At 40.8% G+C, this 72,089-nt stretch overlaps 2 protein-coding genes across 2 annotated transcripts; one reads left to right on the top strand and one right to left on the bottom strand.

Moving 5' to 3' along the window:
- Positions 1–15,998: 15,998 nt before the first annotated feature.
- Positions 15,999–43,061, top strand: adgrd2 (adhesion G protein-coupled receptor D2). Its single transcript, XM_076271353.1, has 25 exons — positions 15,999–16,445; positions 31,419–31,480; positions 31,690–31,958; positions 32,242–32,877; positions 34,123–34,248; positions 34,379–34,482; positions 35,458–35,724; positions 36,167–36,278; positions 36,388–36,522; positions 36,719–36,827; positions 37,157–37,262; positions 37,403–37,458; positions 37,550–37,676; positions 37,780–37,883; positions 38,246–38,348; positions 38,581–38,734; positions 39,196–39,329; positions 39,474–39,589; positions 39,749–39,869; positions 41,240–41,281; positions 41,760–41,813; positions 42,165–42,315; positions 42,706–42,764; positions 42,911–42,941; positions 43,054–43,061. Exons 1-25 carry the CDS (start codon positions 15,999–16,001, stop codon positions 43,059–43,061), a joined length of 3,633 nt encoding a protein of 1,210 aa, XP_076127468.1.
- Positions 43,062–45,351: 2,290 nt separating this feature from the next.
- Positions 45,352–49,920, bottom strand: nr5a1a (nuclear receptor subfamily 5, group A, member 1a). The gene is made up of 6 exons (XM_076269694.1): positions 49,825–49,920; positions 49,571–49,712; positions 48,198–48,850; positions 46,255–46,374; positions 45,951–46,098; positions 45,352–45,605 (listed from the first exon to the last, which is right to left on the bottom strand). The coding sequence occupies exons 1-6, from the start codon at positions 49,918–49,920 to the stop codon at positions 45,352–45,354; spliced, it is 1,413 nt and encodes a 470-aa protein (XP_076125809.1).
- Positions 49,921–72,089: the final 22,169 nt, after the last annotated feature.

The raw sequence follows: 72,089 nt of genomic DNA on the forward strand, positions 1-72,089 counted from the left end.
ATATGCCATTATACAGCATTGTACAATATATTCAATGAAATGCCAACATGCTGCATTAAATGGATCCATAATCCAGTCATACTGAGCACTGCTGGTTGGGAAATATTTTTGAAACTAGATGTACCGCATAGCGGTACAAAATATGACCGCCGCTCAGTCCTGTACATCCATTCCGCGAAAATAAATCATATTAATGAATTTGTCTCCATCTTCTACTCCATCCCCCACTCTTGAAACTTTTGTGTATACTTGTTTGGAATGTGTGTGTGCACACATTCCGCACACAAAGTAGCCTACTGGCGCTGCAAAGGTGAATAGATTTGTTTCTGGGCCAAAAAATTTGCAGCATTGTTATAAAACCTTTCAAATCTCTAAACAATCACAAGTAGGGCAGTTCATCACAGTCCATCCATTGCAACTAGACTGATGAAAGGTACACCTGTAGGCTACATTGTATTTGGGAAAAGCAGAAGGTATATAGCAGCATAATGTATTTATTTATTTATTATTAAACAAAACAATCCCTGTCAGTTCCATGCAGTTTTCAACAGCTATCAAGAAGAGAGGTCATGTCACGGATTTTTGTGAATGTTTCTTCTTCTACATATGCATAAGTTTAGTCATCTAGTTCATATGATATTCAGCTTTATTGTCAATGCACAAATTAAATACCAGTAGTCTAAAACAAAATGCCGTTTTACCCAGTGGTGCAAATAACTGACATGTCCAAAAGGGCCTTCATGAAATGCGTTGCGAGACTGTTCATACACATTTTAACGGGCAAAGTTGAAGAGCTACTGTCCGTTATTGTTTGTGCAAATAATATGCTGATTCATGTTCCCTTGCATTTTGCAACTATGAGGTCCATGGTTAGTCTGGCTTTCGCCAGACCAAGCTCAATCTTTTGACGCAATCTTTTGATTTTCACCCAGCCTAGTCCATGGTAGGCGCCCGATAGAAATATTGTTTAATTTTGCGATTGAGATATCCACGCACTGTGCTAGGCCTATTACACAACACAAATTGTCACTAGGCTATGCTGGCGACCCAAATAAAATCTCCTTTGGAACCAATGGCTTACACCTTACAGTATCAAGCTGCCACCTCTTGGCGAAAAGTTAATAGTTTTGCATATCAGTAGTAATACATTTCAAGTAGCTGAATCACCGAAAGGGCGAATGAAGTGGACACTTCTAAATGGAACCCAACCCACTGTACAGTAGCTCAAGGTCTGTGGCTAAAGCAGCCATAATGAAAGCGTTATCATTGTTTGGATACTTCATACACACGTGTTTTTTAATCGCATAGACTACAACTACCAAGCTGGAATCAAAGCACATCGACTCCCCTCTCACACCCTAAACACGCACTTCGAACAAACAAAAAGCGCCTCAGTCTCACGGTATAGCCATAAGCAAAACTGTATCTGACCGGTGTAACGTTGGTACTAAATCATTCATCGCAAAGAATGATTTTTGTAGCACGTGCAACAAATATGTGTAGGTACAGCCCTGCCCTGACTACATCTCAACGTGCGCTCTAAAACATCTGGTTTAAATGGAGATGTAGATCATCACGGGTGCGTTAATAAATCTACATTGCGGCGAGTTGACACAAATTATTCTCTTTGACGAATTTATGTAGTTTCAGTTACTTTACTTTGAGCCATGCTCTTCCTTACTTGAATCACCTTTGAAAATAGAGGATTGAAGTAGCCTATATGGGTGTTTGGGAATGAACGTTGACTCAGATGCTTTTTGAGACCAATAAAATGTCAGAAATGTCCCAGCCCGGTGTTTAGGATGCATCATAGACAGGTTATCTTTCAGGTAGCCTACATATTTTCCATTAAAAAAACCATCACGTAGCGAACGTATTGTGGCTAACTCACTTAGCTCCTGTTAGTAGCCTAGGCTATGGTCATAAGCAAATGAGATGACAGTCGAAAGATACAATTACTGCTGTTATCAATTTGCTTGGTAGCCTATAAACGCATTTATGGTTTATCCATCACTCAACCATGCTAATGGTAACATTATTTTACCTACATTCTGCTATTGATAGGATTAACGTAGCCTACCTGCAGTAAAAAACAAGCATGTCCGATAAACATTCTCAGATTTATTTCGGCTTCAAGAGGAAATGGGAATTACATGTCATGCAGAAATCATCCTACCCTTAGACGTTCTCTGCGGTAAACTACTGTAGCCTACTGTCTTGTCCTTATAGGAAGCATAGTGTCTTTCCAACCCACTTTAGATTAACTTCCAACAAAATTACGTCTCACTGCAACGATGCGCCATCTAGTGGACAAACGACTACGTGACGCCAATACTGGAAATGCAGCCAAATTATTATTATGACCGCCGCTAGCGAAGCTAGCGAAGCGGTCATATAGGGATTGTCAAATTTTTTTTTTTTTTTTTTTTTTTTTTTTTCCGTCATCTACTTCCTGAAATTTTGGTCAACGATACCCGGGGCACCGAAACACCGGGGCACATGAAATTTGGTGGGTATGTAGCCCCACTAGACTTTTACGGAAAAAATTCGTTTGGTCCCCGGGGGCCACTCCCCCTCCGCGCTGGGCCCCCCGAAACCCAAAAAATTCAGTTTTTCCTTAATAACTACCTGAACCGTGGCACAGAGGATGAAGAAATTTTTATGGTATGTTGGTCTCAAGGGCCCACATCAACCTAGCCCATAATCACTCATTTGTGATTTGCACCCCCCCGGTAAAAAATGAAAATGCAATATCATTCTGCTTTAATCGCCCCTCCCTTCAGTAAAGATGTTCAGAACTGCACCAAATTTTATGTGTATGATTAACCTGACATTCTCTGGGGGTATGCCAAGTTTCGTAGAATTTCATCCATGGGGGGGGGGGTCTAAAAAATTAAGTTATGTGTACATTTAGTGACTGTACACTCATTGGCCTGTAGATAGTGGTGCACACATATACACACGCACACACACACACAGGCACGTATTCCATCAGTATCGGCAATTAGAACGGCCGATACATAATTACACATTCAGTAGGATTAAAGGAAAACCACATATTCATCATAATAATAATTTGGCTGCATTTCCAGTATTGGCGTCACGTAGTCGTTTGTCCACTAGATGGCGCATCGTTGCAGTGAGACTAATTTTGTTGGAAGTTAATCTAAAGTGGGTTGAAAAGACACTACGCTTCCTACAAGGACAAGACTGTACAGTAGTTTGCCGCAGAGAACGTCTAAGGGTAGGATGATTTCTGCATGACATGTAATTCCCATTTCCTCTTGAAGCCGAAATAAATCTGAGAATGTTTATCGGACATGCTTGTTTTTTACTGCAGGTAGGCTACGCTAATCCTATCAATAGCAGAACGTAGGTAAAATAATGTTACAGTTAGCATGGTTGAGTGATGGAGGCCAATTTCATTATTGATGTATTTGTAGAAAACCATAAATGCGTTTATAGGCTACCAAGCAAATTGATAAAAGCACTAATTGTATCTTTCGACTGTCATCTCATTTGCTTATGACCATAACCTACTAGCAGGAGCTAAGTGAGTTAGCCACAACACGTTCGCTACGTGATGTTTTTTTAATGGAAAATATATAGGCTACCTGAAAGATAACCTGTCTATGATGCATCCTAAACACCGGGCTGCGACATTTAGCTGCTCAAAGTCTCAAAAAGCATCTGAGTCAACGCTCATTCCCAAACACCCATATAGGCTACAATCCTCTATTTTCAAAGGTGATTCAAGTAAGGAAGAGCATGGCTCAAAGTAAAGTAACTGAAACTACATAAATTCGTCAAAGTGAATAATTTGTGTCAACTCGCCGCAATGTAGATTTATTAACGCACCCGTGATGATCTACATCTCCATTTAAACCAGATGTTTTAGAGCGCACGTTGAGATGTATTCAGGACAGGGCTGTACTTACACATATTTGTTGCACGTGCTACAAAAATCATTCTTTGCTATGGATGATTTAGTACCAACGTTACACCGGTCAGATACAGTTTGCCTATGGCTATTCCGTGAGACTGAGGCGTTTTTTGTTTGTTCGAAGTGCGTGTTTAGGGTGTGAGAGGGGAGTCGATGTGCTTTGATTCCAGCTTGGTAGTTGTAGTCTATGCGATTAAAAAACACGTGTGTGTGAAGTATCCAAACAATGATAACGCTTTCATTATGGCTGCTTAACCACAGACCTTGAGCTACTGTACAGTGGGTTGGGTTCCATTTACAAGTGTCCACTTCATTCGCCCTTTCCGTGATCTACGTGAAATGTATTACTGATATGCAAAACTATTAACTTTTCGCCAAGAGGTGGCAGCTTGATACTGTAAGGTGTAAGCCATTGGTTCCAAAGGAGATTTTATTTGGGTCGCCAGCATAGCCTAGTGACAAGTGTTGTGTAATAGGCCTAGCATAGGGCCTACCTTATATAGCTTAAAGTTTGTTAACAGTCACGGTTTTGTCATAACTCCCTCTATGCATTTTTGCATTTAGAATAGCTCTGAAACCGGGGGGCGAACACGTTGCAGGGGGGCGCCAGTGCGTGGATATCTCAATCGCAAAATTAAACAATATTTCTATCGGGCGCCTATCATGGACTAGGCTGGGTGAAAATCAAAAGATTGCGTCAAAAGATTGAGCTTAACCATGGACCTCATAGTTGCAAAATGCAAGGAAACATGAATCAGCATATTATTTGCACAAACAATAACGGACAGTAGCTCTTCAACTTTGCCCGTTAAAATGTGTGAACAGTCTCGCAACGCATTTCATGAAGGCCCTTTTGGACATGTCAGTTATTTGAACCACTGGGTAAAACGGCATTTTGTTTTAGACTACTGGTATTTAATTTGTGCATTGACAATAAAGCTGAATATCATTTGAACTACTGTAGATGACTAAACTTATGCATATGTAGAAGAAGAAACATTCACAAAAATCCATGACTTGACCTCTCTTCTTGATAGCTGTTGAAAACTGCATGGAACTGACAGAGATTGTTTTGTTTAATAATAAATAAATAAATACATTATGCTGCTACCTTCTGCTTTTCCCAAATACAATGTAGCCTACAGGTGTACCTTTCATCAGTCCAGTTGCAATGGATGGACTGTGATGAACTGCCCTACTTGTGATTGTTTAGAGATGTTAAAGGTTTTATAACAATACTACAACTTTTTTGGCCCAGAAACAAATCTATTCACCTTTGCAGCTCCAGCAGGCTACTTTGTGTGCGGAATGTGTGCAAACACACATTCCAAACAAGCATACACAAAAGTTTCAAGAGTGGGGGATGGAGTAGAAGATGGAGACAAATTCATTAATATGATTTATTTTCGCGGAATGGATGTACAGGACTGAGCGGCGGTCATATTTTGTACCGCTATGCGGTACATCTAGTTATGATGAATATTTGGGTTTCCTTTAATCCTACAGAATTTGTAATTATGTATCGGCCGTTCTAATTGCCGATACTGATGGTATACGTGCCTGTGTGTGTGTGTGCGTGTGTATATGTGTGCACCATCATCTACAGGCCAATGAGTGTACAGTCACTAAATGTACACATAACTTAATTTTTTAGACCCCCCCATGGATGAAATTCTACGAAACTTGGCATACCCCCAGAGAATATCAGGTTAATCATACACATAAAATTTGGTGCAGTTCTGAACGTCTCAACTGAAGAGAAGGGCGATTAAAGCAGAATGATATTGCATTTTCATTTTTTACCGGGGGGGTGCAAATCACAAATGAGTGATTATGGGCTAGGTTGATGTGGGCCCTTGAGACCAACATACCATAAAAATGTCTTCATCCTCGGTGCCACGGTTCAGGTAGTTATTTAGGAAAAACTGCATTTTTTGGGTTTCGGGGGGCCCAGCGCGGAGGGGGAGTGGCCCCCGGGGACCAAACGAAAATTTTCCGTAAAAGTCTAGTGGGGCTACATACCCACCAAATTTCATGTGCCCCGGTGTTTCGGTGCCCCAGGTATCGTTGACCAAAATTTCAGGAAGTAGATGACGGAAAAAAAAAAAAAAAACTTTGACAATCCCTATATGACCGCTTCGCTAGCTTCGCTAGCGGCGGTCATAATAAACTTTGCAGGGATGTGATGTAGGCCTACTGTTTAATACATGGGATCACAAGAGTGCATCCCAATCAGACGTTTCAGCGATTTCGCTCAGAAATCTCAAAGGCATAATACTGTCGCGATCGAGGCGCCTGTCCCATACTCAAGTTTTTTTTGGTGAATGCAGTAATCTTATTTGCTAGGTGAGGTAGGTGCTTGTCTTTGCCTTGTAACTTGACATTTAACTCAAATGTATCGCTAAGATAGGCCAGCTTCGTCAAGAAATGTTCATTAGTGAACGTGCTTGCAGATTCAAACATGCGCTCTTGCTCCAAGAATAGGCGACTCGGAGCTCAAACACGCGCGACAGCACTTTACCAACCCGCGCCTTGCCGTGCGGCTGCAGTCTACTTGGAAGCAGCGGGGAACATAGGACCCTTTTTTCAAAAACTGTGTTCCGAATGTTCATAAAATCTCTTTTTGTGTAATGTACTTAAGAACACTTAAAGTTTGAAAAAAGTTGTTCCATTTTAGCACACTAATTACACTCACAGTATAGTCAAGTTGGTATTAAGTTGAACTTAATACATAATTCAATACACTTAATTACACTTGGATTTGACGAAAAAAGTACACACTGTACTTAGTACACTTTCAAAAAGTATACTTTTAATAGTTTTTTTTTTACCTGGGTAGCAGTTTCCTAGCCTTCTCCCCAGCCAAGTATAACCGATGCCGGAAACCATCAACATAGTCTATGATATTCTGAGGAGGCTCAGGGAGCATCACAGAATCACGGAGCAGGGCTAACGGCCCACGTACAGTATGCCCAAACACCAATTTGTTTGGGCTAAAGCCTGTGCTCTCGTGAACAACCTCTTGATATTCATGTCAACTTTTGGCGGTGGAAGGGGCGGAATATGTGTAGACGACTGCCATATTTGAATTACAAACTAACCCCATACATTTCTATTGGAGATTCTTTGAGTGTTGTCTCCTCATTAGAAAGACTCTGGCTTTAGCCCAGGAGGCCACTGAACTGGAAAATGTTCTTGTTCAGCCAGTACACTAGTCTTGCCAGAGTTCTGGTGATCCTGGCTGGCACCATTATTTGGCCCTAGTCTTCTGTCTTCATGGCAAGTAAGGAACAGATATCTAGGTTAGGGGTGTGAGGTGGACACTCAGATCTTTTCTTTTGGCAATTTTCTTGTCAGTCTGAACAGTGACTCCAAAGCTCTTCATCCAGAGCAGTGTTTCTCAAAGTGTGGTCCGGGGACCACTGGTGGTCCACAAGCTATCCCAAGTGGTCTGCGAGCAGACGTGATAAAATATAATATAGATGAGTTGTTTGCAATATTGAACCAACTAGTATGTAAATCAAAACAGTTCTGCAGCACTGACTTTGTTACCTATGCCAGTTTAAATCATATGAATCATCTGATAAGCAAGGTGCAAAGACAATAAGCAAGGTGTTTCATTGAGTAGGCCTATTGTGTAATATACTAGTAGGTCTACTCTAATTTTTTTTAGCTATACCTATAGGTGGTCCATGAGGTTTTTTTTATTGGTTAAGTGGTCACTGATCCAGAGTAACTCAGTGCCTTGCTCAAGGGCACAACGGTGGCCCTCAACTATTCTGGCAACTGCTTGCTAGCCCAGCTCCATAGCCCCTATGTTACCACCGCTACCAGGACGCAGCAATAGCACCTCTATTATTCATTCTGATATGGTGCACATTCGTGGAATCAGGGGGTTGCTCCTGGCTTCCATGGGCCATGCTGTCATCCTGTGGACACCAGATCATTCCTCTTGGCTGTTACTTATTGGCCTCCCTCTCTGTGAGGCGGTGATGGGCGCAGAGATTTCTTGGCAGTGGAAAAACACCAGACGAGACTGGAGACACCAGTGGCACAGTTACATTGCTGCTGATTTCACTCTGGTTTGCTACACATGCTACCACCGTAACGAGACCTTTACCCATCTGCAGGGCCTGGGCTCTTGTCTGCTTCTGAAATGCTGAAGTCATCAAGCCTGAAGTATTTGCTCTAGTAGTTACATCCTCAGTTTGCCCAAATGCCCATTCTCTGTGCTGGGCGTGGTTTGGTACAGTCTCTCTGACGTTTCAGAAATGGAACTCTTGAACATCCTATTCCTCTTTTAGTTGTATTTGTAAAATTGACCAGAAAAAAAAATAATTATGAAGTTATTTTCAACAATAAAAAATAGTGTAGGTACAGTGTATTTTGATTTGTTCCTTTGTCTTTTCAATATAATGGACATGTTCTGTGAGTAATTTCATATGTATCCTTTTCTTTTGCGTTTAACATACCGTATTTGCTCCAGCTGCTAAATTCTCTTTCTTTCATTAATTGTATAAAAGACGTTGGTTTGTTAAGTAATTGATGCAGAAAGAGCTTCTCCTAGCTGACCACCCACATAATAAGCCAGGCCACCACCAGATGGAGACAGTGTTACAACACCTTCCAAGTCAAGGGTAAGGAGTTGACCACTACCAAGGGAACAGACTCTGTGAAATGGAATGTGCTGGATGACAACAGTTCATGACAGAACTTTCGTCTTACATGTTTGATTTGGATTCATCTTTGCAGGGCTAGGGTACCTGTAATGTTATCAAGCCAAGCTAAACTGACTGTAGTTTTAGTATAGAGACAAGTGAAGCAACTTGCCTCCTTGTATGTCAGACTTGATATTAAAGTATCCTTTTATGATAACGTGTTCCAAAGAATCATTAATCTAGGATTGTGACTTGTGTCACAATCAAATATACATAAACAATTCTCTTAATCAAACATACTTATAAGTACTTGACAAGTATACCTTTAGAAGTACCATTGACTACAATCCTTGTGAATTTTACCGACTTCATCATGTAATTGTTATATTCAGAGGGTCATGAAGAATAAATTAGTCATGTGATTTGTCTTTGAAGGCAAGACCCACCTGATGCTTTTTCCCCTCGATGCAATCGGTCCAGACTGGCTCCTCTCTCCTCTTTGTGTTTGGCCTGACGCCCTCACATTTATGGTTCTGCTCTGAAAGACCATCTCCTTGGTTACGTGATGACCAGCCAAGGGTCTGAATGATGGCAGATGGAGCAGACCATAAAGCGTGCCTGCTGGGTCCAGATTAGAGTGGACAAACATGCCCCTGATTGACCGTCCAGAGAGGAATGTTTGTGAAAGAGGGGGAACATTCCACCATTTTTCCTCATCAGCAATGATCAGGGTCATTGATGATCCTACCACATGGAAAACTGCAGCAATGTATATACATTACCCTGCATCTAAGTCAAACCCTGCATCTAAGTCAAATACACAGGCATGATTCACTAAGTATCATTTTCATTGCAAATACTGCAGTGTCTATAAAGCATTGGAACACATATAGAATAATGAAAAGAGAGAGAGAGAGACAAACAGCATTCATGACTTACTACCATGCATTTGGGACACATGCTTTGCCAAAACACACACATTTGTATTCCAACCACACTTGGTGTGACATGTTGGGAGTTTCAGGGGGCATTTTTGTCAGTGTTATCGTACATAATCCCATCCTTTATTTAAAAAATGGATGATGTTTGAACTCAATAAAAAAAATATACATACTAGATAGTTAATGGACCACAAGCAATTAACTAAATTTGACAAAAACATTTGCGATGGTAGGCTACGTTTATGTGTTAGGCTACTTGCACAATGTTCTGACCGCTACAGTAAACAGGGATGCAAACCCACGTGTGGTGGAAAAAGAGAGACACACAACCCCCCCCGGGAAAAAAAAACCCTCCAGTCTAAGGTCTTGTTGTTGCACAATTGACACTGAAGCAGTCGGTGAAAACATGCACAGTGGACTGATGAAAACATGATCAGTGGACTGCTTTACTAATACAAAATTGCAAACTATTGCAATGATTTTGTTGCATTACTCAGCATGGATGCACGGTGCTACAACAGTAGGCTAATTGTAAGGATTCCATTTAGGGGCATAAATCACAAGTTTCATCACAATTTGATACAATATCGATTCTTTAAGCCAATCATTTGATTATTTTCGATTCTTCAAAAATTGTAGCGATTTGATGTGTTACTTGGGTCTGTTGTCCATAGGAAATGATAGATTTTGTTTAATTTTCAATTTGGTTAATTTCTTTGGTTAATCAAAAATGGCAAATATTATAGGCTTAATTATAGGCCAAATACTGAACATTGACTGTGGAATCAGGTAGGTTACACAGTTTGTTCTCTTTTCCTCCCCTAAAACCTTCTGTCACTAGCTAGATGCTTTTGAATTTAACATTAAACTCATATGTTGCAGTAGAAGTAGAAGTGAAAGGAAACTAGCCTATTTGGAATATTCTGTAGACCTGCTGTTCCTTTTATAAGAACAATTTAACTGACTGAACAAGTTTTCATTAGGCTATTGAATGCTAAAAATGCTATATACTTAATTTACCATTAACTAGATTAGAGTGGTTCTATGTCATCTAAATGCAGTGTTTTGTTGGCTGTTCAAAGCATTTCACGTTCATCACTCATGGTGTAGGCCTATGTCTGGAGTGATCACTGTCCCTTTAAATGTCTGGGACTTTCAATTATGTTTAACTTCGTGCTGTTTTTGTTGATGGACGGCGCCTTTGATTCAGTTTTCCTACCATTTTAATAAATGACACACACAATTGCATGGTTAAAGTAAGGAATTGTTTTTACTAATTTTCTTGCAATTCCCACATAACATACTAGGTTACATTAAAAAAAAAAATCTGTCGGTTACCGTCTAGTTCGAACTTCGTTACCAGTGTTGTAATGTAACGGAGTACAAATACTTCGTTGCTGTACTGAAGTAGAAATTTCACGTATCTGTACTTTAGTTCGCTATTTAAATTTATGTCAACTTTCACTTTTACTTCACTACATTTCCTAGATAAAATGTATACTTTTACTCCGTTATATTTCCAATAAGCATCTTCATTACTCGTTACTAAAACATAAAATTAGAAGAAATGTGTGCAACTGCAATAAGGGAGGTTTGGCTAATCACTGCTCCTAGATTGCATTACGCACGCTCCGCACGCTCTATTTAAGCGCTTGTTTGTTGCTAACACCCCTGATCCACTAGCACGCGATGCGAATTCCCCAAATCGCGATGCTACCCTCCATGAAGACGCTTTGATGGGCGTTCCCTTTTGTAGATGTGTGGAAACGGCAGGGCAAGAGCAGGTAGCCTAGTAAACAACCAAACAAAATGTTTCCCTCCACTATTTTGAAATTACCGAGGGAAAGTCACATCTATAAATTAGTGGGCGGTCATTTCAATCATGAAGTTGTCTCTGTGGGATTCTAGCCAAACATCATACAAACACGGAAATGTAGACACTGCTATGATTATTTTTTCTCATCTGACATGTTTCTGTACGTTGGCCAGGCCCGTCGGAAGGGGGGGGCGAATTGGGCGGTCGCCCAGGGCCTCGCGCTCTGATGGGCCTCGCACCTGGCCAATGATGTTGCAGATTTATCTCTAAATCTTTATTGCTGCTCTTTATATAATATGTCTCTAAAATAAAGAACTGTATTTCATTTAAATCTGCATAGACATTCTTTAAGATTTAAAAACAAAGTAAATAAAAATGAATATCTTTTAATTTTATTTCATGACGTCGTTGCGTAGGCTAGGCTTGTAGCGGCCGCCGGCCGGCCAGGCTTGTAGCGGGCTTGTTGTAGCGGTCAGCCAGGCTTGTAGCGGCCGGGAAGGCGAGCCAGAACGAAGGGGAAAAACAGACTATTTTTTTGTTGTCGTGGATCAGGCTCTCACTGCTCTAAGATCACGTTTTACGGAAATGCAGGGGTTTGGGGAAATGTTTGGATTTCTTTTTGATATAGGCCTACCAAAACTATGTGGCATGGAAGAGAGAGATCTGCGCAGACAGTGCGTAAGACTGGGTGATGCTATGAGCGCGTCTGAATCGCATGACATAAATACACTGGACCTTTTCCAGGAGTTGAAGGTACTTAGAGACATAATTCCTAAGGGGACAGATACTGCGCTCCACACTCTTCGTTTCCTTAAGGGGATCGAAGGCACATTCCCCAACTGTGAAATTGCGCTCAGGCTGACAATTCCAGTAAGTGTGGCAGCCGGGGAACGAAGCTTTTCAAAGCTGAAACTTATCAAAAATGATTTGCGCACCTCAATGTCACAGGACAGACTATGTGGGCTCGCCCTTCTGTCAATTGAAAATGACGTTGCATGCAAGCTGAATTACAATTGCGGCAACGAAAGCCAGAAAGGTCGATTTTTTTTTAAGTAGGCTATGGTGAGTAAATCTATGTTATGTGTGTTATTCATTTGTCAGTTTATGTAATGCACATATCTTCAATAGTTTAGTTTGAATGTCGTGCGCTTGATATCGACAAATTGCGTTCAGTATAATAGCCTATACTTCATGACCATTTTCTTCAAGTCAAAATGTTCACCTTTAGCTATGTCTGTGTTAACATGTATGTCTGTGTTGATGTTGATGTGACGGATAATAAACGGCTTATTATGGCCAACGATTTATGTGCCTGCTATAATGTTATATATCATTCCCCCTCTTAAAGACATGTCAATGTATTATCCTACTACTAAATATACACCGACAGTAGCCTAAGTTACGTGTAAAGTAGGCTATTGCATGATTCCATGCACGTTAAAAGGGCCTCGCACCCGTCAAGTTCGCACAGGGCCTCGCCCCCCTCTTGCGACGGGCCTGACGTTGGCGGTAACCACACTACCGGAAAATTAGTTTTTGTTTAGGCTACGTGATGATGGACCTCCCCTGCGTTTTGCTCTACTATTGGATACTCGCCTTGCGATGGACGGATTCATTTGCATAAAGTTGGGGATTGCTGAACTTTTTGACGCGCCGCAGCCACAGCACTCGTCGCACCGCATACCCAGAATCCTATGCGGGTGCGGAATTTGCTTTTCATAGAAATGAATAGGGATACTGCGTCGCGGTATTCGCATCGCGTGCTAGTGGATCAGGGGCGTAACGGTACCGATCCACTTGCATGACACTTCATTTTGTCGTGTCGCATAGATGTCGCGCTGCCTCCCCACGTTCAGTCGTGTGTGGGCGTTTTGTTTAAAATGTCAGTTACCAGCTCATACTCAGTTCGTTTTAACGTATCTTAAGTGTTTTTCCACAAATGGACCACAATTTTAGGCATGTACTTAACAGTATACAACACATTAATAGCCTAAACAAACTATGCAAGCCATTTGGAAATCATGTTTTATTTAAACTACTCAATGCAATCTCAAATCCTTACCAGAAACACCAACAGTCAATATATTCATCCAAATCCTAGTTTCGTTTGTTTTATGGACTACTAGGTGGTCGTGGAAGAGTTCGTTAAAACATTATTTGTCTTGTAAGCGGAACCAAAGTTTCACAGGCACCGTTGTGGTAGAACAAAGGACCTACAACCTCGTCCTTTCATTGGAGACTCGCCTCGCGTTCAACGGATTCATTTGCATAAAGATGGGCTTCGCCCAGCTTTTTGACGCGCGACATATTTTCAAATGCAGCGCTGCCTTCCCGGAATGCTTTGCGGGTGCGTTAAAGTCGCTTGACGTCACCCATAGGACTAGAGTGGAATGCGACAAGACAAAATGAAGTGTCGTGCAAGTGGATCGGTACCGTAAATGAGGAGGACGCACAATTGAAACCGCCATGGAAGCACGAGCACCTACTGGAGGACCTCCCGTTATCATAGACGACCACCCGACGATAGCGGTGAACTCGGTGAACAGGGTAGTGGTGAAGATAACGTCATACACCCGTGGCCGTATTTGCAAGAAATGTTTCTGTACATTGGCAGCTTTCTGTGAAGCTGAACACTCCGCTACCTGCCTCAGCGGCCTGTGAAAGGCTATTTAGCATTGCAGGACTTGTCTTCAGTCCAAGAAGAGTAAGACTGAATCAGGCCCGGGGTGGGTAATCGGGAGAATTCCCGGTGGGCCGCTTCACTTGTGGGCTGGTCGAGGAAAAAAATATTGAAATTTGTCACGTTAGTCTATCTTTTCAGTAGGACACGCTCCGCATTCTGTGCATGACACCAATGCAATGCCTCTGCATGGGTTGTAGCCTACGTGAGGGAGTTCTCCCCTCCCAAAAAGAGTTGGTTGGGTCCATATAGGCCAGGAGAGACTGAGCAGCAGATCAACCAGTCGACCACTGAAAATGATGAGCCCGAAATTAGTGATGAGGAGGCTATGACTACAGGGACAAGTAGAGAGGATATATTACAGTTATTTAATGTAAGAAAGAGCAATTCTTACAAATTTCTTGAATTTCCCCTGGGGATCAATAAAGTATCTATCTATCTATCTATCAATTACCCTACATGATAAATATGCCTTGTTTGCTCAGAAGCGGGTGTAGTAAAGGAGTAGGCTAAATCACCAAACAACAATATAGCCTACCCATGCAAAAAACATATGCCTCTTTGTGGAAGTGTGGGATAGGCTACATTTCAAAGGCTTTCTTTCTTTCTTTCTTTCTGTTTTTGTTGAATAGTGGAATATTTTTTGTTAACTTTTCAGTTGAAGTGAATTATTAAACCTTTACACATGTTAAACCATGGTAGTAATAAAAACTACAGGATAGTAAGAGCTGAAATGCTGCTTCATTTATCCAATTTCCACCACTATAGAAAACGTTGGCCGGTCTTGGGCCTGAAACTCCCGGGCACTGAATTCTGTCAACCTTGAAAACCAGCTTCTTTTGAAGATGAACAGACACCTTTTCAGTTTCAACTATGACTGGCATATTAGTAGCTGCTGTACATAGGTGGCCTGTGTTTGTGTGAGTGAGATGGTGACCTGGGGAGTAAGCCCTAGAAATGCTCATACCACATGACCAAAATGTTCTCCCTACCAGCAGGTCATTTTTTTTTTAAAGAAATAAGTTATTTATTTTTCATTTTTACCTGAAGTTCATACAAAAGTGGCATTTCTGTTTCTGTTTTTTTGTTTGATGTCAGCTCTAAAAATATGCTGTTTGTTCTTTGAGAGCTGTCCCCAAGGATATAGCTACCTCCAGAAAGCTCGCAGCACAGGACGCGGTGGCGGCCTGTCAGTTATCTATCGTAGCGATCTGGAGCTATCTCTGCAACCATTTCCTGAACTATTTTTATTTGAATGCCTTGCATTTAAAGAAGCACTATGCAACAATTTTAGCAAAAATGACCTTAATTATGCAGGTTGAAAGTCTTTCTCATGGTTCTACAACACTTTTTGGGTCGTTTGGTGGGTGCTTCGTCTCCCCCTAGTGCTTCTCCGCGGAAAAAACGAATATGCAACTTTCTGGTCCCATCCAGAACAAATCCGGATGTGATTCAGCGGAAGTATCCAATCGCGTCTCGAAAATGTAGTCAGATTGTAGTTTCTAAGAAGACTGCAAAACGGACTCCAACTTGGCTTTGTTGCTGTTGAAATTGTAAGTAGCCTACCCTTGGGTGAACTTCGTTTTTGTAATGTGGTTTGATAGTCTCTTGAACAATGTGTTTGCTCGACCGTTTTATTGTGAGCCCTGTATGTGTTTAGCTTGGTTTCTTGATGGCTAGCTCGCTAGGTAGTGGGGGTTTAGCGTAGCAGTCACTTGCTACCGAAGCTGCAGGGGGAGCTATGTCGTGAAAAATGCGAGCCCAAATCAGGCGAAAATCCAGAAACAGCGAAGGAATAACCAGACCTGCATAGGGCTTCTTTAAATCTAAGTCCCCTTCTCCTGTGCTGTTCCTCCTCATTTACTGACCACCAAAACCAAACCCATCATTTATCACTGAGATGTCAAATCTTTTCACAACTTTCTGCACATCCTCTGCTAAATGTTTTATTTTTAGTGATATGAACATCCATGTTGACACCCCCTCCTCCCCTTTTGCAGCTGAATTTCTTCAACTACTGGACTGTTTTAATTTAAAACAACTTGTTGATGTCGCCACGCACACCAGGGGATACACCTTGAACCTGGTCATTACAAACTCTGCCCCTCTCACCAAACTGCAGGTGTATGACCTAGGTGTGTCTGATCACAAGGCCATTTCTATGGATCTGCAATCCCCATCCAGCCTCTCCAAGCCTAAGCGGAATATTTGTTTCAGAAACCTAAAAAACATAAACCCAGAACTCTTGGCAGCAGACTTTCAACATCTTTCCACACACTTTTCATCAGCCGACGAAGCAGTGGACTACTACAACAGCCATCTGAGCAGCCTCCTGGACCTCCATGCCCCTGTTAAAACCAGAACAGTCACCTTCACCGCTCAGCTCCCTGGTTCACAGATGGGCTTCGTAAGATGAAGGCAGCAGGGCGGGTCCTTGACTGGCGCTATAAAGCCTCTGGCCTCACTGTCCACAAACAAATTTACCAGGAGCAACAACAAAAATATGCACAGTCCCTCAAAGATGCAAGGTCACAGTTTTACTCCGATGCCATCATGGAAATTCCAAGCAGCTTTTTTCCACTGTCAATCACCTACTCAAACCACAACCCCCCCCCCCCCCCCACTTACTGCCACTACAGAAGAGCAGTGCAATAAATTCATGGATTTTTTCACATCAAAAATTGCACATATTCGCTCTGACCTTTCTGGTCCTCCCACCCTAACTGTTTCTCGAACGTATGCTGTCTCGCAACCCCTAAACTGCTTTCCTGAGGTTTCATCAGAAGAGGTGCAGAACATCATCAGGAAGATAAAATCCTCCACCTGTCCCCTCTCCCAACCTCCCTGGTAAAAACCCATATCACTGTCCTAACCCCCCTGATTACCGCTGTTATCAATCATTCCCTCCAAACTGGTCACGTTCCCCCTGCCTGAAAAAATGCCATAATCAGACCATTGCTCAAAAAACCCACTCTTGATCCGGAAGTCCTAGCCAACTACAGGCCCATCTCCAATCTCCCTTTCATATCAAAAGTAATTGAGAAAGCAGTTGCCACCCAGCTTCAGGAGCAGATGGGTCTTTATGACTGTGTCTCAAATCGCGTACTTCTGCACTTACAATACCTAATTTGAGTGCATGAGGGTGTTCACACTGAAAATTCCAATGACACGAAGGGCGCTGCAAGTTCCCAGATGGTGCACTCATAACGGTCAAAAAGCTGAGTGTGCAACGCTGGACACTTTTCGCCCTTAACGGACGCCATCTTGCCCAAATAGCGAAAGGGGAGGGAGCGTTTTCAAACTCGTGGTAATCGCGGTTGAGAAAGCTGAAGCAGCAGCAGTGGAAAACAGACTTTACGGAGGTACAAGCAAGTTATAACATAAACGGTTCATGTTTTGAAACAGTATGACCATGTCACGCCAATAAAGTAAAGTTGCGATCGTCATTTCCGTGAAGTGCACGGAGTTAGTGTTTGATATGAGACAATACTATTTTGTTAAAATTTGCGCACTCCGCCAGTAAGCACACAGTGCACATAGTGTACTACACGAAAGTGTACTCACGTAAGTACACCAATTGAGACAGACTCTTAGTTATTTAAATATCTTCTCAGGGCAGCATTGCATCTTATTGGTTCTCTCAGTCGTCCAATCAGCGACGGCAGGAGGTGGGACATGGATTATTTAATTTTTTTCTCAGGACTCGGGAGACATCATCACGCTTTCATTGAGAGATCGTTGCAGTTAAGGTAATGTTATGTTTTATGTTGAACTATATTAGATTATTAGATTAAAATGTCAAGATAATGAAGTAAAGCTTGTTTTTCTGTCAAGCTGTTATTTAACTAGCTAGCTAACTAATGTAAGTAAGCTAACTCGTAACATTAGATAGCTAGCTCTAAGAAAGGATTATAGCTAATGTTATATTCTATTAATTACCTTAGCCTGATGGATTATATAACTCTTACTGGCTATGATAGCAAGTTACGCTGCTCTCATCGCACCTTATGTTACTTGCAACATTAGCTAGCTAGCTCTAAGAAAGGATAATAGCTAATGTTAGCTTATATTCTATTAATTACCTTAGCCTGATGGAATGTAGTGCTATAACTTTTACTGGCTATGATAGCAAGTTATGCTGCTGTCATTGCACCTTATGTTTGAGGGACTTTTTTGCTGTGGTATTGTTGCTGCTCCCAGGGCATCATGTCATAGCTACATGCAACAAAATGTTTGGCTGCTCTTAGTGCATTTTTGGTGCATATATTCTAATACTGGTCTTAGAGCACCATATCATATTTAAGTGCAACATTCATTTGCTGCTCTAAGGACATTTTTGCAGCATAAATTCTAATACTGCTCTCAGGGCACCTTACCCTATCTCCATTCAACATTCATTGGCTGCTCTTAGTGCGTTTTTGTTGCAGATATTGTAATGCTGCTCTGAGAGCACCTTGTGACATTAGGTCTACAATTGGCTGCTCTAAGGAAATTTTTGCAGCATAAATTCTAATACTGCTCTCAGGGCACCTTACCCTATCTCCATTCAACATTCATTGGCTAGTCTTAGGGCACTTTCTAATGCTGCTCTGAGGGCACCTTTTATGAACGCAACCAGAACTGGCTGCTCTAAGGGCATTTTGTTGCATCCTTACTCACACATATTCTAATACTGTTCTCAGGGCACCTTGTAGTATCTGCATAAAACATGAATTGGTTGCTCTAAGGGCATTTTTGCAGCATACATTTTAATACTGCTCTCAGGGTACCTTACCCTATCTCCATGCAACATTTGTTGGCTGTTTTTACAGCATTTTTGGTTCGCCTCAGGTATGTAAGTATTATAGTCATAGGTAGTCATAAGTAACCCATTTACTGCTTCAGGAGAAATACATGTTGTTAATTTTTGTCTTTTGTCTTTGCCTGTTTAGGGAAACTTAACCAAGCCAAATGAACAGTAAGTTATTCATACTATTTTTTCCTAATCTATGTTAGACATTTGCATCATCTGCATACATAATGATATTGTTTGCATAATTTGCATATTTACATCTGACCAGGTAGAGCACATACCGGTACTTTTTTAGTTGGTGTTTTTAGTACAATCATACACATGGGCAACATAAGGTCCTGGGCCAGATGCAGCCCTTGGAGTGTTTCTAATGGCCCCCCGGCACTTATGTAATAGGCCCATAAATCAGTGAAATACTGAGAAATGCTGGGTCCTGTAACATGAAACATCATTGGCATGGCATTCAACACAATTAGGCTATGTATAAATTGTACAATATGTGGCCCCTGACTTGCCTCATCATAGTACATGTGGCTAAAACTGTTGTCCTTATGGTTATGGCCGTTTCAAGCTGGTGTGACACTTGAGACAGAGCGCTGTAGGGAAGTTAGACTACGTATTTTGATATTTCTCAACCAAACATTAACAGATCGGCAAACAAAGTTGCTAGTCTATAATATTTGAATTTAAGTAGCCAGAGATTACAAAAAGCATAAAAAAACTAAGTCGCTGAATTGCTAACACTACTTTAAAGTAGTTTTGTATGCTACATGTACTAGTTGATTGGATTAAATTTGTGCCATTACCCTAAGTAAAGTTAACTATTTTGGGACTTCATTTCTTTACCTATGCAGACTTAGAAACACTGAAGTCCCAAGGACTTAGTAGTGAATATGTCCTTGGGACTGTTGACCCGTTCAAAATCTTTCTGGGCAGTTTGGAGGCCCTTTAAGCCCATTTGAACTCCCTGATGAGGTAATTTTCTATTTCTTTTCAAAAATGATCCTCTTCCCCTTCTAGACTATATAACTGTCAGCCTTTCACTTCAACTTGACTCTATTGTGATTTATTGTAGTTTTTATTTTTGTTTATTTATTACTTCTTCAGGTAATGGATGCCTTTTTTCAAATAATCAGCAGGGTAGCCTTTATAATACTCTCTCTCTCTCTCACACACACACATACATACATCAAATATAGATATAACATGATTTAATGACTTAAACCATTTCTCTCCCTCGCTTAGGGCCAGCCTGGGACAGAGGCAATTAATAGCCAGGCTATGCGCCTGATTTTGGAGGGCAGCTCCAGGGCCAGGAGCACTTATTTTCTAAAAGTAAGAGTTATGTACAGCGGAGAAAATAAGTATTGAACACGTCAACATTTTTTTCAGTAAGTATACTTCCAGAGAGGCTATTCGCATGCAATTTTCTACAGACATTAGTATTAACTTAGGTAATCCACACATTTTAAAAATTCCAAACATTAATGTCCCTAAGTAGAGTTAGAGAGTAATTATCCCTCCTATCTGTGCAAATTAATGTAAGCTGGGTTAGTACATATTGATGAGCTATAAAAAGGTTTTTCGTTACCAAGTTGTCACACAAGAAACATGTCATGATGGATAAAAGCAAAGAGCTCTTCCAAGACCTTTGCAACATTATTGTTGCAAAACATATCAATGGAACTGGTTACAGATGCATTTCAAAACTTCAGAATCATCCAGTAAGCAGTATTGGAGCCATTATCTGCAAGTGGAAGGAACATCACTGCATCATCAATTGACCATGCACAGGATCTCCTCACAAGATTTCTGACCAGGAAGTCAGAAGGATAGTCAGAGAGCCAAGGACCACTCCAGAAAGACTTGGAGGCAGCAGGTTCAATTGTTACAGAGAAAATCATAGGTAATGCACTCCACCGCCATGGCCTCTATGCACATGTCGAAGCTCATTGAAAGTTTGCTACACAACATTTGGACAAGCCTATGAAATACTAAGAGAATGTATTCTGGTCAGGTGAGAGCAAAATGTAACTCTTTGGATGTCATACTACACACCATATTTGGAGGAGAGATAGCACTGTGCATCACCCTAAAAATATCATACCAACAGTGAAGTTTGGAGGTGGAGGCATCACGGTGTGGGGCTGTTTTTCATCTCATGGTACTGGCAGACTTCATAAGGTTGAAGAAATGATGAATGGCGCCATTTTTTCTGGGAGAATCTTGCCATCCACCAGAACAATGAGGATGAGACATGGCTAGACCTTCCAGCAGGACAATGATCCCAAGCATTCAGCAAAGGAAACTCTCAATTGCTAAATAGCCATTGATTTCAGAGAAAGGAAATTCAGGCCCTAACTTAAATCGAATTGAACAGTTTTGGAAGTTACCTAAAGATCAGGATTTACAAGAGGGACCCCTGGAATCTTCAATATTAAAAGTCACAAAATCACACCTGAATACTGCGACTGATTAGTTTCGTCATAGAGGAAATGCCTTAAAGCTCTCATTACAAATAAAGGGTTTTCCACAAAGTATTTAAAAAAATTCAGTAAGCGTGTTCAATACTTTTTTCCTGTGGCATTCCACTTTTTTACTCATAACTCTACTTATGCACATTAGTGTTTGGATTTTTTATATGTGTGGATTACCTAAGTTAATACTAATGTCTGGTGAAAATTTCATGCAAATAGCCTCACTGGAAGTATACTTACTGAAAAAAATGTTGACGTGTTCAATATTTATTTTCCCCGCTGTAAATGTTTAAGGCTATTGTTCAGTGCTACATAATACATTCGTTTTTAAGTTTATTTATGTTTGTTCATGAATGTTTTCTTTATTTCCTGTCAGAGAAACATTCTTAATGGAGCCAGGGCCGTCTTCGGGGCCTACTTGGTGGGAGAGTGCCACTGGACTCTCTTTGTAGGATACTGTAGTGTTGATGATACCCAGCTTGTTCTGGTTATCGGATTCTTGTAGGTTACCGCTCTGTAGTTCTTCTGTGGTAGTATGGTTTTTCATAGCTCCTTAATCACATTAAAGATTGCTCAGGTTTCACATATCTCCAAGTAATTGTGTTGATTTGACACTGACTACCATAGACTATAATGGAAAATTGGTTTCTGTTTATACAGTATATTAGAGGGTTGGGTCTTATCTCCAGGTCTTATGAAATCTAAAAATAAACCAAATCAATATTTCATGAAATAGGCAATAGGCTTCTTGTAAAGGTATTACTAGTAATTGTAAAGTACTTTACTAGTAATTAGAATGGTATTTCAGTGCACTTAACTTCTAACTTTTGGGAGTTGACAGTTCTCTTTTGGATATATAATAACAATGAGATATTCTGTAGCCTACTGATTATCAGTTTGTCGCATGTTTAGACCTTGTATGTGTGTTGCACAACACATGTTGCACTTGGCGATCATGGTGGGGATTGATATGGTAGTGGATCATGATGGTCATAGAAGAAGTGAAGGAGCAGTACCCCCCAATTATGGTGGGGTAATTCACACTCTGTATAGTACCCCCCAGTACCCCCTGTAATTCTAACTATGGATGAGCCCCCAACTGGGCAAATCAGTTAGCAAAATCTTCCCCCAGTATCCCACCTCTTATTCCCACATGAAATGTTGTGAATGATATTTTCACTGGAAATTTTTTTTTCCTCATGCGCATGAATGCACCGTATGTCATTGTATCATGTTGTAATGTAGGCCTATTGTATCACTAAAGTAATTTGCTGATTTGATATTTGGAGTTGAATGAGGCTTACCAAACTGGGGTGATGTGTAGTGTATGTAGGCCTAATACCTCAATAGGCCTATCTAATACCTCACATAAACCAAAATGGAATGAAAAGCCCTTTAAGAACCATGAGGCCTACACAAAGAACCATCCACTGTAGTGAAGAACCATCCACTGGAATAATGGTAGAAAATGGTTCTTTAAAGAGTGATGGTTCTTTTGGGAACCATCCAGCCCTCTGAAGAACCATTTAAGAACCCTTTTTTTTCTCAGTGTGACAACAGTTGAAGTTCATGAAAAGGCAATCCACAGTAGGGGTGAACGATTATGGAAAATAATCTAATTGCGATTTTTCTCACCAATATTGCGATTGCGATGCGATTACTTTTAAGCTCTTTATCTTCTGTCTTATTTAACAAAGACAAGCAATATATCATTCTATAGTATGACCAACACAAAATTAGATAGGTTAAACATAAGCTGTTCTTTCCTGGAGCCCAGGCCTATGTTATGATGTTGAATATGATGTTGAATAAGGTTGATGAATTAAATATTTTTTATTTAACTATTTTAATCACATTAGTAGGCCTATATTTGTTGAACTTCCAGCCTCGTAAACATTTAATGATTCTTATACGTTTCTATTTTGTTTCTATTTCATGTAGATATGATCTTCTTTCGTTAGTTAACAGTTAGGTCTACATGCAGTGGCACTGACACGGCTTCTCCTTGTCCTGTGCTCTCCATACACGCACGCACGCACGCACGCACACACCCAGACCCGCTCCTCTCCTCTGTAGGCTACTTGCACGTGAATCGGAACAAACTAGATTGTTGCAGCGCCAATAAATGCGGCCGAATTACCGTTCAGCTCGGTGTTAACTAAAGGTTAGCATCATCAACACCGCAGCGCAACACGCATGCATGCAAATTAACTAGTTTGTTCATATCACAACAAAGCCAATCGCGGAGACAAAACTCTTTAATCAGGCAAAGTTATCAGCAGTTAGCAGCATGTATGTAGCCTAAGAGCCTTAGCTGGTAAGCTAATGTTAGAACAGCTGGGTTTTTGGTGGTTAGCTGTCAACTACTCGCAGATAACATTATGCATCAATTCATTACCTGCAGAGATGGGATGTAACGAAGTACAAATACTTCGTTACTGTACTCAAGTAGATTTTTTAGATATTTTTACTTTACTTTTCTATTTATTATTCATAGTTTACCCACCTCTGATTTTACCACTACATTCCTGGTCTTGAAATATTCACAGGAATCCATAGGAATTAAATATTCATGTGGTTTTATACAATATTAGTTCTACAGATGTATAGTCCATCTTATACATAGGCTACCCATGAAGCCAACAAAGAAAAAATAGAGACTTTGGTGTAATTATTCTATTTTGTGTTGTCATTCTATATCATAACCTATCATAGGCTACAACCAAAATAGTCTACAAGAAACCTCAGAAATGCATACTTGTCAGTATGCATTTTGGGTAACCAAAAGTCCAATGGGGAGTTTCCATAGGGCATTACAAAACGCATGAGCATACCTTGGCAAATAATGATCTAAAGTACTTATTTTTCATTCTACATTGATCTACTTTTGCACACAGCTTTGCAAGACCTGTTGCTAGGGCTCAGTTGTGTTTCTAAAATCAAGTGACCTAGAGGGCTGAAATGTGGTCAATTCAAGATGCTTGTTATCCGGCAGAAAGAAAAAACAATATTCTAGGCTCTGTAACTCTATGCCAATGCTTCCTAAAAAACTACAGGATCTTAGCTTTCTAAAGATGTCCAGCATTTGATGGTAGGCCAAAAGAGCACCCTCTGAAATAGGCAGTGCAATGTTGGGGGGGAAAGCCTAGAAATAGACCTCTCTGGAATAAGTCCCGCCTCCGAAACATCTGGATCCACCCAACTTCCCGTTGTTGAATGTCTATGGGAAATAACATGGCATTTCGAAAAATCGTACCCGTCAAACTCTGTAGGTGGCAAAGTAGAAAAAGCTGGTGGGCCGATTGGCCATCTAGTTTCCACTGGATTTTTTGATTGTCGGTGCCGTTAAAGTAGTAAACGATTATTAATGCTAACCGGGAGCTAGTTCCGATGTACGCGGGCGGAGGAGGGCGTTAGATCTCGCTCACAACCAGTCAAAACCTAACGTGATGGCCATTTTCACGTTTGATTCATGCGTGATTTTAGTGGTCTAAAAGTAAATCGTTTGCTAGGTTTAGCCTCTTTTCAACACGACTTAAAGGAGAATTCCGGTGTGATATTGACCTAAAGTGTATTGAAACATGATACCGAGTGTGAACGTATGTCTCATAGTCCATCTCGGCTATATGAGTGTCGCGATTTCGGTTTCGAATTGCATATCGTTACAGCCCTAATAAATGTACACATACATTTATTTATTTTATATTATCAAATAATTTGAAGAGAAATTACACAGCTATACCTGATTTTAAGTTTGGGTGCCATAGGCTACATCGAGGTCGTTCCATTTTCAGCAAGTGTGTGCAATGTGCAAAATGTGCAAAAATCCAATCGTTTGCACATTGGAAACAGAGGGTGGGAATATAGGCTGCCAATAGCATCAGCAAGCAGCCTACAATTATAAAACTGGTCTACTGTAGATTAGGGCTGAACAATTTATTGCATTTGCGATAATATCGCGATATGATGAAACGGGATTTTTTTCAAACCGCAAAGGCTGCGATTACTTCGTAATATGTGACGTCACCAAAACGCATTTATACTTGCGTTTGCCGACGCGCCACCGACTCTTCACACCGACCACTGAAGAAGCAAAAAACGTAAACAAGAGGACCAGCTAACAGTGTCAAAAAAGGTCTGATCAGTAGAGCTACTTTGGTTAAAAATAAACCTCTTCATTACCTTTTGCTCGAACCTGCAATGTCCCTGGTTCTAGTTCATAACTCCCCAGTGCTGCTACTCTGGCTGGTAACTTCGTTTACTTGTCCAGCTGACGATAAAAACTTCACGACTGTTTAGGCTGCACAGCAGCCATTCACCTGTGCACTGGGGACTTTGTTTACTGGAGTACAGAGACAGTCGGGGCATTTGCGATATCCAAGGGGGTTGGCGCAAACATTTCATTTCACAGGTAATCAGAGGTGGCAAAAGTACTCACTTCCCATACTCAAGTAGAAGTACAAATACTTGTGTTAAAAAATACTCTGGTAAAAGTAGAAGTACTCAATAATAGTAGGAAAAGTAAAAGTAACAAAGTACAGGCTTGGAAATTTACTTAAAGTATAAAAGTAAAAGTAGTCTTGTGAATGACAACATTTTTTATGCAGCGGTACCTGGACCACACAAATGTTACCAGAGTGCCAGTCTCTCTTTTTAAGTCTTCCCATAACCTGTTGGGCCATAGACCTCTCCGGAATAAGTCCCGCCTCCGAAACATCCGGATCCATCCAACTTTCGGGCGTCGAATGTCTAGGGAAAGGGCGTTTCGAAATATCATACCTGTAGGTGGCGAAGTAGAAAATAATGGTGGGCCGATTGGCCTACACACTTCTGCCATCTAGTTTCCACTGGATTTTTTGATTGTTGGTGCAGTTAAAGTAGAAATATATCAGTAAGAAGCACTAAGCTTACGCACGCTTCGGACGCCGCGACTGCCCGAGTCAAGGTTGCATAGCAACGGCAATGTTTCATAGTTTGTCTTCACCGAAATGGAGTTCGTGGCACCAGAGCCTGTCTATGGAGGTGGCACTAACCCTGCGTGAAATCGTCATGTTTGATAGGTTGTTCTTTTTCAAATATCTCAACAGCCAACAAACTCTCAGCACAGTCAAACCAAAGTTAAAGGAGAATTCCGGTGTGATATTGACCTAAAGTGTATTGTGCAGCCAATGTCAATGTCTCGTTTTAAATGTCAGGGCCCTCGGAAGTCTACCAATGAAGTGTGGAGCTACTTTGAGCCTGGTGTAAAACAGTGATTTACATGTATTTGCATGGCTAGGCCAATGCCCGAGGCACCCCCTTTGAAAACCTGTTGGTAGCATCGGCTAACTAGCGCCAGATTTCGGAGTGCAGGGGACAAGCCGAGATGAGCTATGAGACATACGTTCACACTCGGTATCATGTTTCAATACACTTTAGGTCAATATCACACCGGAATTCACCTTTAAGCCCGCCTAACGACTCTATGCACGATGTGATTGACCCTGTCAAAGTTTAAGGGTGCGTCTAAATTTCTAAGCTACCGAATTGTGAGTTTATTCGCTTGAAAATCTCATGGAAAAAGGGCTATAGATAGGTTAACTATCTACGATGCATCCTAAACACTGGGCTGGTACACTTCTGCTTGCTAAATTAGTCACAGTCCTTGGTGGCCCTGTCAGTGCTTTGTATGTTGCATTAAGACCACAAAACGTCTACACAAAATAAATGTGAGCATCTGAGCTAACATTCATTCCCAAACACCCACTAGACTACTCCCTAGTTTCAGTCTTCAATTTCTTGCATTTCACAAACAAAGGTGTTTCAAGTAAGGAAGAACATGGTTTAGGCTACAAAGGTTAAAAGTAAAGTAAAGTAACTGATCATACTTCTAAAATGTTTTGCTTGTGTAAAGGGATAGAGTCATTAAATGGGATGGTTTGGAGTAATTTCACCCCAGGGTCCTTTGCACCATGACCTCGAGCCTAATGGTGGTACTCCTTCCATCCCTGCACGGGACAGCATATGTAAGACTGAATACACCTTGAAGATCCAGTGTTTCCTCTATGTTGATTTGGTAGTGGCGGCCCCCCACGGTTTAATTTTCTTCCCCCACGGTATCAGAAATGGGGCAGACGCACAATAGTCGCAGTTGCCTTTCAAAATTCATTGTGCAGACCTGTTGTAGATTCTCCAAATATACAGCTCAATCACAACTGAAAATAATGCCTCATTGTGTGTGAATAGAGGTGATAACTGTTTGTGTTGCAGCAAAGTGTGTGTGTGTGTGTGTGTGTGGGGGGGGGGGGTCGGACAGGCCTGCCCCCACTGCTTAAAAAAATCCTAGAGGAAACACTGAGATCTACGAGTCTGATAAGCTTCCCGGAATATGGGATGGAAAAGTCTAACAAAAACAATGACTTTGGGGATTCAGCATCCCAGATTGTATGCTGCAATGCAGTTGGTACTTCTGGGAAACAACCCATCTTCTCCCCACATGTAGGTCATGAGCCTTTTGTCTGTCCTGATGTGGGCATGGATTCTGTTTGACGTTGCCATGCCATCCTTACAAACCTTGTGTAACCATGGCGATGCACAGAGAAGCAATGGCGGCAAATGCTACAGTGAAGCATGGGGAAGAAGGGCCGGTCAATGAATTTAAGTGTTATGTTGGGGAAAGTAAAATGGATGCCTGCCTTCCTTTGTTCCTTCTGGACACATGATGGTCCAGTGTTGATTAAAAGGATCTGTTGGCTGCCTCCTGCATGACAACACATTTTCAGTTAAAATAGGATAGTTTACTGGAAACGGCCGCCAGATTGCATCAGACTGTAAATAAGCCAACTAAGATTTACCACTACTAGTAGAGTAATTTAATTATTATGTGATATACCTGCAACGTGTGGTATTAAAATCTGTATTTGTTTACTGTTTGATTAAAGGTACTATGTCATATCAGACAAAAATGAAAGACAGTTTCCTGGCTTTGAAATGCTGTCTTCTGTTGAATGTGCTGAAAGGATACTGTTTGTACTGGGCACAAGAACAGAGAAGTGTTTGTAAACTAGAAAAGAAACTGCGGAAAACTCTGGCAAACTGGCTTTGCCATTGTCTCTTTGGCACTGTCTTTTTTTGTTTGAATGGCTTGAATGGTCTGGCTGGTTTACACTAGAGTGAGTGACTGTGTGTGTATGTGTGTGTCTTAGCAGTCTTGAGGACTATATTGTGGCCTCTTTACTCCACTCTCACACGATTCTCTAAGGGACTATTGAGTCTTCACAGTCCCTCCAAAAGCCGATTAGCTGATTTCTCATACAGATTTCATTTCCTATAGTATTCAAATTATATTGGAAATACTTTAACAAAAACAAAAGAGTGAAAAATGTGTATACTCTACAATCAATATACATAATAAATAAAATGTGATAAAAGTTGTGTGAGGGGAATAGACATAATGTGTCATCTATACAAGTAAACAAATAGATAAAACATATGTATGTGTATGTAGGTGTATATATTATGTAATGCCACATAAACAGAAAAAAAGAATAAAGGTTGAATCAGCAAAGACTGTGAATCTGGGTCAAAGCCTCAGCAGTGCTTTTGATTAATTGATTCTCTTTTTTGTCCATGACAGCTTCATCATTTAAAAGGTACTTTCTTAACCCAAAACTCTTTATTCCTGTAGTGGCCATCTGTTGCCCAGGGTTCCCCGGGAAAATGCCTCATATTCTCTTCCTCCCCATAAGAGTTAATGGGTCTCATTTGTGTTGACCACCACTGCGTTTTACAACTCTGTGATTCATTGCTCAGTAGTTGACATGTTAGAGAACCAACTGAGTCAGACACAGCTTTCCCCCTGGATTTACCACCAAACTTTCCCCTCAGCAATACCCAGCCAGTCTCACTAAGCGTCATCTCTGCCTAATCCTCCTACATCTACAACTTGTCTTTTTTTCTATTGAATGGTAAGTTTGTAGTTGAACTATTCCCTTCCATTCTTTTTTTACCTCGTTGGTTTGTTGAAAGACTGTCCGTGCAGAAGTGAAAGACTGTCCATGCAGAAATGAATCAATATGCTCACACAGTCCCATTTGTCTTTACAGTTTACAGCGCTGCTCTGCACAACTCTGTAAAACTCATGTCATGATCACACAGCTCTGCTCCACTCAGCACATACTTGCATGTCCCTTTGTGCTGGGGCCACACCAGGAGCCAACGGGAGAGCAAGGTTAGGGCATTCTCCAGACATTCATTAGGTTAGTATGTGGTCACAGTGGTGTGTGGGCTATTGTTGGAGCCCAGAGAAGTCATGGATTCTGCTTTTTGGGGGATTTCTGTGTGGGTACAGATGTCTTAGGGGGCAGGGTGTTTAGGGTGCGCAGAAGTTATACAAACTGGGCTGGTGTTTAAATGATAGTGATACATGTTTTTTACTCATTTGTTTTTTGCTCATTTCTGCATAGTGCACTGCATAGTCTAGTATAGTATAATAGTTTTCCCTGTTGTAGGGCGCTAGATAGAATTATACCTTTTTTCTGTTTTACAAAAAAAAAAAAAACTGGTTGCTTTCATCAAACCTCTGTTGCTAGATGTCCATCTGCAGTGCCATACTGTGGGACCGGGCAGCTGTTGAATACTAATGGAGGGTTTTGTCTTACACATCGGTGTACTTTAGGCATTAGTAATGTCACTGCATTTGTAAGGCCTCCTTACGCACATGCACACGTGTGTTTAATGGCGCGAGCCAAGGACTAATTCTCTCTCAGCACAAGGGAAGTGTAGACTAAGGAGCCTTTCCTTCCACCCTCTATTCTCTGCTTTTTATCTTCCCCTCTCTTCTTTTTTCCTTCTGTCCTCTTCTTTCTCATATATGTTGTGCTTTCTGTTCTTTTAAATGCTCTTTGTTCCCAACTTGTTTCTAATGGACATCGCGGAAACATATTACTGATATTACAGAGTGCTATTAGCAAAATCTGATCTCTGGTAAAACAGCTGGCGGGTGACACAGTATGTATTATTTATGTTTTACATTCTGGTCCTCTATAGAGAAAGATAGAACTGAAAAGACACTCTGTACTAAAAAAAGAATATATTCTATATGGCCAGCGCTCTTCCTATGGCCACCTGCTGTTCTTGATTAACTCTCCATGCCAAGGTTGACAGTGCTTGCGCAAGAGGTTTCTTTGCAGAAATCAGGCCTATTTGCATGACAAAACCCTGGTACAGCACCACCAAAGGCAGTCGGAGGGCTTGAACAGAGGGAGGGTCTGCATTCACCTCCTCCCCAGCATCAGAGTCTCACAGACAGGACAGAGAGGAACAGGCACAGGGGAACAGACCCAAGCTGCCCTTGGATGTGGAGGAAAGCTGAAAAAGATTCTGGAAGAAGACTTTGGATGCTCGCATGTGCTCACTGTGACTATACTGTGGATTTTTTTGCATAGTGTTTGATCGAGGAGGACTGGATCTCTGGGAGTAGACCAAAGGGAAGAAGTCATGCTCCAATAGGACAACATTGACATTCGATGGCACTCAGCACACAGTCATCACTCACAGAACACACATGCTATACAAACACAAACACACATACACACTTACAATTAAACATACAGAGGGTCTTCTGAGCATAACTGCAAATTCTCCAAAAGTGTGGCTATTTTCCATGTAAGTTTGTTATTTTCATGTGCATTTTAATGGACATAAGTTCTGTTTATGTTTTGACGGATACATTCACTGGAAATGTTGGAAAAAAATATTAGTGTTTTTACATTTCAGAACATTCTATGATTTCATTATTTTTCTTCTATTCGCTATTTTTTTCATCAATATTGAAACAGTGATCTTTTCTCACGGACTGAGAAGCAAACTCAAGGACAAGCTATGCAAAGATGACGGGAATGTTGTTTATCATTCTTCTGGCCCATGCTGTGGTAAATAATAACAAACAAAAAAAATATTGTTTTGATTGCTTCTAATGACTATATATTTTCATGATTATATTCAATGGTAAAATATTGCATAGGTGTACATTTTTAGCATCCTACAGTTTGTAAAGTGTTAATTTATTATTTTTTGCCTGGCAGTTGATTTACTTTTCCATGGTGTGTGTTTTCTTTGTTGCACTCTGTAGGTGGTTAGTGAGAGTGAACCCACCCAGCCCTGGCTTAAGAGAGGGGGACAGGACTCTGAGGGTGAGTTCTGGAGCTGCTCCTGGCTGTGTGTGTGTGTATGTGTGTGTGAGTGTGTATGTACTGTTATACCGGCTGCTAGATAAAAGAAGCGCACAGTAAAGAATCCTAGTAAATCCAACTGGGGGCAATTGTAATGTAATACTGTCTGGAATGTGTTGCATCTCTATACACCATGCACTTGCCAAATACTCCCATTGTTTCTCCAAATGTTCTCCTAGTTACAGAAGTGGGGGTTATAGATCGTGTGCTGGTCCATATGACGGAAGACAAAGTGTTCCAGCTGATCAATGCCTCCTTGAGTTTCCAGTGGGCCAGGCGCTTCTGCAGGAGTCACTTCAGTATGCTGACTCTAAAGGAGTCACGGGAGGATGAGGAGGGAGCTCTCTGGCTGCTAAAAGAGTCTCAGCTGCAGGAGCCCATATGGGTTGTAGATGGCAACAGACCACTCTTCAGAGAATCTGTGGCTGTGTCCAAACAGTGTGAGCATACTAGTACTGAACAGGGTTTCAGTGTAAGCATTCTAGTGCTGAACTAGGTCTTGTTTTCAACCCTAATAAAACAGATTCAGTGACAAAAAAAAGTATGATTATGTGGATCACTCACGTAAAGGTGTTTATTTGGGAAAATTGTATTACTTCTAGTAGGCATGTTTTGTAAGGCTAAAAGTAACTCTTCAGCACTTCACAAAGCTTTAAGGTATGGACATGTAAAACTTGATTCATATATGACTTGATTTCTTATCTCTTTTTCTGCTCTTTGCAGACAAGGTCCTGCCCACCTTGTCCTTCTCTCTGGACACCATGGAGGGCCACGCTCGTCTCAACACACACTTCCCACCGCTGCATGCTGTGAGTGTGTGTGTGCGCATCCAGTGGGATCAACGGCACAACCAGGTCTCCACCATCTTCTCCTACGCCGCCTCAGTCTTCATCAACGAGTTTCAGCTCCGAGGACGAGCAGATGGCGCGGACCAGCAGGTCCTGCTGGCCCTCATCGTCCATGGTCACCACTGCCCGTATAAGGCCTCCTTCCCCAATGACGGAGAGTGGCATCTGGTGTGTGTTAGCTGGAGGTACAGGGATGGACTCTGGGCGATATACGTTGATGGGGAGATGAGAGACACGGGGACGCGGACTGATACGACTCGAGAGATCCACGGCGACGGGATTTTCATCGTGGGTCAGGATCAGGATTCTTTTGGCGGTGACTTTACAGAGCCGTTTGTGGGGAATATCACGGATTTGAATGTGTGGGACAAGGTTTTGGAGGAGGAACAGATTCAGACACTGAAGGCATGCTGGCCCCTGGAAAACCAGGATGCCCTCTTCAGCTGGACTAGTCAGAATCTGACCCTCCACCCGGATGTAAAGGGAATACCTGCCAATATATACTGCCCAGGTAGGATAGGCACCTGCTTTTTACTTTTGTTTCATTTTCTTTTCACTTACAATTAAAAATAGCTTTAGTACAGTTATAATAAAGTTATCATTCATTTGAAATAAAATAATGATGTAGACTATTACGTATGCATCTGTTATTGTAAAAAAATATTTTCAAGGTATACTTTACAATTATAGCATGCATAGAGATATTATTGTTGGAAATAATATTTTCAGTTTACCGTAGTTGTCTAAGAAGTGAATAGAGCCAGATAACTAGGGTTAGGTACTGAACTCTGTACTTGAGATAACCCTGACAGATGTGGTCTCAAAGAAGAATATCTTCTACATTAAATCAGTTTGAATATCACGTGTTCTGATTTAATTAGATGGAAAGGGACAGAGTTCAATCAAATTAAGTGCAGCCTGTTGACATGTAACACGTCATTGTTGCCTCAGCTGCCTTTGTCACTGGTTTCCACTTGTTAGACCCCTGCTTCGTTCTGGATGACCTCACACCAAAAGACAACAGTTAACCAGTGTGCTGGCCATACAGATGTCGTCTGCGATAGTGAGAGATGGTCCTGACCAGACCAGGGTCAATAAGAAGGCAAATGGACCATGGGAAAATATTTCTGGGGAGTTCCTCCTGTCAAAGGCTGTCTGAGAATGAAATGAAACTACTAAGAATCTTAGAGAGCACATTTTATCTTAATAAGGAAATAGCAGAGAGGCTACCATTGAATATTAAAAGACGTAATAGCTGACAAATTATTTGAAACATTTAACAGACCTCTGTCTGTTGTGGGCTTTATTCTCTATATTCTAAAACGGATATTTCCGGTCCTTAATTATGATTGGCTAAATCACATTTTATGCCGTTGTAAAACCCAGCACAACCTCACATGTTGACCTCATTTCGTTCTATATTACTCTGCCACAACAATGCCCCTTAGCTGTTCTAAAATCATTGTAACCTATGGTTTCTCAGGGCTTATTGCTTAATGAAATTACCTCTAATTGCCGACAAACCCCTGACTATGAATAACAATAAAAATCTTCATACACATAGGAGGAGATTAACAGTGTGCTTAACAGTTGTGGCTATATCAACAAGCAGCAGTTGCACGAATGTGAATGTATTGGACATGGATATTTCTCATACCGAAAATACCTGATACCTTAATTCACAATGAATGGTTTTATAATCTGTTAAGTATGAAGTATGCTTAACAGCATCAGGTTTTGTCCTCCCTCCCCACAGGTATACAGAGGCAGAGTGGGAGAGAAGAGTGTGATGTTCTGCAGGGCTGGTCCTCTCACCACCTGCCACAGTACAGCAAACAGCTCTGCTCTGAGGAACTGCCCTTTATCTGTAGAACCAGCAAAAGTGAGACCCCGAAACATACACACACACACACACACACACACACACACACACACACACACACACACACATACACACAGTTATACTACAGATTTCATGTAAAGAATGTATTCTTTTGTACTCTTTCTCACAGAGCGTTATATGATCATGAAAGAGCTGAAGGAAGTCCAGAGCTCTCGTCCGAGTCCTTTCATGAGCCACTTGATGCAGGTCTCTGGGGATACACAGGTAGGCGTTGTGCTTCTGTACTACCAAGTCTCATGGATATGTGGTAGCCAACCCCTGAAACAGGGGCGTGCAGAGACCTTTGAAGGGGCAGGGGCTCAAATTTAAAAAAGGGCACATGGAACAAAATTTTCAGAAAACGTGTTAACTTTATGTAAACTGGAACTTAAGTTTTACATTCCCTAGCCTATAAGCCTTTTTTTTGCATTTTAATTCTAGCATTATGCTATTTCAATGATGATGGTGGGACAGGCTATTATATGGTTTAGCAATTTGCAAAGTAGTCTAATGTACTGATAAACATTTTATATATTTTAATATGTATTCATTATGTATCAAGAAGAATGGGTGTAAATAGCAGACAGAGCTGCAACACATTTTTCTCATTTCTCTCCTTGGTTCTGAAAATTCAATAGGAGTGCATACTGTAGGCCTACTGTAGCCAGGGCACAGACAGATAGGTATTTTCAGTTTTCATTCATTTTTACCATTCATTCGATTGGTGGCCGCAAGGCATTTCAATTAACACAGAAAATTTTTCTTTTTGTAAATTTCTAATTTCACAAACTATTAATGAGACATTTTAGCGAATATTCACGTTGGAACTAGCGGAAGTATTACAAATTTGAAAAAGTAAAAAACGGGTCTTATAAACAGTTGATCACAAAAAAAAAAAAAAAAACGGGTCTTGTCAAAAGGGCACTTGGACATCAAAGGGGCAAAAGGGCAGGTGCTAGAGCCCCTGTAGCCCCCCTTCTCTGCACGTGCCTGCCCTGAAATGACTACAGTGACTTTATGTATTAAATACATACTACACAACACAGGCTACTGACAATTTGCCTTTAGTTTGTGTTAGTTTTGTGTGTATAAAAAAAGTAGCTCTACAAAGTCTGTTATACCTGGTGTATAGTTGAGGAATCTGGCATGTAAAATTGTCTCTGTGGTAAAGCAAGATGGATGTTCACATATTCTCCATTTGTTTTGCAGGTCATGGAGGAGCCTGTAGCAGGCATTAGCTTGGGGCAAGCGTCTCACCTCCTCAATGTCTCGCAGCAAGCTCTGAGTGAAACGCGCAAGCCCCTGGAGCCAGCAGACGTGCTGTCGCTCATGCAGATCCTGTCTCGTGCAGCTGAAGTGTCCACCGTTGCGAACGAGAGCCGAACAACCATCGAGCAACTGAGTCAACATTTCGTCACAGTGGCGGACAATATCATTAGCTCTGACAATGCCCGTATGTGGAATGTGGTCAAAGAGGTAAACCTCATGATAGAAGGTTCTGGCATAACAGGTGTGAACGGGATCACAGTGCTATGGCTATCAAAGTAGGCAGATAGCTTTTGTTGAGGTCATTATAGTTATCTATATTATCTACGTATATGATTTTTGTATGTGATTCATGGCATGACGTATTGTTTTTATATCATATTCTCAATGCATACAGTATTTGAACCTAGTCAAGTTAATTACATCAAAGACAGAATTACACAGGCCTAGGTCTGATTAAGTTTTTGTTTTATTAATGACAGTGCTTTGAATTATCTTACATTATCTAACTCTTATAACTGTAAATATCTGCATTATTAATCAAAGTATGATGCCATAGTAAAACACTTCTCTAGGATATTATATAGAATGGTGACAGCGATACATTTGATGCTTGGTGTCCATGTTTGATTTGGCAATTATTGTGCTTCAGGTTGCCAGTGGGCCAATGTCTGTGGTCCGGAGCATAGACCGCATGGTGACCAATCTCAACCCCTTGCTGATAGCTGATAGAGATGTTGTTCAAATCCAAAGCGACAACATCAGTAAGTCAGATCACTGTTCTTACTTCTGTCTGTACAGATTGTTTAAGCTTGTATGTATACAGTTTATCAAAATAGTATTTTAATGTATTACTGCATGTGCTTCGTTTAGAGCTGCAGGTTCAGCAAAGGAGTCTGGGAGAAGGCACACAGAGTTCCAACTTTTGTGGTCCACTCTCAGAAAATAACACAGGCCTGGACTGCATCTCCCTGCCATCTCAGCAAATGGAAGAACTCCACAGCAATGGTACATCTAAAACAAGTTGTAATAAAGAGTATGGAGCTGCAAGATCTTTATCTACTGTACACCAATAACTAAAAAAGAAAGTTGACAATTAATAAAAGTCAAACTCTGTTTCACATTTCAAAATGATTTTCTCTTTACTTGTCTTTATTAGCTAAGCAGTGGTATATTAAATACCTCCATATATTCTTGTTTGCAGGGTTCAGGAAGGTCACGTTCTTGAACACCTGGTATGGTTCTCTGCAACAGCTCTTTAACACAGAAGAAAACATCACCACATTTCCTGAAATCAGTGATGGAACACAGAGGTAAGCCTGCCTCTATTAGGTTATATTAAGGACTTTTCGGAATTGCACTTGCACAATTTGTAGGCTTCTGATCAGTCAGACCTCAGATGAAGGTCATACTGACCGAAACGTCAGTTCAATAAATTGGATGCACCGTGAAGGATGCAGTGTCACGCTTTTCTATTCCCCTTTTCCTAAGTTGCTTTTGTGAAATTGCTGCACCTGCAGTACAACCTATCAAGGTGTGCAGACTCCTCTCTACAATTTTATCTACAAGGCTTATCACAGTTTTAATGATCAAGGGTAAGTCACACCAGGGTTAATTCTTCTAAGTCTTATTTATACACCAGGTTTCTGGGCACCATATTAGGCTCATCAGTCATCTCCAGCACTGTTCTAGGGGACGGGCAACCCATCAGTATGCCTGTACGCTTTCAACTACAGCACAGAACACAGGCAAGGACATTATGTGTATTCTTCACCTCAAATACTGCTGTTGTGTGCCCTAGATGACTGATGATGGTGATGTTTGTATTGGCTTAGCCTAGCTTACTTTCCTGCACTGAAACTGAATACTGCACTCTTTTGTTATACAGAATCCCACAGGTTTTGTATATGAACCCATATGTGCATTTTGGGATTTTAACCTCATGTGAGTATGAGAAATAGAAATAGCTTGAATACTACGGTTGTGTGCTTACTGCTCACGTGCTAAAGATGTTGTTGGTTGACCACCCTCCCAGGCCAGAGGATGGTGGAAGCTGGTCCTCGTATGGCTGTGAAGTCCTCTCCACCCAGGAGGACTCCACAACCTGCTCCTGCAACCACACCACCAATTTTGCCTTGCTTCTGCAGATCTATGAAGTTGAGGTGAACTGTGCGCATCCTCGCAGCCTTTAGACACCATATCACAGCTCATCTCCTTGATCATTATCATTTCAGATGACTTGACATGGTCTCTTGTGTATTACAGAGAAGCCCAGGGGAAGAGAAGACCCTGCAGATGCTGACGTTCACTGGATGTGGCGTGTCCCTGTGTGGTCTTATTCTCACTCTCATCCTCTTCACTGCAGTTGGGTAAGTGTATGGAAAAGTGATCCATCCATGATGTGCTTATTAGCCATTAATATCAGCAGATCTTAATCCACTTAGATAGATAGAGTCAAATAGCAATCATTAGTACATTACAGTACAGTACTTTGCTTTCTATTATTCTACTGGCCTGGCTTTAAGCTGATGGACACCTTTTTGTTTAGCCTGGGCTCTTTTCAAGGTTAAATTCTATTGAGGGGGAGTTTTTACCTGCCACTGACAGTTATTTGCTTGTTTTGGGTTGGTCTGGGCCTTGAACTCTGTAAAATGCCTTGAGCTAACTAAATTGAATTATTTAGATTACTTCCCTTTCATGAGCAGAATTAATCATAACATCTCTTGTTCAGAGTGCCAAAATCAGACCGCACAACAGTCCACAAGAACCTGATAGTGGCTTTGGCAGTGGCACAGCTCCTCCTGATGATAAGTGACTGGGCGTCCACAAACCATGTATGTCTTGAATGTTTGGATTTGCATTACTCTTAAATGTGTGTTTGTAGAGAAACACTTATGTTGTGTTTTATCATACAAATCAGATCCCACATCTGTGTCAGTAATTCTTGCTATATGGTAGAACTGAGTGTATCCAATAGGATGGGTGACATTATACTTACAAGAGCTTAAAATGAGAGTGAGTATGAGTATCTTTGTGTCCTCATGCACTGTGCTCTGTGGCCACTAGGAGGCGTGCCTGTTGGTGACAGCTCTGCTGCATCTCTTCTTCATGGCTTCATTCAGCTGGATGCTGGTGGAGGGTCTGTTGCTGTGGAGTAAAGTAGTGTCCGTTAACATCAGCGAGGAGAGACGCATGCGCTTCTATTATGCACTGGGCTGGGGTATGAGTTTCCATGTCATGCACTTTGTGAGAGTGATTACTAGCACATTTTTATCAGAATTTTTAAAATGTAAATTCCAAACCTGCAACCTACTAGTAATTTTAATTGGTATATTTTGCTCATATTTACACACAATATATTTCACAAACGGAGAGAGCAGTGGTGCAAGGGACAGCAGTCATACCAAATTTGAGTGTTAAGAGTTTAAGATTGATTCCTTTCAACCCATGGTCATTTCCCGGTTCCCCACCCCATCTCTCTCCACTCACTTCCTGCCACGCTTGACTATCCTATCTGCATAAACACAAAAAGCCCCCCAAAATACACTCAAAATAAATGAGTAAAACATTTCCAGACAGATAAGCATTTGTGATCATTTTGTACACAATTGTATTCTCTCAATTATATTTGTTTTCCCGTATGAATCATTTTCTCTACTTCTCTTGTCTCTCCACTTCTAGGTTTACCTGTTGTGATTGTCACTTTGACCTTGACAATATCCCTCAACAAGTACAAAGCAGACAACCACTGTTGGCTCAACATAGAGTCTGATATAATATGGGCCTTTGTGGGACCTGTTCTCTTCGTTTTGGCAGTATGTGCTTTTGTGTGTATTTAACAATAACTGTGAACATCTCTTTTCTGTTGAAAATAATATATTATAAATTATTTGCAAAAACATATTTATGTCAGAATGAAATATGTCCACATCAGACTTCTCTTTCTCTCTCTCTCATAGGTGAATACTGTTGTGCTTTGCCGTGTTGTCATGGTAACTGTATCCAGCGCTCAACGTAGAGCAAAGATGCTCAGTCCAAGCTCTGTGTCCAAGCTCCACACATTTGACCTCACCTGGTGAGTCTCCATGGCTGTGTATTGTGAAAATGCATGACTACAGTTTGGTGACAAATGAATGTGGAATGTAGGGAGGCATGTATGTGCCTCTCCGTACTGAGTTTAATGATAACTGTGTGATGCTCTTTACTAACCTGACCCCTGGTGGTCGTTGGCCAGGGCTGCGACTCGTCCTGTTCTGATTTTGCTGCCTGTGTTGGGCCTCACCTGGCTCTGTGGAGTCCTGGTGCACACGTCTGTGGTGGTGGCCTACATTTTCATCATACTCAATGCCTTTCAGGTTAGGCCATTTTTTTCTCAATGAAAATGTTATATGTTATACAAGGGAAGCTGTTTAGCTGAAGAAGGCAGTGTTTCTGTGCATATATGCACACTGAGGTAGAAGGTAGAATCTACCCCATGTATCTTCATCTTTATTTATGATTTAGTAATAAGATCAGAATGTGTTGATACATTTTAATCCTGGGGTATGTTGTAGGTTCTTGGGACTTTTATTTCCATTCCATTTCCATTTATTTCCATTATTTCTTTATATTTAACATTTTAACCTGACATGAAATATTGCATAATACCATAGACTGCTTTGCCTCGGTTCTTTGCCTTTTCCTTGTCTATTAATTCCGTATTGGGACACCTCAGCGGTTGTTACCCCTTACATATTATATATTCATGCAGTGGTTCTTGGGATTTGATCCAACCCAATTCAGTAAGCAGAAAACCTGTGCATCTGTAGTGTTTCTGTGGAAAGCACTGGGTTTTGAGTTTTTGCACTGAGGTGAGAAGAGAAAACATAAAAAATTAGGGTCAGGGAAGCATTTGAAGGACAGGTCGGGAGGGACATGACTTAAGGGCCATTCACACCAAAAACGATAACTAACCATAACGATAAAAGCATCCACACTGACCAACAATAAGCAAAGTCTCTCCTTGTGTTAATGAATGTGATTGCTCAAATGTGATGGGTTCTGATTGGCTATTAGCTTTTTATCGTTCTACAAAATCGCTCTGAAAGTGATCACCAACGATATCGTTCTTCATGTTGTTATCGTTATAGTTTATGTGTGAACGTAGTCATTATAACGAGAACGATATTTGTTTATAGTTATTGTTATAGTTATCGTTCTTGGTGTGAACAGCCCTTTACACTTTGACTCTCTATAAGGCTTCTTTGGTTTTGTCTGGACCTCTGCATTTATGCCTCTGCTCATTTCTCTTTCAGAAAACATGGAAACACACGAAAACCCACACCTACACAAACACACACACACACACACAGACATGAGAGAGGAGAGAGAGAGAGAGAGAGAAATCAGTGCTTAGAAGCTCCCATCTAGTGTTGCTTTAACTAATCATGATGAAATGGCCTTTGATTGACCCGTAGCCAACTGCTCATTATTTCAGATTTACAGTAGACCTATGTGGTCTCAGGAGAGAGGAGGATAGGAAGAGAGAGAGAGAGAGAGAATGACAGAATGAGAGAGAGAGAATTTATGTCTTTGAAATCTTGGTAAAGAAATAAGTCTGATATGATTAGCCTGTGGGAATCCTGGTGTTTAAATCCCATTGGGACCATTCAAAAGTTATCTTTGTACTCAACCACTGGAAAACCTGTTTATGTGAACCTTTACCATATCTATCCCCTCTACACAGGGCCTGTATATATTCCTGGTGTATGCCGTTTACAACAGTGAGGTATGTCACAAACTCAATAACTCAAGGAACCCCAAATAACCTGTAACAGCTTATCCCAACTGCATGCGAGCGTCCGACTGCGGCCTAGCAGTGTTTGCTCTCTGTCCAAACTGAATCCGTTAAACATTCTGTTTTATTGTGTCATATTTCTCGTTAAAAATAGCAGAACAATGCAAGTGGCAGACATAAAATAGAAACAGGGCAACGACTAAAGTTGTGCTCAAAACATTGCGCAATGCATCCAGTTCGGACATTCCTTTTGAAAACAATGTAGTCTAGATTTTCACTCGCATCACATGCAGCTAGGGCATGATGTAACACTCATTGATGTTAATAGGTGTTTCTATCAACTGTTTTGTGTGTGTGTGTGTGTGTAATGTATAATAAAAATAATAATAATAATAATAATAATAATAATAAAAATAATACATTTAATTTGTATAGCGCTTTTCAAGACACTCAAAGACACTTATTTCAGGTACGAAATGCCATAAAGAGGATTCAGGAGAAGAGGAAGGCGTTGTCCTTCACGGTGAGCACCAAAGTTGTCACCAAAGAAATTTTACCCCTTTACTTTTCTTATGAAACATTTCTGAATAAATTAATGTATTAATAACATTGAGTGTGTGTCATCAAGCTGTCTGCAATATGTTCATAGGACATTCTGGTAATAGTAGACAGACCGAGAACAAGTTGAAAATGTAGTGCAAACTTTGGATATGTTGCTGTAAAAAATAATAAAATAAATGTACAGCTATTCAGTTTTTTTTAAAGCTTTTTTTTTTTCTTCTTAAAAAACAACAAAAAACCAAAAACAAATCATATTTCAATAAACAGACTTCAGCACAAGTTAATATTTATAGTGTGTGCCCTTTTCCTGAAGAACTGTTCTCAGCCCATCAGCTTCCTCCCGTCCCAGAGGACTCCCACAGCCTTCTGGGCCCAGAGCCTGCCCACCCCGTCCAGCCTGGAGAACAGTGATGCATCAAGCCCTGTCACAAGCACCACCTCCAGCTCACTGGTCTTCAAGAACGGTGGGGGCATAGTGCACACTAAACCTGTTTTTACACATAGCCTGGATGGTTTTCTGTTCACACCTGTAGCACAAAGACAGAGTTTCATTTCAGCCAGTGGGAAAGGCGTGTAGGTATGAATAGGCATTTGAGTGATGTATCTTTATTAGGCATTTGCCATGTCTGTTGTTGTTTTTGGGGGGCATAAATGCTTAGGAAACTCATACATGGGGTAAACATGCTGTGAATTGCACACTTTTGACCACTTGCTCCGTTCCTGTAATGGCAAGTGATTAGGAGTCTGTGAAACTTTCATTATTCCAGAGTTGCTTCCATTATTCCAGAGTCTGCTTAGTGCTATTTGGCTCAATAGTCCGGAGTGAACTAACTATCTTACTTTTTCTTTTACAGAGAGTTTCAGAAAGGACAGCTTTGTCAGTTTTTCTCTAAAACCAGCTTCTGGGAATCAGGTGTGTCATCTCCAGCAGCATAATTTTCTCAGCTGTTCATGTCTCAGCTGTTCATGTCTTTCATGTCTTACAAAGCTTAAATAAAACAAGACTACAGTATAACCCATTTTTATGATTGTTTTAAATAATTGTTTTTTTTTCTTCAGGTGGTTGAACTGATTGCCTTCAAGCCTTCAGGTAATGCAAGTGTTTTGTATTTTTTTAATTTATTTTTTTATGTGTGATGTGTGGAATTCATCTGCCATATAGATGTTAGTCATTGTAGTTGTGCTCCCTCTTCTTTGCCAAGGTTGCTGAGATGAAATTGTGATAGTTGCTAAAGACCTGGACTTCACAGAAATATGGACTTCTTTATGGGATGAAGCAAAGGACACAATTTAGCCAAACATTAAAATTATGACATGCACACTCTCATTATTTCACACTCTTCCACCCAAACACACCCACACACACACACACGCACGCACACACACACACACACACACACACACACACACATGCACACACACGCACACACACACATCAAGCCAGGAAGCAGCTGGATAGATAGCTGCCTCCCCCACGATGCGCCAGAACTCCTCCACATTTTGCACAGCATTCCCAGGATTCAGTCCAGAGAACACAGAACAAGGTGAATGCCCAAGCCTGTCTACTACAGAGCCAGAACACCAGTATCATGAGCCTCTACCATTGTTTGCCTCAGTATTAAGTGCTGCAATTAGTTAAACATACTTCATCAGACTTGGCATTATTGTAAATACTACCATTGCATTTGTCTGCATAATACAATCTCCAATGAGGCATATGCAGAGACAAAATTGTGAGTTATTGCCTTTCATTTTATATCAGAGTATGTAACGCACAAAATCAAACTAATTAGAGGTAGTATTGTAAAACATTATCAAAACGCATGACCAGACAGCACTGTTGTGTTGTCAGTGTACAAATGTAGATTTTGAGATTTTGAGATGGATCTTCCCATCTGTACCGATGCTGTTCTGTAGATTCTGTGCAGAGCTCAATGAATGCACAACGCACAATGAAGTAAGACAACTGTGTAAACCTATCACTAGCTAAACACCTATCACAGCCTCTGTCTGTTTAAAGGGACATCCTACTGGGTGAAAAACATAACGAGCTGCTTTATTTCACAGAATATTCCAGAAACAAAACAATCAAAAAACAGTTGGGTCAGTGTACTGAGTACTGCATTCGGGTTTAGAACCTAAATGTGATTTTAGGGGAGGGTAAAGTTACTGTAGTAACTTTGTTTTGAGATGTTTTTTTTTTGTTCATATTGTCATAGTTCCTGAAAGAAGAGTCTGTGGAAAAGCTTTGTAGGGGCTTGTAATGGGTTTGGTATGTACATAAAATATTTGTTGTGATCTGAACATTGAAAGTTTGAGTGTTTTCTTTTAGTCTCAAGGGTTTCAATTGTCTTGTGATCTAAAACATTTTCAGCTGTTTGCTAAATAATAATAATAAACACAATAATTTATTTATATAACAATTCTAACAATTTATATTACTAATGAACTTACAACAAACAAGCAAATAACACAGTATTATATTTGAAACACTAACTGGTGCCTTTTATTGTTTTATAAATGTCATATTTTCAGATGAATAAAGAGATAGGGATTCATCCTTTGTTGCCAGGTTGGAGTACAAACAAAAGCTCTGACTTTTAAGGAGCTACAATGCTCATGTTAGCCAGAGTAAAGTGAAGATCATCATGTCAGAATTGAGGGAATACATCTAAAACATACGTCTATGGGTTGAAAATGCAATGAAATAATTCAATGTTTATGGTAATGACTCAAACCTTTATTCGCTATACGTGGCCTATCTTTCAGGGTGATGAGGACAATGCAAAGTATTATAGAATGAAAACAGCTCTCTTATTTATCATCGATTTTTATTAAAAATGCCTCACAATGATGTTAATAAATAGACAACTCTCATAAATTGTGATGATTACAGTAATGCCTTTTAATTAAGTATTTAACACACTATTTTCCAACATGCTGTACATGTAATCATCAAAAGAAAAAAAAGAGAAAAAAACAGTCTGCATACCATAAAGCACTTTTCAAAGTATAAAAATTAATTTTGAAAAATGTGCACTACTGTAAAACAGCATATAAAGTAGCATATATGAAAAATAGTACTACCTTTTGTTATAAATACTTCAGCTTTCATTTACACTAGGACAAAAATAGTGTTGTAAAAGATGTTTAAAGATATACAATAATTATTTTTTAAATAATACACTATTTTGAAATAACACAAACAATCAAAGTGAGTGAAGGCAGTAGCAGGTAAACATGTTTATGTTGGGGGAACTAACAAGGACTGACCTAAGTAAAAAGAAATCCGCTAAAATACTGCCATGGTAGAAAAGTAAATATATTGGCACAGACCTATGTGCTCACACATACATACATGTAGGCAACATGACATAAAAAGTTAATCTTACAACATAATTAGCTTATCTTGTTCTTACTTTAGTGTCTGTTGCTCAGTGCTCTCTCTCTCTCTCTCTTTCTCTCTCTCTCACACACACACACACACACACGCCTGTGGATCATACCATGGCTCTCTTGGCATGGAGCATTTCTACAAGCAGGTTGTTGCAGGGCACCTCCCCGCTCAGGTGTTTGAAGAGCAGGTAGTCCTCTGCCTGTGTACTCAGGGCACGTAGCTCTGGTAGGCGCAGCAGCAGCTGGCTACAGCGATCCACTGTCTGGGGGTAAGAGCAGAAGGTGTACTCCTTCAGAGCACAGTTCACTTGCTCCTGAACGCTCTCCACAAACGCCTGGTTCTCCAACAGTTTCACACCTGGAGGGAGAGCCATCTCACGTTAGTCATAACAGGTAAATAGAGACTCTAGGCATGCAATGGGTCACTGACAGGAAGAAGTGTTTCCAGATGCTGTGTTATAAGCCTCTCTCTCTAGAAAGTACATGCATAAGAAGGGTGGCAGAGTAATGTAACATTGTACAATTACATTTTGACTCAGTGTTTGGATAAATCAGACTAATGGTGGGCTGTGGACTGAATCTTTTTCTACCTGACTGATTTTCCAGTTCATTTCCACCAGAAGCTGTGGCTTCAAGATCCAACATAAAAATGACAACTCATTCTCCACCTCATCTTGTGTGTCTGTGAGCACAAATTTCTTACTCGGATTGAAGAGGATGAGAAACTTGAAGCAGGCCATCTCTCTTCTGTCCATCTGCAGAGCCTGTAGTCTCTTTACCAACTCCTGGGCCCTCTGTGTAAGGCTGATCAGAGGTGGCCCTGCTTGGCTCAAAATGGAGGACATCTCAAGCTGTAACCAAAATGTAAAGCAAGTCTCAGCTTAAAGAGCAGGATAACCTAAACGTACCGGGCAGGAGCAATTTGATTTGCCAAAATAACAAAACGTGTGTGTGTCTACAAGCTGATCACTGCTAGCGTAGTGCATCTTTATCAAAAGCAAACCAACCTCCTCGCCAGTCACCAGTAGGAGAGTTCCCTCCTTCCCATGGTGCACCTGTCTGCAGATGTGATCCAGCAGCAGCAGCTCACTCCAGCAGTTATGGAGGAGCCTCATCTGATCGCCAACCTACAAAGAATCCCAGATGACAAATTGTGAATATTCTTGCATACACAAATCAGCATCACCATCCTCCACAACCATCCAATCATCCTTTCAATCCAAGGTGGTTTTACAACCAAAGAACCACCTCTATGATGTAGTGTACACCATTAAAGCAATCCTTTAATCCAATTTCTTCTTCACTTGCTTCTAGCACCTCTCGTCTGTCCCATGAGTGAAGCCAAGCACACCAAATATACAATCACAGATCCTCCGCTTTAACCCTCTCTGATACAGTATATTCTTGGTAGATCTTAAGGCTGAGCATGTCAGTAATATTGTAGCCAGTATCACACAGTGTGTTGCCACGGCACCCCCATAGTGCTACACTGGTTTGGGAGACGACACTTATCAAGCACAAGGCTGACAGAATAACTGCCGGCTGAATTAAACTATATATATCTGTCTGGAAGGCTCTCCAATCTTCCTCCCTTGGCCATGGAAGCATGCACAAACGTTGAGTCATGGTGTGATGTGGAGGAAGTGTACTATTTGTATGTGTGTGTCTGTAAGGGAGGTCATAAAAGGAAGTTCAATGCTCACGCACACACACACACTCACACACACACACATACACTATTAGTGTATTTTCAAAACAAAGAATCAGAATCCTCTGCTCCAAACACTGTTGCTAACAGTAGTAACAATATCTCAAAGTAGTAACAACCCAAAGGAGTGACATTTTAAGGAGACTTCTAAACCCAAGTTAAGGGCCCAAAAACACAGAGCATGATGTAATTTAAGCAAAAAAAAAGTCTCATTGTTTTGGTCCTTCTCTCTATTACATTCACATTACAGTGACAATAAATAAAGTAAAAAACCTCAACCTCAACTAGCTCACATTCCTGAGTTATCTGCTGTTGGAAAGAATGCAATTCGAAGGCGAGAGAAAACGGTTCAGAGTGGGTGAAGCCCGGTGCACTTAGCAACATTTAAGGATCTGGCATTGCCCAGCATATGGTGTTAGACTCACAACTAATGCCTGTTAATCTACTATAGAAATGTCAGGGATGATTATACTACAAGCACACACTGGTTTAAAAATGCAGTTGTTGTGGGAAAAAACCCCTCTCAATAGGAAGATTGAGAGGTTTGGAATGCGAATAACATTTGGAATACATGTAAGACATGGAATAATGGAGCAAGAGCTCTGAATTGTAATGTACATCTTTGTAGCCTGTATTGCTAGTAACTCAAATTCAAATGACACTTTATAGGTGCAATCAGAGGGCAAACACTATTAAAAGCAAACACTAACATGTAACCAGAGTTAAAGGTTACGATATGTCACGTTGTTTTCTGTTGTATCTTGTCAGAGTGACAATGGTTCCATTGTCTGCATTATCAGCTTATCATTCTCTGTGCATGAAACAGAAACAAAACTATCCCCTACAAACAGTGTTTCAGTAAACATTTAGTCTAGGCATTCATGAAAGATAGCGAAGATTTGATACATTATTTTTGGCTACTCATAGAAACTTAAATCAATGTATAATTTCCAAATGCCTCAACAACAATCATCTCTAGTTCCCAGTCATCTCACAAACTTGTGATGGCTTATTGTTTTCTTTTTTCAAAGGGATAGTTCTGTCAGATCTAAACTGAAACAAGAAATTTGATAGTAGGATGCCACTTTTTGCTTCACAATAAAAGAGGGAATTTTGAGATTATGATTTGTAACAAAATTAGGCCGCAATCTGTTTTTCAAAATTCCCTTTTTATTGTGAACAGAAAGGGTATAGAGTATTCACAAAACGTTATATCAGTGTGTCAGGAAGCAGCATTTGTACCTGGAGTTCCCTGAAGAAGATAGAGCTTCTGGCCCAGTCCACGATGGAGAACAGCGTCTGGTCGGCCATGACGCAAAGCAGCTTGAATGAGCTAAACTTCTCCTGCTTTGCCCGGCCGTTCTGCTCCTGGTGGAGGTACGTCACCACCTTCAGCCGCACCTGAGCTTCATCTAGCTCACAGTGCAACAGGTTCGACACCAGCTGCGGTGGCATGGTGGGAGGCAAGCTGGAGGTTTGTGGGGAGCCCGGCAGACAACCCTCAGAGTAAGTGTACCCGGGCGAGCAGGAGTCGGAAGAGTAGGTGTACTGCTCAAAGTACTCAGACTTGATAGATCTGGAGGGGAATGGGGTGGCAGGGTATTGGTACTGACCGGGAAAGGAGCCACCATGACTTTGAAGGGCAACACCTAGAGAAGGGGGGCAATATGGAGGGACACAGTCACAGTCTGGAGGGGTTAGCGGGGGTAGGAACCCTGAAAGGCTGCCCGGAAAGCTGCTCTCGGTCTGGAGGCCTGGGGCCAGGGAAGGACTTGGCTCCAGTTTGAAGTTGCTTACATGGACCAGGGCTTTCTTCTGCTGCTTCAGCGCCCTGTCACGTTTGTACATGGGGCCAAATTTATTCCTTCCCCCTCGCATCCGGTCAGCACGTACCGCTAATGAGAAAGAGAGAGAGTGAGAGAGAGAGAAAGAGAGAGATGAATGGATTGAAAAATGTCCACAAATTTCTTACATCGACTTGAAGAAAATACATAATGCCATATTAACTTGTTAACTGATGTTTCAGACTTAGCCATGTATTTGCTAAATAAGGGCAAATATGTTAGATGTTTGTTATTGTAACCACAAAGGAAAGCCCAAATTAAGAGAGAAATTTGGGCTTTGGCAAGACCCCTGGACAAAAACATGCAAAGGAGTCGTTTCCTGAACTTCAACTGAACTACGGTAGTTTCATGGCTTTACATGTTACAAGTCCAAATGGGGTAGCATTCTTTCACACTTGCAAGGTATTTTGAGAGGTAACACATTTTAACAACTGTTGCATTAATGACTATGGCTCCACCTTGTAGCTTTCTGTTAGATAAATGCATTCGAAACTAGAGGACCTTATCAGAAAGTAAGGAATGTGTCATTTCTTTGCGGAAACAGGTGCTTTCTGTATAACTGCCTGGGAATCACAAATAGTTTATTTCCCAGATATTGCCAACAAGGGGAATATTTATGGGTGGTGGATACATTTATAGCACCATAATTATATTGAACGGTTTAAACAATTACTTTATTTGTAATGTATAACATTGATGATACATAATATAAACTTACTCAAATAAAACAAAAGTAACTGTCAACTTGATGGGACAAAAATTATAGCCTACCTTCTAATCTCATCCCAACGTTTAGGCACTTTTGAAAACGACAAAAGGGACATCTCTTTCGCTGAGTTTTGTCGATTCTGCAATTCTGGTTTTCAGCGCAAGTGTATCTCTTAGTATTTTGAACAGTCCTCTTGAAAAATCCCTGTAAGAAAGACATTTAATTTAAGGAAAAAAAACATACCAACAAAACAACCAGTTTGCACGTAGTCCACTTACATTAATTTAATTATGGTTCGTTTTTCATGAAAAAATACCTTGCAGCTTTCACATGTCAATAAGCCGTAATGGTACCCTGAAACTTTATCTCCACACACTGGACAGAGATCTTCGAACGCATGGTTAAACTCCATCACCTTGAAATGTCGATCTACAAGAAAAATAAATAATACCATGCTTGAAAACTTATTCTAACTCATTTCATAATTAGGCTTATTTTTGCAAAAAAAGAGGCAATTCATTTTTCTCAGTCTGATAACACAGTCAAAATATTTTCCGTTTTCCAATGAAAAATGACATTTGTAATAGGGCTAGTCATAAAGTCAATTATTTGCAAAGCATTTGATGTGCAACTAGTGAATTTCGGTCGAAATAAAATACCAATAAAGACAAGTTTTAAAACCACTTCCATAGGCCTACAGCCAGACTTACAGAAAGCGTCACTTATTAATACTTCGCCTCAATAGTAGTCTAACAACAAATAGCATTAAACATAACCAAGACTAATTGAATTGCATAGACGAAGAATCACAGTTGATCATCTATCTATATTATCCAACATACCTGGGAATACGCAGCTTTTTAAGTAATTATTATCCGCAGAATAGGTTCAGAAGGCTTTGAGTGAATAGGTCTACCACCACCAGAGATATGCGCACATCAGCATAACACACGGGACAGCATGACAAGTGAGATCAGTCATCTTCACATTGGCGGCTTTAATAGTGCGCGTGTCAAATGTGTCCATGCCCCTCGCGCACACCAGGTCATAGCCTAACTTCCCACGTATCTGCAGCCCGCCAATCAACTACTGGTATCTAATCTGAGGGCCCTAATGCTTTCTTCAAGAAAGAAAAAACATCAAGTTGGGTAAGTCTGTCCGAGCAAAAAGCGGAGCAAATTATTTAGCCTAGGCTACTCTTTGATAATTTGGTCTGTTTTTATCAGTCGTTAGCTAGGCCTAAAAGACTGGTTGCGCACGGACGCGAATTGGCAAAGCCACCTGAAATTATTTGCTGTCCAATTATATACAAGTCTATCCAAACTGCCTGTTGAAAGTGGCATTTATCAGCGTACAGAGACATGACGTGTTTCAGTAGTCAACGAATATTCGCCTTTATTACGATAGGTGGTCCGTCATGGATAAAATCGCGCCTTTAATGAAAGTGTAGGTTAACTGTCCAAGTCGGTAACCACACTGAAAGCTCCACTAGACACTATAACACTATGACACTGCTCACATGACACTATAATGAACAATTTCTACACAGGTCTACTTGGTATTGTTTACATTTAGGTTACATTTGCTATTACTGCTACTACTACTTCATATTATGCATCTAATGAAACCTAGGCTACATGGGTCATTTCGCTGTAGGAAGATGACTTTGGAGTCCCAAACCATGACAGCCACCTTTTAAGAAGGTATTTCAATTTAATGCATTAGTTTAGTTTAATAGATTAATATAGCCCATGCCTAATCTGTAGGTTAGTTATGATGCGTTTAATAGGCTACGGTGGTTTTTGCTTATTTTGTAAAAATGATTCAAGACGACAAATGACGAGTTTGATATAGCAACATTCCATATCCGTTAGTGAAATAGTCAATAGGCTACCACTAGGCTAGCCTACTTGATAAATAAAACAAACACCGGTGTCAATACAATCGGTCAAGACAACTGTAAACACATGTGTGCTCAGTTGTAGACCTAGCATGTGAGTCAGTTGACAGCACTTACCTTTTAAAAGTTTCACCATGAATATTATCAGATCAAATATTGGAGACTTCGACGGTAGAATGTAGATTTAATGGACTATACAACATGTAAAACTAAGGGCGTTCCACTATAAAAAGTATTGTAAGATTATCGCCGTAACACTTTCTTTTTTCGGTGTGTGGTAGTTTGAAAGTGACTGTATTGGACAAGATATTCTCATGTGATGCTGTGATGCAAACTAGGGCAGGGCAGGTTGATTAAAGTAGCCTAGTTGGTTACAAATGATGGAAGTTTCTATACAACATGTAGCCTATTAAAACATTCACAACGTTATTCTATAGAATTTATAGTATAGTCATGAATATAAATTATATGACTGACATATGTTAAAAAGAGCTGCATATACTACTCCTGCAACAATATGCTTAGCTACAGTATGTCCAGAAGCTGATATCTCTGATATATTGTTTTATATGGTAGGAAAGAATGAAAACCTCATGCATGCAGTAAACACGCTAAACCATTTGAACATATAGCAGCATATCGCTTCATCACCCTAAAATATATAAATGGCATTCTGTGTCTGCTGTGTGACCTTAGTGGTCATTTGTTTTACCACCTTGCTTTGGCTACAGAGCCACAAGCTCTTTCTCTGTGGCTGCAGCGATATCACAAAGACTAAGTGATGTCATGGTTTTGTGCAAGCTCCATGTTGCTTTGTCTTCAGTTTTGCTATTTTATTTTACATTTCTGCTTGCTCTGCATTCAGCAGGGATCAACATCTAACATTCCAAACCAGCAGGGCTTTGACTTGACACTATGTGAATGTCTTCCCGGGCTTGAGCCATAAGCTCATATTGGTGATTAGGTGCATTGTAGCACAAAAGTTTCTTGACATTTTGTAGGCCCTGCCAGCTTGTACCTCAGCTAATTTTTTTTCACTGAGTCAAGCTAATCTCAATGCACTTCAGTGCACAGTTCAGCTAGGCATCCCTGTGATAATGAAAAAATTACATTAGAATGCAGGCTGACATTGTAACTTTTGTGGGTCCTTTGTTGGATGCAGGTGTTCATTTTAGTCCACTCCATTTTAGATAACTGTAAATTCAGTAGAATGCTTAATGTTGTGGTATATGGCATTAAAATAGTTTTGCAAGTGATCTATTGCTTTTTCCCTCATTTTCATTGCTTATTTTATTAGGCTATTGATTGAATTGACATTGTTGTTTATTATTGCTGGTAACGCTTTAGAATAACATGTGCTTATTAGGTATTAACAGTGCATTATAAGCAGTTAACAATTCATTACTAACAGTTAAATCCCATAACCATAACCATAACCAAAACCATATAACCCCAACACAGAAAAAGTTGGGACATTGTGTAAAATGTAAACAAAAACAGAATGTGATAATCTACAAATCTCATAAACCCATATTTAGCTGCAAAAGGGACATAGACAACATATCAAATGTTGAAAACTACCAATTTGACTATTTCATGGAAAATATATGTTCATGTTTCAAAACAAGTTGGGACAGGGGCATGCTTACTGTGCTGCTTCCCTACTTAATTTAAGAACATTCTGTAAATGTTTAGGAACTGAGTAGACCTGCTAGAGTTTTGAGAATGAAATGCTGTCCCATTCCTGGATTTCAGATGCTCAACAGTCTGAGGTCTTCTTAATCATGTTTTTCGTTCCATGATGCACCCAATTTGACAATTAGGCCATTTTAGCACCTGGACTTTTTCTCTATGGAGAAATACTGTTTAAATATGTGTAGAATTAATTTTGCCATTTGTCTTCCGGAAATATTCCAGGTCTTCCCTGAAAAAGACATTGTCTGGATGTCAGTATATGTTACTCAAAACCTCTGTACATCATTTAGAATTGATTGTGCCTTTCCAGATGTGCACTAATGCCCCTCATCCGTTGTAGATGCTGGGTTTTGAACTGAGCATTATAACAAGTTGGATTAGTTGGATAGTCCCTCTCCTCTTTAGCCCAAAGGAGTCCATGATTGACCCATGATTGAGTCCATGATGACAATGGTTATGGATAAGTTTTTTGCTGAGCCCATACAATGATTTTCTTTACAGAAAAGGCCTGGTTTCAATGCAGTGCCATCTGAGGTCCAAAATAATTGTTTTTCAGCTCTGTCCCTTGTTTGCAAAGATTTCTCTCGAATCTATGAATATTTTAATGATATGATGTACTGTAGATGAGGAAATCCCCAAATACCTCGCAATTTCATGTTAAGAAGCATTATAATTATATTGTTTCAGAATTTGTCCACGCAGGTTTACACAGAGTGATGAATACCTCTACATCTTTACTTAAGAGACTCTGCCTCTCTATGATGCTCTTTTTTATACTTAACCATGGTGCCAGTTACCCTAATTAAGCTAGTGGTGAAATATTACTCCTATTGTTGTCTTTAACATTACACAACTTTTCCAGCATTTTGCTGCCGCCGCCCCAACTTTTAAAAAAAATGTGTTGCTGTTATCAAATTCAAAATGAACATATATTTTCCATGAAATAGTACAATTTCAGGGTTCCCAGCATGGGTCATGGAATTTCTGGAATTTTAGAAAGTCTGTTCCAGACATGGAAAGTCAGGGAACTTTAGCATTTTTGGGGGAAAGTCATAGAATCAGGGAATTTTGTATAGCAAATTAAAATTTACTTGCCAAAATACATTAATACAAATATATTTCAACGCAGAATTGGTGTATATCTGGTTATTAACTTTACTGCTTGCTTGAGTAGCCCAACTGTGTTTATTCCATGCCCATTTATTAATCTCCCGCTCTAAAAAAGTAAAAGATTGTTGAACGCTATGCGGGTGCTCTGAAATCATTGGTCGGTATATTGTACTATTCATTATATTGTATTCATTGTATTGTATTCATTATTTGTCAGGGAAAGTCATCGGATTTTACATTTGACTTAGAGTGGGAACCCTGACAGTTGTCATTTTCAACATTTGATACGTTGTCTGTATCCTTCTTGCAGCTACTGTATATATGGGTTTTTAGACAGATTATAATTTTTCTGTTTTTATTTGCATTTTACACAACGTCCCAACTTTTTCTGTGTTTTGGTTGTATGTGCGTATCTGTCCCAGTCAGAAAAGAACTTAAATAAGTAATTTTTGTTACAGACGTGAACTATTTAACATTTTGGACGTCGCCATTGTAATTTTTCTAATATTATACTGTATTATGTAAAAACCCCAACAAAAACCTTTCACTGTTTATTAAAAACACATACATGTGTCAAAATGGTTGGTTAAACATACAAAATGTACCATAGTAGGAACACATAACAGTAGGGTGTGGAACAGTAAGGTATACAATGGGACAGAATGTGCAGCAGCTTTGTCATGCCCTTGAAGGATACGGGAAGCTGGTGTTGTTGCCATTATTTTTTATTTATTATATTTGGTAAACTATATTTGAAGACATTCAACAGTATTGCACACAGTATTGCACAACAGTATTGCACAAAGTTTGCACAAATTTGAGACCTTGCATAGTTACACATGTACTGTATGGCACAATTATTTTCCAGTTACAAAGAAGTCATGAGAAACTAATGAAAGCATTATGTTTTTATAATAGAAATGTAAGGTTAAATTGATTTAATTTTATTTTGTATGAGAAATTATAACCATAAATGAAATTGTATAAATCTATCTATGGCTATTCATTCCAGAAACTATGTCTATGGGTGTAAATTTGACAGCGAATTTTGCTGACAGTGCCTGCACACTGTGGCCAGAGCGAAGTCAGTAAGTGGGTTGAGTCAGGCTTAAGTTAACTGGATGTACCGCAGAGCGGTACAAAATATGACCGCCGCCCAGTCCAGCACATTTTTTCCACAAAAATAAGTCACGCTGAAAGACATATATGATTCTAACTGTCTCACTGAATTGCATTATGCACACTCAATTCTCACTGGTATCTGCTAGACAACAAGTAACAAAACATGATTAGTTCATTGATTTCACATGTAAAATACATTTTATACAACCCCATCCCCATCTTGCCTGTTCATAATTCTGAGAAATTCTTGAATTTGTGTGCATGTGTGCGTGTACATGTTTATGTTTATGTGTGTGTGTGTGTGTGTGTGTGTGTGTGTGTGCGTGCGTGCATGTGCTTGTGTGTGCCTGAGTATGTGCCTGTATGTGTGCATGTGCATGCATGCGTACATATGTCTACTGTGTGAGTATACGTATGATTACTGTGAATGTATGTGTGTGCGTGTGTATCTGTTTATGCACATGTGTGCATATGGAATGGGTTAACATGACCCCTGGAGGCAAATATACGCAAAAAATGGTCATCCTAGGCCCTACAGTTCTCAAGATATTCACAGAAAACTGTTGGTGTAAGGTCACTAAATGTACACATAAATTAATTTATTGTATGGCCCCCCATGAATGAGACGTCCACGAAACTTGGCATGCACTCGGGGGGTGTCATAATGATCCTACACTTTCAATTTCGTGCAGTTTTGACCATGTCAGCCAGAGATATTGTGATTACAACACCTCATTTTTACTTTTTTGTTTTTAACTAGGTGGCGCTATACATGAAATGAGTGGTTATGGAATGGGTTGACATGGCCCCTTAAGATCATCATACAAAAAAAAGGTGGTCCTCCTAAACCCTACGGTTTGCGTTCAAAGGCGTTGCAAGTGGCAGTGAGATACTGTAAGCAGAACGAAACTAAAGATCACCTCGTTGAAGTCATACAGTAGTAGACTAGGCTAAATCAGAGCCTACTTTTGTTTTTATCAAGCTGGGGCCAGAGATGATGGCCTTTGGCGAACAGTTTAGGCCTACTCAAAATGAGTAAAACCAAATTTGGCGAAATCTCGCCAAAGCTGCATGCGAGCCACCAATAATAGCTTGACGAGCCGCATGTGGCTCGCGAGCCGCGCAATGAGTAACACTGCCTTAGGGGGTAGTGGTGTGGGCGCTCATTCTTCTGTGCGCGCATCTGTGCAAGTTAAACAGTGGAACCACTGGGGTAACACTTTATAATAACTACACACAATTCATCATTTATTAAGCCTTCGTTACTTATTAGTTAATGGTTTGATCATCATTAGTAATTTCTAATTTATCATCAGTAAAGCATTTGTTCACACAGTTATAAATAGTTTGTTCATAGTAAATAAGCCCAAATCTAAAATATGTTTATACATTATTGTTAATACTTAATACATGATGCAATAATATGTTTTTGATTAAGTAATATTTTCATTATTTAACGGTTGTTACATACACATGCACTAATGATTAGTAAGGGTGAGGATACATATTTTATAAACCACTTCCTAATACTATAATTCAAAATTAACTCAGAAGTTACAAGTGGTTAGTTAATTAATGATATTTTGCGAGCTCATCTAAAGTGAGGACGTTTTATGCCTTGCAACACATTTACAAATGAGTTATAAAGTTTACACCTGCATTTATTAATTTAGCCGACACTTTCACCCAAAGCGACTTACACATGTCAATGAAATAAAAGGGCAAGGCCACATTGGTGGACGCCGGGGTTTGAACCCCCAACTTTATGGGTTACTGCATGTTAACCCGCCTCCCTATCCACTACACTACCTCTGCCCAGTGGTATTGTAACAGTAAATTCAAAAATATAATATAGATATGTGTGTTTACTATGAACAAACCATTTTTAACTGTGTGTAAACATGATTTACAGATGAGAATTAATGTAGGAATAATGCTTTACAAACAAAGAATACAACATTTAATAATAGTTTACAGATGTTTAATAGCAGTGTGTAGTAGAAGACAACAGAAACTCTTGCATAATTGTGGGCATTTCTATCTGGGCCAAGGTAGTGTAGTGGATAAGGAGCTGGACCAGCATGCAGTAGCCTGAAAAGTTGGGGGTTCGATTCCCGGCTTTCACTGTTATGTCAATGTGTACGTCGCTTGTCTGCTAAATGATTGAATGTGAATGTAATCTTTACAACTCATTTGAAAATGTGTTGCAAGGCATAGAAAGTCCTCACTTTAGATAAGCTCACAAAATATCATTAACTAACCACTTGTAACTCCTGAGTTAATCATGAATTATAGTATTAGGAAGTGGTTTATAAAATATGTATCTTTACCCTAACTAATCATTAGTGCATGTGTATGTAACAACTGTTAAATACTAGAAATATTACTTCATCAACAAAATATTATTGCAGAATTTATTAAGTATTAACAATAATTCATAAACATATTTTAGATATAGGCTTATTTACTATGAGCAAACCATTTACAGTATAACTGTGTGTACAAATACTTTATTTATGAGAATTAACATAGGAACAATGCTTTACAAATGATGAACAAAGCATTTTGTAATAGTTTGCAACTGGTTTATAATTAAAAAAATGATTTCATTATAAGTGGTTGTTTCATTACTTATTAAGTATAAATCATGTACTTACAAACATATTTTTTGGATAGGCTTTTTTACTATGAACAAACCATTTATAATTGTGTGAACAAATGCTTTACTGATGATAAATTATGTATGAACAAGAAATTACTAATGATGAACAAACCATTAACTAATAAGTAACAAAGGCTTAATAAATTATGAATTGTGTGTAGTTATTATAAAGTGTTACCAACAATGTATAAACACATTTTAGATAGGCTTATTGACTATGAACAAACCATTTATAACTGTGTGTACAAATGCTTTACTGATGAGAAATAATGTATGAGCAAAACTTTACAAATGATGAACAAGCCATTTACTAATAGTTTACAAATGCTTAATAAATAATGAATTTAGTGTAGTTATTATAAAGTGTTACTGAATGCATGTAAGAAGAAAGTGTAATGAGTACTTTTGTCAGTCAACAGGAAGAACACGCTGTGCCTAGCCATTTATATGAAATAAAAAAAGTATATATGACAATATTTTTGAAGAAGCAGATGCTTAGGATCACTACTATAAACCAGGCAATCAATGCGCATAAGTCTTGACATTTTTGTTGGTATACTTGAATTCAATTCAATTGAATGAAAACTATCTCCAGCACACACAAACAAGTAATTTACATAATTTTCACATCAAAAAGCATGTTGATTAAATTAAATTATGGTTTTCTGCTGCAACATTTTCCTAGGTGCTAGTCAGCTGACTATTGACAAATTGAGCAGCCTTGATGTGGACAGGCCTATCACTGTCCACTCAGCCCTTATCAGCATCAGGCGCGTGTGTGTGTCCTCTCTGACACGCTCCTGGAGTGTGCCGGCTTCAGGTGTGGTCTGACCTCTCCAACTGTTACTCTCTCTGATCTCACTACCCTTGACCCAGACAAAAAAAAACAGGATTCTTGATGATAGCCAGTAACACCACTTTCAAAATGTTCCATCCTGAGATTCTCAAACACCTATGTCACGCACACACACGCACACACAGACGCTTGCAGGCACGCACACATGCGCATGCACGCGCGCACACACACACACACACACACACACACACACAAAGACACACACAAAGACACACACACACTTGAACTTGAGAAGCAAATGCTGTATTGACTTAAGACAACAGAAAGTAGTAACGTTGTAAGACAGATTAGATATGCGGGTAGTGGAGATAAAATATCATAATGTTGCCTGATAGGTCTGGATGTGACACTGACAGAGACAACTTGAAAAATAATGTTTATAATGTTAACCAGAAAAAAATAGAAACAATCCTGTACATGTGTCAGTTTTACCACTACATACTTCTATAGACCTAAGACGATAGATTTGTTTTTACAACAAATTTGGTTTTGGAATTTATATCAAAGTAGAAAAATACCTCAAGCCCTTAGATCTTGAGCACTGGCTTGTATATGCATTTTTTCTTCTAGGAATAGGATACTATGCTTTAAACATGATAACAGAAGCTCAAAGTGCAGTAGCCTTTGAGAATTTTCAAATAACCTGGAGTGGACCTCACATCATGCATGTCTATCCACTTCCCCAAAAGAAAACTTTACCTCCTCTTTTCTCTTTGGCAGTCACACACAAAACAGCACACACACACACACACACACACACACACAAGCATAGCTTTCTGCTCTGTATATTCTGGGATAATGGACTTTAAACCCATTGATATAGAACACATCCTCAGCCTTGAGGAGTGGTGACGGTGGGAGGGTACTTGAATTGAAGGTCAGATATGAGAGTGGGGGAAGGGCATCAGAACAGATTGTTGAATAAAGGGAAAAGAGGGGGGTGAGAGGGGTCATCGCCTGCGTGTACTGTTGGAAATATCTTGGCAACCTTGGACTGATAAATGATGTACCCAGGCCCACCCCTTGTGGCACGCAATGAATTCTGATGTAAAAGGACCTCTTTGCTGACATCCATGAACAAAAACTGCTCAATAATATAAACCAAACAGCACAGTGTAGTGTTTTGTGTAATAAAGGACGGCGGGAACAAGCGTGCGTTTCAGCATTTACTTAACGTTCTTTTTAAGAGCATAAACATACATGCGTCTCCTAGCAACATACAGTACACGGAGATACATCCTGCATCAAAATAAGAGCACAGGACACAACATTTTCCCCTTTCTTTTTTTAAAGAAGTAACGCATACACACCTCAAACTACTGGAGAATTTCAAGTATCACTCAAGTAACCTGAGGCAGTATTTTCACTAGCTTATTCTTGGTAAGTATTAGGGAAAATGAACACTTCTGGAATAACAGCATGGGGAATGTAAACACAATTGCAAATAGGTAAACATAAGTAGGGTAAAGAATCATTGAGTAATTTAACTGAACTTGTAATCCACTGGAGGTAAGTAGGTAACCTGGAAGGTAAGTAAGGTCAATAACAAAATGCATAACAATAGGCGGTCCACATTTAAGTGTCCACATTTAAGTGACATAATCTTTCAGCCAGGTAGGCTGCCGAATTTCTCGCATGGGCCTGGGTTCTGGGGAATGGTTGGCTGAATCAGTGTCCTCGTCCACAGGCTTTGGAGTTGGTGTGGTGTGGTGTCAGGAAACTTGGTAAGGTGGGAGGCGTTCCACTTATTACCATTGCTCAGCTTGTATGTGCTCTCACCAACTTTTGCACTGATGGTAAGAGGATCGCTGAACTTCCTGTGACCCTTAGGCACGTGTAGTGGGTTTTTTACACGCACTCTGTCCCCTTTTTGAAAAGCAGGGGGCTGAGCGCCGCGCTTGGCGTCGGTGTAGGCCTTCATTTTCGCCTGGCGCTGGCTAACCCTGTGACGGATGTCAGTGTCTTTTGGGGCAGGCACAGGAGAGGAAGGAGGAGGTAGCACAGACAGCTTTGTGCGCATGGGACGACCACAGAGGAGCTGGAAAGGTAAAGTCCCGGTTGTGGCGTGGGGTGTAGCACGGTAGACATGTAAAAAGTCAGTGACAGCTGGCTTCCATGGCTTGTGCTGTTGTATGGCCAGCTGGATTGTTTGCTTGAGCACATGGTTGAATCTCTCAATTTGCCCATTGGCAGCAGGGTAGTAGAGAGAGGAGCAGTTGTGTATAATTTGTCTGTCTTGTAGGAAAGCGGTGAATGCAGCAGAGGTGAACTGAACACCGTTGTCGGTCACAATGCTCAGGGGGTTGCCATGGCGGCTGAACACTGTGGACAGGAACGTGAGAACAGTGTCAGTGGTAATGATCTGTGTGAAGGAGACCTCTGGCCACTTGCTATAGTAGTCAGTGAGAGTAATTGCATACCTGCAGGCTGGAGGAGCAAGTTCAAACGGACCAACAATGTCCATCGCAACTTTCTGCCATGGGCCGTCTGGCAGAGGCACTGGTTGCAGCGGGGCTGGACGTGGCTTTGCTGTTTTGTCATTCAGCTGGCACAATTGACAGGAGCGGATGGCAGTGAGTAAATCTGTGTCAATCTTTGGCCACCAGTACAGTTCACGTAGGCGTTGCTTTGTCCGTACCACCCCTTGGTGGGACTCGTGTGCAATGGAGATCAGGTCTGGTCGTAGTGTAGTGGGTACAACCAGCCGAGAATCGCGGAACACAAACCTGTCCTTGACGCAGAGCTCTGTGCGGAGCTTGTAGTATGGCAGGAGGTCAGGGTCGAGGCCTTTGGATGAAGCAGGCCATCCACGCGATATCTGGAGCCGGAGTTTGGTGATCTCGGGGCATGAAGAGCAGGCAGAGTCGAGGTCAGTGGCGGACAGTGCAGTACGAGCAGCAGAGAGGAAAGCAACCATCTCAGGATCAGTGTCGTCATCAGAGTGGGAGGATGCAGCAGATAGAGGAAGGCGGGACATGCAGTCAGCTGGGGCGTTTTCGGCACCTGGGCGGTAGATGATGTCGTAGTTGTAGCACATGAGACCGGCGCGGCCGACCCCTTTGGTGGTAAGTAGGGTCGTCAACGCCTGGTGGTCGGTTCGCAGAGTAAAGCAGCGTCCCCAGAGGTAAGTACGCCATCGCTCGACAGCCCACACGCATGCAAGGGCTTCCTTTTCAACTGTGGCATATTTGCGTTCAGCAGCAGACAGAGTTCGGGACGCATACGCCACAGTCCTTTCGACGTCGTCTGGGCCCACTTGTGAAAGCACACCTCCTAGGCCGTAGTCGGAGGCATCTGTAGACACGATTGTAAGCAGTGTAGGGTCAAACAGAGCTAGAGCCTGACTGTCGATCAGCATTCTCTTGACAGTGTCGAAGCTAGCTTGTGCCTCAGCAGTCCATTGAAAAGCACTGTCAGGCCCTCTCAGGCATGCTCGCATTGGTTCCACCACAGTGGCATGGTTCTGCAGAAACTTGGAGTGCCATGCGAGCAGTCCGAGGAAGGAGCGAAGAGTTAAGGCATCGGTAGGTGCAGGTGCGTCAGCGATGGCCTGAATGCTTTCAGGGTCAGGGTGTAGTCCATCCGCTGACACGACGTGTCCCAGGAACGGCAGTTTGAGCTGGCGGAAGCAGCACTTGTCATTGTTCAGTTGTAGGCCAGCAGTTCTCAGGCGATGCAGAACAGCAGCTAAAGCCTTGTCGTGAGCAGGCATGTCGCATCCATGAATGATGATGTCATCCAGATAGCACTGCACCCCCGACAGGCCATCCAGAACAACGCTCAACATTTTCTGGAAAGCGGCAGGCGCTGAAGCAAGCCCGTATGGCACACGACGGTAGCGAAACAGGCCTTCATGGGTAATAAAGGCTGTTAGGTCACGGCTCTGTTCATGTAGTGGCATCTGGTGTTACGCACTAGCCAAGTCAACTGTGGAGAAGACGGTGGCACCCTTTAAGCTGGACAGCAGATCATCCATGTGAGGCAGTGGGTGTGCATCAATGATCACCGCCTTGTTTGGTTCACGCAGATCAGTGCACAGGCGTATTTTGCCTGACTTTTTTTGTGTGACAACGATTGGTGACACCCAGGGTGAAGCATCAATGCGCTCAATTACGCCCGCTGCCAGTAGGTTGTTCAGTTCCTGTGTCACTGCATCTCGAACTGACAGAGGCAGGCGGCGGAGCTTTTGGCGCACTGGTTTGACGGTGCCATCAATTTTCACCAGATGAACAAAGTTCTTTGCACAGCCGATGATGGATGGTGTAGGTGTAGGTGTAGGTGTGGCAGTGGCACATTCCAGCACAGGCGCAGGAGCAGTAGGAGGCAGGACTCTGTTGTGCTGGATGCGCACCTGTAGTGATGCCATGAGGTCTCTCCCAAGCAGTGAAATTCCGTTGGTCACAATGTAGAATGTGCATGCAACTGTGCAGCCATGTAGGGACACATTCGCGGACATGCAGCCAAGGACAGGGATGTGTGTTTTTGAATAAGACACAAGCCTGACTTTGGGCTGAGTCAACTGAACGTGGTTGAAGTGGCGCACATAGAGATTTTGTGGTAGTATGGAGACAGAAGACCCAGAGTCCACGACTAAGTCAACTGTGCATGGCTGTGACTGTTCGGTTGCAATCTCCACAGTGCATGTAATTTTAGCAGTTGGGTTGGCAGAATTTTCTGTGTAAAGCACCAAGACCTCAGGAAGTTCTACTTCACGCACCTCTTGTGTATTCGGCTGAGCAGAACGGCAAACTTTGGCAAAGTGTCCAGTCTTTCTGCATTGCTTACATGTGGCTGTGATCGCTGGGCAGTTGGGTGCATTGGCTAAATGAGCATTGGAGCCGCAGTGGTAGCATGTCGCTTGTTTACGTTTGGCAGGACCGGCGCCTGCAGCATTCAATTTGCGCCCTCTCCCCTTGCGTTGGGAAGTTTGCTGCACGGCTTGCACGGGGACCGTGCATGCATCAGTGATGCTCTTGGCATGGTCCACAGCCAATTCAATTTGGGTAGCTATTGTTATAGCTTTATCCAAGGCAAGTTCCGTATCTATGCCTAACAACAGTCTCTCGCGGTTGCATATATGTTCAATCAATTGGTCGCGAATCATTTTGTCCGATTTCGCGCCAAAATCACAGGTTGAAGCAAGGTCACGCAACGCAGCAACATACTGTAGGATCGTTTCATGAGAAGCCTGCACTCGTTTACGGAATGCATGGCGCTCTGCAACTGTGTTAGTCTTTGGAGTAAAGTATTTGTCCAATGCAGCCAAAGCAGTGTCATAAGTAATACCTGTATCCGGCAGTGAGTAAAACCGTCTCTGTCCCTCCGAGCCAAGGCAGTGTAGCAGTATTGCCCTCTTCCTTGCAACCGGCCATTCATCACCAGTCGCATTGATCACTAGCAGGTAGTTGTCGAAGATTTTCTTCCACGTTTTAAAAGGCATCGCAGGCTCACCCGGGCATGGTAAGAAGAAGGTCGGGAAGGGAACGTTAGCAGCCGTCATTGTAGCAGAAAAGTACTCGTAATCTCGTCGCCAATTTTGTAGTGTTTTATGTAATAAAGGACGGCGGGAACAAGCGTGCGTTTCAGCATTTACTTAACGTTCTTTTTAAGAGCATAAACATACATGCGTCTCCTAGCAACATACAGTGGGTCCCAGTTAAAAATTGACACTTCATTCACGATCATGGTGAATGGTGAAATGTAAGTACAACTGCAGCCGCTTGGGGGCAGCATAGTCCGCTGTGGAGTTCAACGGTCGAACCAGACGGCGCATTCGACAGCAAGGGCTGTGATTGGCCGAGTTTTCAGTGCGTTTCTCTGTGTTTTTAGCAGCCCCTGCAACATGCTAGTCCACTGTAGCCTAAGCCTTGTACATAATGTTAAACATAGTTTTGGATTCAGTGGCAAGATTTCTTGATTGTACAGTGTCTGTCTCTCAGTAATGTTTTAAAATGAGAGCTTCGTCAGCTGGCAGTAGGCTACTTTGTCGGTAGTCATGAGAAGTTCGCTTGCTAACAGAACATAAATATGCTGCCCAGAAACCTTGTGAATAGTTCCGATTTTTTTTACTACACTAACGAGGTTGAAATATAGACTTTGCCTACAGCATCTCCTTAACAGTAATGTTAACAAAATGACAGCATTCATATGACAAAGAAAAACGAATTCGGTCACTCAAGACTGTGCCACAGCAACCAGTGTAGGCTACAGTCCTACCCAATAGGCCTACTCGAAGCAGATAGCGTTGTCTGACGGTCGAGTGGGTTAATGCACGTATTTCCAGAACAGGTCTGCAACTTTCAGGCAGTTCTGAGTTCGAATCTAGGCAGGAGCAGAGCCATATAAAGGCCTAGGCCTATTGTTATCATTTTTTGCAAGGTGTTGCTCCTGGCAATACTTGTTTATAAGACGTTTGGTGATTAATTGATAGCTGTTTTTGGGACACGTTAAACGTTCTTTATAATGAGCGCATCCGGGGAGTAAAACGACTGTTACGCGATGTTACAACTGTAGGCTACAATGATTGCAATACAAAAATATGCGCGTGTTAGTTTAGTTAGTTTTGTGATGTTTTGCACTTTTGCCTCATGTGTTTTCATGTTTGAGGGCTTTTTTGGCAAGATTGACCTTGGTTAGACTCTGCATATGTTATTTCTCCGCATGGAAAATAAAGTCAATTTTCGACACACGTCTGTTATTAGTTCAATAACAAGTGTTGCTTGTTAAAACATGTGACTAGTGAAACTCAAATGATTTTAGAAATATTTAGCCAAAGCCAAAAAGTGTTAGAGAAGGAGAGACGGCATTGCAGCTCAGATGTCTTCTTAATTTTCTTTATTCTTTAGTAAAAGGTGCAGAACATTATTAAACTTTGACTAACGTTTCGATGTTCGTTAGTCAAAAACATCGACACTTCGAAATGTTAGTCAAAGTTTAATAATGTTCTGGGCCCACTTCCCCGATAACGACGGAGACACGCTCTTAAGAGGGTTTTCTACGATTCATCTTACGATCGTTCGTTTAGTTTTTCCGACTGTTTCCCGAATATTGCTCGTAGCGTGAACGCGCGTGCACTGCTCTTAAGATGCTCTTAAGGGGAGCTGTCCACGTTAATAGTTCTGAAATATCCTCTGATTTGACGGTGATGTCAGGTGACTGCACGTCACAGCTATAGGCCTACCATTTAAACTTCGGATCTACACATTAATTCACATCAATACGAAAATAGAAACACTTTGACATCTGCATGTAAGCATCCCAAGTAGGTTATATACCACACAGAGACATAAATAATTGTAATTATTTTAAGATTAGATTGTTGCACCATGCAATAATTTTTCGCGGTGCCACTTAAGAACACGTTTGAAGATAAGAAAGAAGTCGAGTAAGAAAGAGAGGAAATGTGTAGGCTTAGATTTTGATGCAGTAGGCTACAGACTAAACCACATGTTGCTTTCTCTGCTTTTTACCTCATAGGCCTAATAAAATATTCACTTAGCAAAGATAATGTCAAACTATTCTGGCAACGTCTCGTTTCATAACTTGATTGCATTTTTGTCCGCTTTTCATCACATTATTATGACCATTAAATGTAGGCTATTTTGCACGCTAAAATCTGATTCATCACAGGTAAACACAATAAAGAATGGGAACCTAAATTGGATTATGTATTCTAAGTTGTAATTCCTCTGTATGTCCTGTTGGTGACCTCAGTGAGAAGTACTGTTAAGACGCTCTTAGCTGGTAACGAGTACTCTGGAGCACTCGTAGATCTACGAGTGTTTTCACGATGCTCTTAAGCTACGATGGTTTCGGGAAACAGTCGGCAAATCTTAAGACGTTCGTAAGAGGGACTTTACGACGCTCTCAGGCTTAAGATGCTTTCGGGGAAGTGGGCCCTGGCCTGGTTGCAACGGATTGTGGCCAAACGACAGAAGCGCGAAGAACCCTCCTTTGTCTACCAAAAAGTGTTACTTTGTGCCCTGCGCTCCCCCACTGCTTGTGAAAGAAGGGGATGGGGGAGGGGGGCTTAACGTGAAAAAGCTTAATGTCACAAAACGGCAACAAGTCGTTTTAGGCTACAGGCCTTCATAATGGTAGGCTACAGGAAGTGGGGGGAGGGTATGGGATGACCAGAGCCGTCATCTATCGTCTTTCCAGGCACACAGCTCGTTATATAGCCTATCGACTGCCTTAACAGATAGGCTTTGCTCTTGGGTTTGGCCTTACAGCGAACTCAATGCTCTTGTTGCTTGCAGTTTGTTAAATAAAGTGATGCAGATTACATTATTTATTTCTGATTAATTGCGTCTTTTGATGTATTTTGCAACATTTGCTTGTTAGGCTGGGCTACTGTCAATGTCCTGTACAGGTCAATGTTCAACAATTGCTGGTGTAGGCCTAGGCTATTAATCAATTAGGGACTGTTCGTTATTTATTTAATTAAGGGGCTACCGGAGGAGTTTTGGGAGCGTTAGTCAAAAAAGACGTGACCCTCCCTCGCCAGCAAGAATTTTTTCTATGACCCTCCAAAGTGATTGAGAAAAAACGCATGACCCTCCCCAGTCCCAACAATTTATTGATGCCTTAGGCTACTGGGTCAATTTGGGAGCTTGCATACGACTCCTTCCTTGAAATGCCTTGAAAAGGCTGTCGTTTGCACAATTTCACAAATAATCACCAAACAAACCTGTCAACTTTTCCCGGGTTTATCGCGTATTTTAACTTTTTCCTCGCTGTCTTAGGAGGAGCTGCAGGGCCGTCGCAAGGGGATGCGAGGCCCTGTGCGAACTTGACAGATGCAAGGCCCTTTTCACTTACGTGCATGAAATATGCAATAGCTTACTTTACACATAGCCAAGGCTACCGTCGGTGTATTTTAATAGTAGCCTAGTCTAATAAGCTACACCAGCTTGCCTTTAAGAGGGGAAATTCAATTGTATAGCCTATAACATTAGCTGAGTCACATATTTGGCCATATGGTGTTTATCATAGGCTACATCACAAAACCAAATAGTGTAACAAAGGCGAACACTTTAACAGGGGGAATTAATTGGCCATGAATCATTGTGCTGAACGGTATTTATCAATGAGCAGAAACACACACGACATTCAAACTATTGATAAGATGTACTGGTCTGTATCTATAGGCTAACATTGGACAAATAAATGACACTGACTCGCCATATCCTGACTCAGGAAAAAAAACATTTTCTTGCTTTGCCGCAAACTCAGCAATGAAATCATAGGCCAGCTTGCAGGTAGCCTAACGTCTTTTTCATAGAAGGGAGAGCCCAGTCTCTCCTGTGACATGGAGGTGCGCAAATAGTTTTTAATAGCCTGTTCAACTTCGAAAAGCTTAGTTCACCCGATGCCAGTCACTGATCGCAATTTCAAAGTTCGGAAAGCTTCATCTTTTTAAGTTTTAAGTGCAGTGGCCCCTATCTGCCCCCTTTGGAATTATATCTCGAGCCTATTATAAGGTCCAGTGCGTTATGTCCTGGGATTCGGATGTGCTCAAAAAGAAAAGAAAAAACACTTTTTTATAGATGGTTATGAGGAGCAATGTGAGAGAGAAATTTGATGATCATTGATCATTGTTTTGGGACATTAAGCCTTTTCCATAGGCGTCAGTGAAGGAGATTGAAGAATGACCATTTTTTTATACGAAAATATTTCTTAACTACAAAAACTCAGTGTCTAAAAACTCAGTGTCATTCAGACTCAACCCTCTTGTTGTTTTATTATCTTTTTCGTTGTCGTTTGAACGTTGGCAAGCAGGCATGTTGCGGTTGCAATTTAAGTGAAATTTCTACTGTAGGCCTACAACATGCTGTTAGGCTGGGCTACTGTCAATGTACTTGTACAGGTAAATGTTCAACAATTGCTGGTGTACAGGTTATATAATCAATTAGCTAAATCATTTGTCCAGCTGTTTAAAAAAAAATTTGTGCTACATTCAAACGCAAAAGGTGCTTTGATATATTTTTCGTTTGAACGTCGGCAAGCAGGCATGCTTTGGTTGCAGTGAATAGGATAATTGCTTTTTTTTGCATTATTTTGAATATGACTCGCTCCAGTCTCAACAGCACATACTTTTTCCACACGCTAAGTTCTAACACACATAGGCCTATCACCTCTCGCTTTTTCTCTCTCCATCCCTGCACACAGTGCTTTCTTAAAGGAGCTGCACCATTTTACAACAATTGCATCTACATTTTCATATTAGAATGTTTTGTCAAGTGTAAGCTTAAACTACCGTGATCAATTTAAGTTCCCGTGCCCCCGCTGCGTCATGGAAGCAGTAAGTCAGTCGCATCAAAAATAGTAGTGGCACCCAAGTGACACCTTGTGGTTGTTTGTGTCAACTGCAGTTTGTGCCATTTCTGCTGAGAAAATGGGGTGCGTGATTCATGAAGGAACCCGTCCAAACTTAACGGGGACCCACTGTACAGTACACGGAGATACATCCTGCATCAAAATAAGAGCACAGGACACAACACACAGCTCCTACAAGGGTCAAATTGGGGTATCGTCAAATCAGCGGGCGTGTTCGATCGAACCTGCTTTGCGCAGTTTTGGCTAAACGTAAGGAATATTTGTATTGAAAGATTCAGCAAGATCTGCGCAGCACTGCAAGATCGAACACGTCCGCTGATTTGACAATACCGGACCAGGAAGCCATGGAATTTTCTTCCTACAGATACAAATCTTGTTATAACCTCACTGTACACTTTCAAAGTTTACAATACTTTGGTTTGTCTTTAGAAACCCTCACCACACTATCAAAGAAGTGTAATTATACTTTCAGCATTGTTGGTGGTATAAAATATAGTGGTGGGGGAAAAAATCGATTCTGTTCAGTATCGCGATATTTTGTGCACGCAATTATATCGATACAGTAGCGCAAAGTATCGCAATATTTACTTATATAATTAGCTATTTTACTTTTATTTGAGTCGGGTTTACTCAGGGTTTACTCTCAGGCCCTACATTTCATCACGGGATTGCAGGTATAGCGCATAATTTATTCAAGTCCCGCAACTCTAGCCATCATAATGCGAGAAATTCCTGCACACATTTTTGCTATCTGATAACGTTAATCTAATAATGGAGTGGCGTGAATGCGGACCTGATGGACCAACTTCTGACTTGAATCGAACGTAACCCCATGCAGACATACACACCCACAGAGCCACTTTGCAGGTGCATGCTCTCTCTCTCTCAGCAGGACTTGTCACTTGCTTCTACATCAACTGCTAACCGACAGGAAAGGAAAACAAAAGTTTAGCGATCAGGAACTGTCAGGAATTTTGCAAATAAGGATTACATAGAGTGGCCATGAGACGCGAGGGAACATGGATGTGTTCTCCATTTGAGGAACGTAATCGGTTGCTGACGTGCAGTTACAGTTGCGACAGTTACAGACACTGAGCACATCGTTGGCCTAGGTTACGCTATTTTCACTTTCTAGAGTGCACATTCATTACGTGAAAGATGATTAAAACCCCAAATGAAACATTATCAAATTTATCATGACATGTGTTGTCACAAACACTTACTCCTATTAGAAAATCAAAACCAAAATCATGTAAGTAAAAGGCTATGACTGTGTTGTTCTCGCATTGATGCCTGTAATAAGGATAATGCGATTTTGGTTTGTAAAATATATGTGCCCCCCAACTGTATTAATCCACCCTATGTGAAGCACTGAAGGGGGGACCCCCCCCCCCTTTTAAAAAAATTAATTTTAAGTCCTGACTCTGATAACATTAAATTAGCTTATTACGGCCACAAGGTGGCACTTGTTGTGGCGCTTTGTTGTTGTGCATTCAATGGCAATTTCAAATGAAAATGGCTTCACAATCACAAACTGTCATACACAACGCTCTGCCTTCTTTCACATCGAAAGTGTAGGTGTATTTCGGTTTTCAACAAAAGCTAATAGAAAGGACCTTGACATGCACCATGCCATGACAAAGTTTTTGCACTTCAGCTAAAGTGTAGAAGATAATGTTCACAGAATTAAATGTGACATTTGAAGTGAGTTGAAGTCTTATTTTCCTTATTTTTTGTAATGCCTTTGAATAATATGGGAGACATGAATCGCAATATATCACAGTATCGAATCACAATACTTGTATATGTTAAGAAGTAGTTAACTACCGTAAAAAGACCCTAGGTTGGTTTTACTCTGGAGTTAAACTTTAAGATAACTGCCCATATACTGTTGGTGCTACTGCCTAAAATAAAGCACAAATGCGTTTAGGGTAATTTCCTGAAGGATATTAGTTTAGCCTACTCAAAGGTCAAACCTGCCTTACTACTAGAAAAAGACCTTACACATATAAATACCGGAAACCAATGATACTGATATTTTGCAGTTGGAGACAGGATCTGTATTGAAATTGTACTGATATTGCCTATCATTTACAAAAGCAAACTTTTTTTTCATATACAGTACTGATATCAGTTCATGTGATATCACTTCACGCTGCGTGACATGCAAAAATGCTTTCCAATGAAGCACAAAATTGCATTTAATGTTGCCAGATTGCCAACTATCATACGAGCATTTACCTTCTAGTGAGATTTTATATATTACCTAGGAACACGCCAACCTTTTGGGAAGTTACCTTTTTTGCCGTCTCCCCCAGAGTTAGGATACATACCCTTCATTATTTGTATATAGCCATTCGCCTAGCTTAGCATAATTCATCAGTGGGTTACACCAGTTAGACTATAGCTCCCTTTTAGTTAAAGGCTAGCTAGGCTAACTTGTATCATGCCATGTCAAGCTCACAGTAATTAACCCAGCCTCAAAATGTTACCAGTCAACTGAGAATTCTCTGCATTAAATTATGTTACAGTGTGAAGCATATAAAAAAGATTATCAATTCATATCCAAGAATGACATGCATTTCCAATATATTATATAGTTTGTGTCATAAATGAATGAAGAAATAAATCAAATGATAAACGTTTCACAGTTGCATAAGATTCACATTTATTTGGTTTCAAGTTCTACCACATTTAAAACATGCTTTAATAACACATGGATCACATTCTTCACAGGTAGTTCAATAGGAGCCAGAGGTCCAGGCTGACCACACAAAAGAAAACCTGATGTTCTAAAGTGAGCTGTTTCAGTTAAACTTGTTTCACTTTACAGTTACCCCGTGGGGGAGTTTCTCTATATGTTGTCAGCCCATACTGGCCATCTCTCTGGTCTATTTG

This window comes from Alosa pseudoharengus, unplaced genomic scaffold (assembly GCF_046254945.1).
Source record: "Alosa pseudoharengus isolate Yale_2024_CS ecotype anadromous, Long Island Sound unplaced genomic scaffold, YU_APseudo_1.1 YU_APseudo_1.1_scf_6, whole genome shotgun sequence".
NCBI lineage: Eukaryota > Metazoa > Chordata > Actinopteri > Clupeiformes > Clupeidae > Alosa > Alosa pseudoharengus.

Coding starts and splice junctions, on each gene's coding strand:
- adgrd2 (XM_076271353.1), top strand. CDS start 15,999: ATGAACATCCATGTTGACACCCCCTCCTCCCCTTTTGCAGCTGAATTT. Junction 34,249..34,378: donor TATCTGTAGAACCAGCAAAA/GTGAGACCCCGA, acceptor TCTTTCTCACAG/AGCGTTATATGATCATGAAA. Junction 37,884..38,245: donor ATCCTCTTCACTGCAGTTGG/GTAAGTGTATGG, acceptor TCTCTTGTTCAG/AGTGCCAAAATCAGACCGCA.
- nr5a1a (XM_076269694.1), bottom strand. CDS start 49,920: ATGGAGTTTAACCATGCGTTCGAAGATCTCTGTCCAGTGTGTGGAGAT. Junction 49,713..49,824: donor TGACATGTGAAAGCTGCAAG/GTATTTTTTCAT, acceptor TCTTTCTTACAG/GGATTTTTCAAGAGGACTGT. Junction 45,606..45,950: donor TCTCATCCTCTTCAATCCGA/GTAAGAAATTTG, acceptor CTCTCCCTCCAG/GTGTGAAACTGTTGGAGAAC.